At 43.0% G+C, this 54,883-nt stretch overlaps 1 protein-coding gene and 1 pseudogene across 1 annotated transcript; one reads left to right on the top strand and one right to left on the bottom strand.

The window, feature by feature from the left end:
- Positions 1 to 21,265: 21,265 nt before the first annotated feature.
- On the bottom strand, positions 21,266 to 32,400 carry LOC118616948 (annotated as a pseudogene).
- A 4,787-nt stretch (positions 32,401 to 37,187) lies between these two features.
- On the top strand, positions 37,188 to 53,851 carry APOD (apolipoprotein D). The gene is made up of 5 exons (XM_036243325.1): positions 37,188 to 37,327; positions 40,867 to 41,032; positions 46,807 to 46,928; positions 50,457 to 50,545; positions 53,362 to 53,851. The coding sequence occupies exons 2-5, from the start codon at positions 40,901 to 40,903 to the stop codon at positions 53,595 to 53,597; spliced, it is 579 nt and encodes a 192-aa protein (XP_036099218.1). The 5' UTR covers positions 37,188 to 37,327; positions 40,867 to 40,900; the 3' UTR covers positions 53,598 to 53,851.
- Positions 53,852 to 54,883: the final 1,032 nt, after the last annotated feature.

Below are 54,883 nucleotides of genomic sequence, written 5' to 3'. Positions count from 1 at the left end.
CAAGTTGACTAGATAACCTATCACATCCTTTCTAATCTGTACTGAGATCCTCATAGATTCAAATTTGTATGAGCCTACAGATTAAAACTAGAACACAGCATTTATTTTTTAGTATTGATATTCCCAGTGGTAACAATAACAAATACTATTCTATCTTTGTTTATCACATCTTCTAGGGATCTTTTTTTTCTTTTCTTTTCCTGTTTTTCTCTGATCATGTCTCTGTTGCTGGCAGTTTAGCTCCTGTGTTTGTAAATCTTTCTCTGCATCACTTGTGTTTTCATCTTTCCTTTCTGATTCTCTCTCTCTGTTTCTCTCATTTTTTCATATTCTCTTCCCTTTCCTCATCCACCAACACTTCAATTCCTACCTCATCTCTTTTTTTCCAACAAGCATTATTTCACAATATATATTTTAATATTTATTACTTTATTGAGGTATGACTTACATATAATAAAATTCACTTATTTTAAGAGTATGGTTCTGCCCTTGCTGGTTTGCTCAGTGGTTAGAGCGTCGGCCTGTGGACCAATGAGTCGCGGGTTTGATTCCAGTAAAGGGCATGTACCTGGGTTGCAGTTCATCCCCAGTCCTGGTCAGGGCTGTAGGGAAGAGAACCAGTCAATGCATCCCCTCTCACATCAATGTTTCTCTCTCTCTCTCTCTCTCTCCCACTCTATCTGAAGATAAATTAAAAAATATCCTCAGGTGAGGATTAAAAACAACAAAAAAAGTATGGTTCATTAAATTTTGACAAATGTATTCACTCAGAATGCTACCACCACACCAAGACAGAACATTTCTATCACCTCAATATGTTCCCTGGTGTTCCCCTTCTCCATCCTCTGGTGCCTGGTGACCACTGATTTGCTCTCTATTACTACTGTTTTGCCTTTTCTAGAATGTCATCTAATGGAATGATACAATATATAGTCTTCTGTGTTTGGCTGCTTTCACTTAGCATAGTGCTTTTGAGATTCGTCTGTTCTTATATGTATCTGCAGTTCATTCCTTTTTGTTACTGAGTAGTATTTCATTGCATGGATTTATCACAGTTTGTGATATTCACCACATAGATATTCATCTGTTCACCAGCTGATGGATGTTAGGGTTGTTTCCATTTGGGTCAATATGAATAAAGCTGCTATGAACATTTTGTATAGCAGGTCTTTATGTGGACGTGAGGTATTTTATTTATTTATTTTTTATCCTCACCAGAGGACTTTTTTTATTTTTATTTTTTGCATTGATTTTCAGATAGAGGAGGGAGAGAGGGGGAAGAGAGAAAGAAAAACATCGACATGAGAGAGATACATCAAGTGGTTGTCACCCACATGACCCCAGCCAGGGACAAACTGCAACCAAAGTATGTGCCCCTAGCGGGAACCAAACCCGGGACTCTCTGGTCCACGGGCCAACGCTCTGACTGCTGGGCCAAACCGGCCAAGATTTATTTTACTTTTAAATATTTTTTCTTTATTGATTTTAGAGAGAGAGGAAGGGAGAGAGAGATAGAAACATTGATGAGAGAGAACATCGATTGGCTGCCTCCTGCATGCTCCTCATTGGGGACAGGCTCACAACCTGGGCATGTGCCCTGACCTCCCGGGAATCAGACCAGTGACCTCTTGGTGCATGGGTCGACGCTCAACCACCGAGCCACACCGGCCAGGCAGACGTGGGTTTTTGGGGTTTTTTAAATTCATTTTATTTAATGTGCTAAAACAAAAATATAATTTTCACACTTGACATTTAGTACACCTTTAAATCAGGACTTGGATTATGCAGACTTTATAGGTTTGGGGAAGGAGAAATTCTAATTTAAATTTGTTACCTTTCTATTTGTAATTTTTTCTTTGAATATTAATGACATAAAATGTATACATTGTTTCCAATTTTAAGGAGCTATAGTATATTTTAAAACATGTCTATTTATAATGGTTACATGTTTAGTTGAGAAATGGTAATGTATACAGAAAGTGAGTACCTTGATTTGGACATATGTTTTTAATTTCTCTTGAGTAAATACCTAGAAGTGGATTTGCTGGGTCATAAGGTACGTGTGTGTATTTAACTTCATAAGAAATTGTCAAACTGTTTTCCAAAGTGGCTGTACTAGTTAGTATTCCCACCAGCAATGCCTGAGAAATCCTGTTGTCAGACATCCTTACTAACACTTGGTATGGTCAGTCTAGTGGGTATGAAGTGATGTCTCATTGTGGTTTTAATGATGTTGAGCATTTTTTTCACGTGCTCATTAGCCATTCATATGTATTTGATGAAGTGTCTGTTCAAATCTTTTGCCCATTTCTTTAATCAACTTGTTTGTTTTCTATTACTAAATTGTAAGAGTACTTCATGTACTTAGAATATAAGACTCATCAGATATATTTACAAATCTTTTCCTCCCAGGCTGTGGCTTGTTTTTTTATTTTCTAACAGTGTCTTTTGAAGAGCAAATGTTTTGAAACTTGAAGAAATCTAATCAATAATTTCTCTTTTATGGTTCATGCCTTTTGTGTCCCAAGAAAATTTTGCCTAACCCAAGTTCAAAAAGATTTTGACCTAGTTTTTCTCCTAGAATTTTCAGAGTTTTAGCTCCTGTGTTTAAATCTATGTCTTATTTCAAGTTTATATATTTTAATCCTTACCCAAAAACACTTTTGCATTTATCTTCAGATAGAGAGGGAGGGAGAGAGAGAGAGAAACATCTATATGAGAGAGACACATCGATTGGCTGCCACCCACACAACCCCAACTGGGGCCAGGGACAAACTGCAACCAAAGTATGTGCCCCTAGCAGGAACCGAACTCGGGTCCCTCAGGTCCGCAGGCCGACGCTCTAACCGCTGAGCCAAACCGGCCAGGGCTCAAGTTCATTTTTGTATGTGATGTGATGTGTGGGTAGAATTTTATTTTTTTTCCCCAAATAAACATCCTTGTATTAACACTGTTTGTTAAGACTATTCTTTCCCCTATTGAATGACCTTAGTTTCTTAGTCAGAAAGCAATTGGCCATGGATGTGTGGATCTGTTTCAAGACTCCATTCTTTCTTTAATCTGTGTATCTGTCCTTAATGCTACTACCACGTCTTTTTTTTTTTTTAATGGATGTTTATGGTATTCTATTTCTCTCTCTCTCTCTCTCTCTCTTTTTTTTTTTCCAGTTCCAGTTTACATTCAACCCTATTTGGTATTAGTTTCAGGTGTGCAGCACAGCAGATAGACTTTCATACAGGTTATAAAGTGTAGCCTCTGGCAATTCAGGTGCCCACCTGGCATACAGTTATTACAATATTATTAACTACATTCCCTGTGCTTTATCTTATATTCCCATGACTACTTTGTAACTACCCGTTAGTACTCCTTAATCCCATCACCTTATTACACCCTACCCCCAACACCCCTCCCCTCTGGCCTCTGGCAGTTTGTTCTCTGTATCTATACATTATCTATACATCTGTTTTAATTTTGTTTGTTCATTTATTTTTTTCTTTAGATACCACATTAAGCAATGTCATATGATATTTGTCTTTCTCTGTCTGGCTTATTTCACTTAGCATAACACCTCTAGGTCCATTCATGTTGTCACAAATATAAGATTTCATTCTTTTTTATAACTAAGTAATATTCCATTGTAAATATGTACCACAACTTTTTTTTAATCCTCACTGAAGGATATTTTTCCATTTATCTTCAGACAGAATGGAAAGGAGGAAGAGAGAGGAATAGAGAGAGGGAGAGAGAAAGAAACATCGATGTGAGAGAGACACATCAACTGGCTGCCTTCCTCATGACCCTGACCGAGGCTGGGGATGAACCACAACCAAGGTACGTGCCCTTGACCAGAAGCAAACCTGTGACTCATTGGTCCACAGGCTGATGCTCTAACCACTGAGCGAAACCAGCCAGGGCTGTACCACAACTTTTTTATCCATTCATCATCTACTGATGATCATTTGGTTTGCTTTCATGTCTTGGCTGTTGTAAATAATGCTGCAATGAACATACAGGCGTATATATTCTTTCAAAATAGTGTTTAGGGTTTCTTTGGATATAAAATAAGAAGACTACCACACTGTCTTGATTACTATAATGTTACAGTAAATCTTGAAGTCAGATAGTATAAGTTATCCAACTTTGTTCTTCCTTTTCTTTTTTTTGTTATCCTTTTTTTATATCCTTACCTGAAGATATTTTTCCATTGATTTTTCAGATAGAAAGGGAGGGAAGGAGGGACTGGGAGACAGAGAGAATCATCGATGTGAGAGAGACTTATCGACTGGTTGTCTCCTGCACGACCCCAATCAGAGCCAGGGATCAAAACCTGCAACCGAGGTACATGTCCTTGACTGGAATCAAACCTGCGACTCTTGGATCCAAGGGCCAATGCACTAACCATTGAGAAAAACTGGCCAGAGCGGTTCTTCCTTTTTATTAATTTTTATTTTCATCTTATTGTATTTTTTTATCTTTATTGTTTTCTTTTTTTATCCTCACCCGAGGACATTTTTCCATTTTTTTGTTCAGATAGAGTGGGAGGGAGAGAGAGGAAGAGAAAGAGAGAGAAACATCGACGTGAAAGGGACACATTAAGTGGCTGCCTCCTGCACGACCCTCCAAGGCCGGAGACAAACTGCAACCGAGGTATGTGCCCTTAGCAGGAACCGAACCCTGGTCTCTCTGGACCGCAGGCTGACGCTCTAACCACTCAGCCAAACTGGCCAGGGCTTTATTGTTGAATGTATTACAGATGTTCCTCGGTTTTCCCCCATTGACCCCCTCCACCCCACTCCTGCCCCCCTCCTGCCTTTTCCCATACTGTTGTCTGTGTTCATTGGTTATGCATATATGCATGTAAGTTCTTTGGTTCATTTCTTCCCACCCCCCAACCCCCCTTCTCTTTGAGGTCTGTCATTGTAGCAACCAATTTGTACTTCTTAATCTCTTCACCTTTTTCACCCATTCCCCCAAACCCCTCCCATCTGGCAACCAACAAAATGTTCTCTGTATCTATGAGAATGTTTCTGTTCTGCCTGTTCATTTTGTTTGTAGATTCCATTGTCGATAGATATGTATTCATTGCCATTTTGTTTGTTCATATATTTTATCTTTTTCTTCAAAAAGACCCTTCAACATTTCATATAATAATGGTTTGGTGGTGATGAACGTCTTTAACTTTTTCTTGTCTGGAAAACTTTTCATATGGCCATCGATTCTAAATGACAACTTTGCAGGATAGAGTAATCTTGGTTGTAGGTTCTTGCTTTTCATCACTCTGAATATTTCTTGCCACTCCCTTCTGGCCTGCAAAATTTCTTTTGAGAAATTAGCTGAGAGTCTTATGGGAACTCCCTTGTAGGTAACTAACTGCTTTTCTCTTGCTGCTTTTAAGATTCTCTCTTTGTCTTGCCCTGGCCGGTTTGGCTCAGTGGTTAGAGCATCGACCTGCGGTCCTGAGAGACCCGGGTTCGGTTCCCGCTAAGGGCGCATACCTCGGTTGCAGTTTGTCCCCGGCTCTGGTTGGTTGTGCGGTGGCAGCCACTCGATGTGTCTCTTTCACATCGATGTTTCTCTCTCTCTATCTCTTCCTCTCCCTCCCTCCCACTCTGTCTGTACAAAAAATGGAAAAATGTCCTCGGGTGAGGATAAAAAAAAAAAGATTCTCTCTTTGTCTTGAACCTTTTGTATTTTGATGATGATGTGTCTTGGTGTGGGCCTCTTGGGGTTCATCTTATTTGGGACTCTCTGTGTTTCCTGGACTTGTATATCTGTTTTCTTCACCAAGTGAGGGAAATTTTCTGCCATTATTGTTTCAAACAGATTTTCAATTTCTTGTTCTCTCTCTTCTCCTTCTGGCACCCCCCAAGATGCGAATATTGGCACGCTTGAAGTTGTCCCACAGGCTCTTTACACTATCCTCATTTTTTAAAATTCTTTTTTCTTTTTTGCTTCCTTATATTCTAAATCGATGGTTTGCTTCTTGGCTTTACCCACTCTACTATTGAATCTGTGTAAATTATTCTTTTTTCAGTTCGTGCCACCTTCATTTCTGACTGTGCCTCCTTCATTTCTGCCTGGTCCTTTTGTATGCTCTTGAGACCCTCACTAAGTTCACTGAGGGTCTCACTAAGTTCATTGAACATCCTTATAAGCAGTATTTTGAACTCAGCACCTGTTAGGTTGCTTATTTCCACTTAGTTTTTTTCCTGGGATTTTGTTCTGTTCTTTCATTTGGGACCTGTTTCTTTGTCTCCTCATTTTGGCTGCCTCTCTGTGTTTGTTTCTATGTGTTACTTAACAAGAGGTATGGGGCTATCTGAGACCAGATGCTGCTTGTTTTAAAGAATTTAGGAAAACCTGAAGCAGGATCCAAGACAGGCCAATCCTATGAGTAAGCAACTGGCCACAGCTTGGGTGGGCCTGAAAGTTGGGTGGGGCGGGGCCTCGGGGAGTCACCAGGGTGGGGCAACCAGTGTGAGCCAGGTTGCTGGAGTCCCAGATATGGCTTCTGTCTGCCGCCCCCGGGAAGGGCTCACCAAAGGAACAAAGGCCTGTGACAGCACATTTGTCTCAGAGAAAGCCTCCTCTCCAGCCCTTCGCTCCAATGCCAAACAGCTCAGTTCTTCCCTTATGTCTCTGGAGCCCCACGAGCTGCCTCCCCTCCAAGCTTAGAGGGAGAGAGTCCGATAAGTCCGTGCGCGGGCCCTTTAAGGAGCTGCCTGGGGCTCCAGCCGCGTCAGCTTCCCTGAGCCTCAGTTCCCTCTGGTTTTTCCAGCCAGAAGTTATGGGGATTCTCTTCCTGGCACTGCAACCCTGAGTGGGGTGCCTGGTGTGGGACGGGGACCCCTCAGTCCTCTGGGAGGACCTTTCCAGCCGAGGTGTCCTCCTGATTTTTATCCAACCCCCCTTGGGTGTGGGACCAGCCCGTCCGCCTCCGCCCCTCCGCCTCCGCCCCTCCTACCAGTCTGGATGTAGCTGCTTTAATTCCGTAGTTGTAGGACTTCCATTCAGCTTGATTTCAGGCGGTTTTGAATGATGGTTGTTCTGTAGTTTAGTTGTAACTTTGATGTGGTTGTGGGTGGGCGCGATACCCCTTTTACCTGCGCCACCATCTTGACAGGAAGTCCAGCTGTTCTTCCTTTTTTAAGTTGTTTTATTATTCTCAATTCTTTGCAATTCTGTATACATTTTTTAGTTAGTTAATTTAAACAACAAAAACTACTAAATCTGTTGGTGTTTTTGTTTTTTGTTTTTGTTTTAGGGAGAGAGAGAGAGAGAAACATCGATGTGAGAAATACCATCGGTTGCCTCCTGTACAAACCCTGACTGGAATGGAGATCAAACTGCAACCCTAGTATGTGCCCCATCCAATGGAACCTGCAGCCTGTTTTTGGCATATAGGACAACACTCCAACTAACTGAGCCACCTGGCCAAGGCAAATCTGTTGGGATTTTGACTGAGGTTGTGTTGAATGTATAGGGTAAGTTGGAGAGAACCGACATCTAAATTATGTTGAGTCTTCTGATTATTGTGTTGTTGTTTTTTAATTTTTTTTCTTTATTGATTTTTAGAGAGAGAGGAAGGGGGAGATAGAAACATCAATGAGAGAGAACATTGACTGGCTGTCTCCCACATGCCCCCCACTGGGGATCAGGCCCACAACCTGGGCATGTGTCCCAACCAGGAATTGAATCTGTGATTCGAAGTCCCCATAACTTCTTGGTGCAGGGGTTGATGCTCAACCACTGAGCCATGCCAGCCAGGCCTGATTATCGTTAATGTGACATATCTTTTCCTACTTTTTTAGTTTAAACCCATCTATGCTTTTATATTTGAAGCTGGTTGGGTTTTGTTTTCTTTTTCTTTCTTTTTTTTATAGCACATAGATCTTACTTTTAAAATACAATCTTACAACTTTTGCATTTTATTTATTTATTTATTAACATTTTTTAAAACATTTTATTTATTTATTTTTACATTTATCTTCGGACAGAGTGGGAGGGAGAGAGAGAGAGATACATTGACGTGAGAGAGACACATTGATTGGTTGCCACCCGCATGGGGCCAGGGACGAACTGCAACTGAGGTATGTGCCCTTTGGCCGGAATCAAACCCAGGACTCTTCGGTCCATGGGCCAATGCTCTAACTGCTGAGCCAAACTGGCCAGGGCTTTATTTATTAACTTTAAAAAAATATGTTTTTATTGATTTGAGGGAGAGGGAAAGAGAGATAGAAACATTTATGATGAGAGAAACATCCATTGGCTGCCTCCTGCATGCCCCCTACTGGGGATTAAGCCCACAACCCAGGCATGTGTCCTGACCAGGAATCAAACTGGGGATCTCTTGGTGCACAGGACAGTTCTCAACCCCTGTGCCACACCGGCCAGGCCAACCTTTACATTTTAGTTGGCATGTTTATACTACTTACTTTTCATATATAATAAAATAAGCCAATAAAATGGATCATAATAAGTATTCAATCTAAAAGAAAATAAGAAAAACAACAACAAAGAACAGATGGGATAAGATTAAAATCAAATAGTAAGTTGGTAGATTTAAATCTAGATTTAAAAATATATATCAATATTATCCCAAGGTAAATAATTTTTGGATGACAAATATTTTTTATTACAATACTTTAAAGATACCACTTGCTTGTTTCTGGCTTACATAGTTCCTGATGAAAAGCGTATTGTCACTTTTATCTTTGTTCTTATGTATTTACTGTTTCTGTTTTTCTTTTTTCTGGTTTTCTTTATACAGTATCTTTAATTTTCAGTAGGTTGACTATCATGTGCTAGTAAGTGTGTTTTTCTTTGTGCTAATCTTTCTTTGGGTTTTCTCAGCTGTTGACTCTGTGGTTGGTCTTCGTTGTTTCTTTCATTAACTTTGGAAAGTTCTCAGCTATTATCTCTTCAAATATTACTCCTTCCCCAAATTCTCTGTTTTGTATTCTTTTGGTGAATCCAGTGACATGTATGTTAAGCATTTGATATTGTCCCAGAGATCTTAGATATATGTTTGCATTTTGCCCGTTTCCTGTTTTTATTTCAGTTTGCATATTTTCTCTCTTATCTTTGAGTTCACTGATTCTTTCTTTTTTGTGTGTCCATTCTGCTGATAAGAATGTCAAAGTAATTATTTCTGAGATTGTGTTTTTCATCTAACATTTATATTTGACTAGTTTGAATAGCTTCCATCTCATTGCTGAAATACCCTATTTATGTAAGTTGTATACCTTTTCCACTAGTTCTTTTTGTTGTTGTTGTTGTTGTTAATCCTTACCCAAGGATGTTTTTTCCATTGATTTTTAGAGTGGTGGGGAAAGAGGGAGAGAGGGAGGGAGGGAGGGAGAGAAACATTGCAATGAGAGAGACATATCAACTGGTTGCCTCCTGCACACACACCTATTGGGGTTAGGGGTCAAACCTCCAACCCTTTGGTGGCAGGCCAATGCTCTAACCACTGAGCAACACCAGCCAGGACTCCACTAGTTCTTTTAATATATTGATTATAGTTATTATATGTCTTTCCTGTTGCTTTTGTAACAAATTACCACAAGCATAATGACTTTAAGCAACACAGTTTATTATCTTACAGTTCTAGAGGTCAGTAGTCTGAAATGAGTCTTAAAGGGCTAGAATCCGTGTCAGCAGGGTTGCATTCCTTTCTGGGTATTCAAGGAGACACCTTGTTCCTTGACTTTTCCAATTCATAAAATACTGTCATCACAGATGCATACAAGTCTCCATCTTATTTTATTTATATATTCCCTTTTATCCTAATTTGAACTCTCATTCCTCTCTCTGTCCCCTATATGTGTAAGCATCCTCATGTGTTTGATGCAGGTCTTTTTGTTTATGTTCTTACAAAATATATTTCTTGTTTGGTACACATATGTTTTAAATTATATAAATGGTAGTATGGTTTTATATTGGTTAGCTTCATACTTTTTAAACACAGCACTGTATTTTTAAGTTCCCTTCGTGTCGTTATGCATACAATTGACCTTTTGCTTCATGGTGTGATTTATTCCATTACTCCAGGGATGAACCCAGATTGCCTCCAACTTCACAAATAACAATGCACTAAATACTCTTTTGTGTTACCCCTCGTGGACCTGTATGAGATTTTCTTTGAGACAAACCAGGAGAGGAGTTACTGGGTCATAGGATACATATGGTTTGACTCAATCCTGATTCCCGCTAGGATGGCTGCACGGGTGCCCTCTCCCACCAGCAGTTCGAGGGGTTTCCTATAACCCACAGCTCTTAACACGTGGCATTATTCTGCTTCCTAGCGTCTACCAATCTGATAGGTATAAACTGATATCCCTTTGTTATTTTAATTTGTACTGCTCTGATGACAAATTTAAGTCAGTTTGCCTTTGATCTAGGTGACTCTCGGCTGCTTTTTTTTTTCTCTTGTGTATCCTCAATTGAAAATGTTTCCCAGGCCCTTTTTAGAGCTTCCCACAAGTATCACTTGGTCTTTCTGCCTTGTTTATTGTCATCACTGATGGCAATCAGATGTAATCAGAGGCAAACTAATTCTTTCCTCCAGTCATTGGCTGACATGGTGAGTGGGATTATGGACATGCAGGTACCTGAATTTCAGAATGCATCTTCCATCAGCAAGACTTTCGCTACAATAGTGTTTGTTTTATTTTTAATTGCAATAAGTAATTAAATAGAAAGACTTTTTAATCACCATATTTGGGGCTATGTACTCAAGAAAAGAACCACTTCTTTCTCAAGGTGTTTGCTAGTGACATTTAGAAGTCATTATTGTCCCCTACTCTGGGAAAGACGTGTGGCTGCATGAATTATCTGTTTGAGAGTCCAAGGCTGTGTCTTAAATGTGTGTGCACTTCTGTGAGGAAAGTCAGGCCTGTGGAAGAAGTTGGTTCCAAAGTAGAATTTGGAAATAAGTAATACTCTGTCCAAACATTCTCTCAGAAATAAACCAAATAAAATGATATAAACTTCCTCTAAGTACTTTAACATTTCTAAATATTTTAGGCATTGTGCTTAAATGCCAGTACTTACACCACTACTGTTCGGTTAAGGTCAGGATCCAGCAACATAAATCCTCCCGAGGTGGATTCTTCTAAGGTCAGATGCGTAGTCAGATTTCCCTTTGCAAGTTCCTGGGACTCTTGTCGCACAAAGTCCCAGAAACTGGTTCGTAAGTGTGGATCATTAATTCCTCTAGGCATCTGTCAAGTGCATTTCCATCCTGATGTTTTCAGAGTTCTAACTAGATTTTCACAACAATGTAGCCTCTGTTCCTTCTGGTCTAGGCTGATCTGCACAGGTGGCCGAATTTTGCTACTGGATAAACTACATTTGGCAAAGACAGTCTGATACTTTAAGGAGCAAAAAATGTGCCTGTCTTTACCTCGCTCCCAGGGATACGCATCACCTCAGCTGGGTTATGTTAGAGAAGGACAGGGCTGTCATGGTTTCAGAAGAAAACCTCGCTGGCAGCCACCCCACTGTTTAGTAGCCGAAGGGAAGGTTGTCTCCAGGGCCACAGTATGCACGTGTGCCGTTTGTAGTCTGTACATAAAGGCCCAGCGGAGCTGGTGCATGGGACTGAAATCCAGCTGTGTCCTAACTCAGAGAGAGGCCTTTCCAAAAGGAGCCTCACGAATGTGCTTTGTAAGCTACCAGAGGCCCCATCAAGTCAGTGTTGGGTCTAAAAGGGCCAGATTCAGGGAAGGCTGCGAATAGGCTGAGGTTGCTGTTCTGTCCCGAACCCGGGCACTGTGTTCTCTTTTGCTCCCTGTAGAAATTATATGCCTAGGACATTGCCTGGAAAATTGCAGATAAATTCCCCCTATCCTGGAAGAAAAATGTTACATCAGGAAGAAGGGGGATTTGCCCTCAAGGGATATTTGACAATGTCTACACATGTTTTTGATTGTCAAGATTAGGGGCTGCCACTGGGGGTTAGAGGCCAGAGATGTTAAACATCCTGCAGTACACAGGACATTCCCCCACAATAGAGTGATCTGATCCAAAACACTCAATAGAGCCACTGCGAAGAAACCCTATGGACACGAAGGTAAGAGTAATGAGTTTCCCCCACAGGTGCGTGGGGGGGGGGTAATAATGTGGTTATTTTCATCCAATATTTAGAGGAGTTAGCTGTATGTATAGATTTGCCCTTGAAGTAAAGGTTTCTCCTCTGTGCCAGGCCTACCCCATCCCACCCTCATTTTCTTCTCACCTGTCCACAAGATGCTCAAAAGAAACTTCAACATATGATTGTGAGTGTCTATGTGCATGTGTCTATATGTCTGACGGAGAAACAGAGACAGACTGAGAAACAGAAGAAGGCAATTAAAGAGGCAGAAAGAGATGTTCAGAGAAAGACAGACAGTAAGGGAGTCACGGCAAGGGGAAGATGGAAAGAGAGAGAGAGAGAAACCACAGAGGACTGAAAGCCAACTAAATTTTTCTCAACAGTTACCACCTATAATATGCCAGAGTCTGGCAATTCAGCAATAACAAGTCAAGGTCCCTGTGCTCAGTGAGCCCACAATCTCTTCAAGAGAAAAGGGCAGCCAGCTGTAACACGTGTGGAAAGTGGAAAGCTCACAATAAAATCATAAACAAACTGGGGAACGGGGAGGAGGGGCGGACATTCGGCAGGGGAGCAGGTGCAGGGGAGGCTGCAGGGCGAGGTGACTGTCAAGGTGAATGGGGAAGAAAGGCATTTTGTCGGGTGAACAGGATGAAAAGAGCGAATTATTTTTTTTGTTTTGTTTTTTTAATATTTTTAAAATATGTTTTTATTGAATTTTTTTAGAGAGAGAGGAAGGAAGAGGGAGATAGAAACATCTGTGTGAGAGAGAAACATTGCTTGGCTGCCTCCTGCACACCCCCTACTGGGGATCAAGCCCACAACCCAAGCATGTGCCCTGACTGGAAATCGAACTGGGACCTCTCAGTTCATGGGACCACGCTCAATCCACTGAGCCTCACCGCTGGGCGAGAGCGAATTCTTGATAGGTAGGTTTGGGGAACGGTAGAGGACTAGGAGGTGAGAATGCAGAGTGGACTTGGGCAGTGGAGGAGTAGAGGTGGGAAATAAGGTTGAAAAGGGCAGTTATGACCCCCATAACCCACCAGGGCAGGATTAGACCTTGAACCCATGCTAGAAGTTGTATATATGGCAGACGCCTGCAGTTCCTGGTGTAATATTTCCTCACTGCTCTCCAGTTTACTAGTGTCACCTTTTCAGTGAGATCTCCCCTAAAAAATGTCAACTCACCTCCCTGGCATTCCCAGCCCCCTTATCTATCCTTTCCTATAATAGCCATCATCTAAAACATGATATCATAAACTTATTACTTTCATGTTTGTATTCCTTGACTAGAACGTGAAAGGAGAGATTTTCTTTTGTTTATCAGTGTATCTAGAACAGTGCCTCATGCATAGCCAGCGCTCAGTAAATACTTGCTGAATGAGTGAATGAGTGAATGAGTGAACGAATGAATGAACAAACGAATGAACATGGACATCAGAGCATCCCCCACTGCCAGCCCCTTCCCAGAACTTCACATTCTCACAGCTGCTCCTCAGGAGGTATATTAAATTTTTTTTTTTATCCTCACCCGAGGACATTTTTCCATTTTTTGTACAGATAGAGTGGGAGGGAGAGAGAGGAAGAGAGAGAGAGAAACATCAACGTGAAAGGGAAACATCGAGTGGTTGCCACCCTCACAACCCAACCAGGGCCGGGGACAAACTGCATCCGAGGTACGTGCCCTTAGCGGGAACCGAACCTGGGTCTCTCCGGACCGCAGGTCGACGCTCTAACCACTGAGCAAAACCGGCCAGGGCTAAATTTTTAATATTTCATAATGAATTACCACAAATGTAGGGGTTTGAAACAACACACATGTATTATCTGACAGTTTTTATGGGTAAGGCGTCCAGGCACAGCTTAGTTGAGTCCTTTCTCTAGGGTCTCACATAGCTTCAATCAAAGTGTCAGCCAGGGCTGGGTCTCAGCTGAAGCTCTACCGGGGAAGGGGTCACTTCCAAGCCCCTCAGCTTATTGGCAGAGGTTAGTTCCTGTAGCTATGCGATGCGGGGCTTCGGCTTCTTACAAGCTGTTGGCTAGAGGCTGCCCTCAGCACCTAAAGCCCTCCTGAGGTTCCCCGCCCTGTGTGGTTTCCCAACCTGGCCACTTGCCAGAAAGGGAGACAGAGATTCCAGCAAGATGACCACTACAGCTTTATACGACATAATAGTGTATCCCATGCACATACTCACACGAGGGCATGAACGTCAGGAGTTGGGAGCATAGGGGCCACTTTAAGAGAAAGTCCACCACAGGGGGTGACAGCTGGAGGTGATCTTTCTCCTTTGGACACCATTAGTCCCTTGATCTCATGTGCACCTTAGTATCTGCACATATTAGAGTTGTTTATGCATGTGCCTCCTCCACAAGATTAGGAGCAGGGGCTGTTCTTGTTTATCTTTAGAGTAGGTTTCTAGTGCACATCTTGACATACAGTAAGACTTTGGATTTGGAGGAATGGGTGGATGGATGGGTGGAGGGATGGCTAGATGGCTATTTTCAGAAGGCAGAAAAGAAGGGGAAATGTGGTGGCAAAACACCTGGACAAATGGAGAGTAGCCCTCACCTGACAGTGGGGCCACTCACTGTGGAGTACGAAGACGTAAACAATAAATTGTACGTCTGCCCCAGCCTTGTTCCTGGAACTGCCACTTGGAGCCTTTTGATCAGGGCAGCCAAGAGACCAGAGGTAAACAATCCTCCTTTGCCAGATCTTCTTTTTCCTCCTCAGGAAATAGGAGTGGGAAAAAATCCTGAGTGACATCCAAATGTTCCATGTGTGCAGGCACCCATGAAATCCTTTAGCTCTTTGTGACTTTGGCAGGTCTGGAGGTAATTTCCTAAGAAATAAACTGAAGGAAGAAAGCAGAAAAAGGATTCCTTTGTAATCTTCTCCAAGGCTCTAGGCAAAGGTTTTCAATAAAGGATTTAAAAAGTGCTTCATGCAATAAACATTGAGTTTTGAGCTAATCCTTCTTGAGCAATTGCTACAGTGCAGGATGGTAAATCAAGGCTGTTCCTGGCTTTGGCCTCTGAGTCCAAGATGGAAGCCAGGTCCCAGGCATATCCTAGAGGTGGAGGTAGGGTCTCAGGCTGTCGTTTTTCTGTTGGAATTGTGGGAAGGCCACACTTCACCAGGCTCTACTGATGCCACTTAATGTGTTTTCTCTCCACATGCCTCATGGGAGGAAAGATGGTGACATTTCAGGGCTGAGAGCTTTAGACCCGGTGACCTTGGGTTAAATCTTTACATATGCATACATTCCCCCTCTTTGCTTGAATTTTAATTATTTCTTTTCCTCAGCTGATCCAGGACAGGTAATTTGCTTTGTCATGTAAAGGCCATTAATAGCCAAGGCGAGTGAACTGTGACAAGGTCTCACTAGGGGCCACAATATTTTATGTCTTTGCTAATCAGGACCAGACTATAAGGCTGAGGAGCACCCTTGTTTTTGAAGGTGACAACTGGGCCTTTTTCATGGGTCCGTGTTTGTAGAAACCTTCCTAACAGAAATTTGGGGAATGTCTGGTGCTTAGTCTCCTGGTGGGTAGATGAACTTCAGAAACCCTGGACATTCTGATTCAGGAAGAGAATGTCAGATTCCAGGGTAGTTCACGAACTTTCAAATACAAATTTTAGTCTGATTTTTCTTTCCATGTTTTCTTTATAGCCTAGCAGCATGCTGGCACCTAGCTAAAGGAGCTGAACGTCAACCCGGAGAAGCTGATGAATGACAGTGGGATATACCAGTAAGGAGAACTTGGAATTTCCAGAAGGACAGTGTCCATTCATGTTTTGAAAGTCATGTGCTCACTTGAGAAGAAGTGGGCTTTACTCTGATCCTCATCACATTGGCTTGTCTCTTGAGTTCTTCCTCTAATCTGTAGAAGTCCTAACCTGAGGAGCATAGTTCCCCTGGATCCAAAACCAGTAACTAGACCAGGAACCATCATGAGAAGCATTAGAAGAAAACCTGCTAGTTCCCTGCTGGGGTCAGTGTCCTGAGTCCACCTTTCAGGCCCCAACCACTAAAAGCTTTAAAAGCTGACTTTGCACTGGTGGAAAGTTTTTGTATAAAGACATTATTTGGTTGACCAATATGGCTCAGTGGATTGAGCATCATCCCATGGACTGAGAGGTCCCAGTGCGATTTCCAGTCAGGGCACATGCCCAGGTTTCGGGCTTGATCCCCAGTAGGGGGAGTGCGGGAGGCAGTTGATCGATGTTTCTCTCTCACATTGATGTTCTATCTCTCTCACCCTTCCTCTCTCTCTAAAAAAATCAATAAAAACATATTTAAAAAAAAATTAAGTCATCAATAAGCATCAATTCTTCTGTTGGGTGCACAGCACTTTGCTTGGTACTATGAGGCGACACACAAGGAATAAAGTCATGGCCTTTACACTCTGGTGGCAGATGTGAATTATTCCAGGGTCACCAGGAACCCCTGACCAAGGAACTGATGCTAACTGGCGAACATTTCCAACTCAGGTGTTGGATTCATTCTTGGTTCTCAGGTAGCATCAGGGAAAATGCAAAGTCATCACCTTGCTCATTGCCCCAGAATGGGCTAGTCAAGCAGGTTTTCTGTGTAGGAAAAAGAGACACACACACACACACACACACACACACACACACACACATACATCTCAGTTATTTGTCCCAAGCCTGTTCTCTCAGGGTTCTTCCTGTATCCCATCCCTTCACTGAGAGGTTTTTGATGGCACAGCCTGGGATCACTTTCAAGAAATAATTCTGAGTAAATAGGCTCTGTTAGAATAAAGACTTGTTTTCCATGTATTCCCTAATTCAACATCAGGACAAAAGGAAAGAAAAGGATAAGACTCAACATCTCTTCTCCCAATGAATCTTGCATGATTATCTCTTCCTGAACCTGGGTTTCTCAAATTTCTAGTTTTTCTTCTCTACACATTTCTTCTCAAGAAATTTGACCTCTATGAAGTATGTTTCAAATAGATGAACACTTCTAATAAAACTGTTTTCTTAATGGGTTTCTATCCTTCTGACTTTCCAATATTTAAAATGCATTTGGATACAAAGGCCTTCCTGTCTATCTTAGGACTACCTCCTGTCTACCCTCGCCCACTTTTCTCTATTCACACAGCCCCACTCATTTTTAGTCCAGTTTTATGTGTTTCATTGATTTTTGTTCTGTCCTCTTGTTTGGACTATAAGCTCCATGAGAGCAGAGGTCATGTCTGTTCAGCTCTCTGCTGTATCCCCAACACCTAGCGGAGCATCTGCCGTATGGGAGAATCCCATTAAAATATCTGTTGAATGAATAAATAAATAAAGTAAAATTTTCCTAACAAGTGACATATCATAGTTTCCTCAATCAATTAAAAGTGAAATGCATGGATAAAAGACTTAAATATAACCTGTGAAACCATAAAAATTCTAGAAGAAAATGTAGGCAGAAAAATCTCAGACATCATACGTAATGGAATTTTCACTGATACATCACCTAGGGCTAGAGAAACAAAGGAAAAAATTAATAAATGGGACTGTATCAAACTGAAACACTTCTGCATGGCAAAGGAAACCAGCATCAAAATGCAAAGGGAACCCACTCTCTGGGAGAACATATTTGCCAACAATACATTGGATAAGGGATGAATATCCAAAATATATAGAGTACTCATACAACTCAACAAAAGGAAGACAGACAATCCAATTTAAAAATAGGCAGAGGACCTAAATAGACACTTCTCCAAACAGGACATACAAATGGCTAAGAGACATATAAAAAAATGCTCACCATCTCTAATCATCAGAGAGATGCAAATTAAAACAACAATGAGGTATCACCTCACACCTGTCAGAATGGCCGCCAGTCAACATATCCTCAAACAACAAGTGCTGGCGAGGGTGTGGAGAAAAGGGGACTCTAGTACACTGCTGGTGGGAATGCAGGCTGGTGCAGCCACTATGTAAAACAATATGGTGTTACCTCAAAAAATTAAAGATGGAACTGCCATTTGACCCAGTGATCCCACTTCTAGGAATAAGCCCGAAACATCAATCAGGAAGAATATATGCACCCCTATGTTCATAGCAGCACGATTTACAATTGCTAAGATCTGGAAACAGCCCAAGTGCCTATCACTAGATGAGTGAATAAAAAAGCTGTGGTACATATACACAATGGACTACTATGCAATTGTAAGAAAGAAAGATCTCTTACCCTTTGATACGACACTGAGAGACCTAGAGAGTATTATGCTGAGCAAAATAAGCCAATCAGAAAAAGACAAATACCACATGATCTCACTTATTTGTGGAACATAATGAACAAAATAAGCTGTCGACCAAAAGAGATCCAGAGTCATGGAAGTAGGGAACAGACTAGCATACCTCAGAGGGATGGGGGTGGCGGGGAGAGAGAAACCGAAGAACTTATATGCATATGTGCACAATCAATGGACACAGACATTAGGTTAGGGAAAGCAGGAGGGGGTAGGAGTGGGGAGTAGGGGGTCAATGGGGAAAGAAGGGGGACATCTGTAATACTTTCAACAATAACAAAGACAATGAAAAATTTTAAAATAAATAAAAATAAAAACTCATAGTAAAGCTAGGAAAAAAAAAAGTGAAATGCAGGCCACAGCAAGAGTGGAGGGTAAGCAATGCCAGATATGTCCGATCTGGGTTTTTGGAGCACGGAGCAGAGTGCAAAGACGCTAACACGGCTGACAAGTCCAATGGAAGAGCCTCTTATCGTGGAGGTGAAGGCCCGCAGCTGGCCCAGCGGCCAGGGAAGTTGAGGGAGGATCCAGGGGAGGTGGGGCCCTTGGGAACCTGGTCACTGCTTCACACCAGTGACGTGGGCCAGCACACAGGGACAGCGTGAGAGCTACAAAATGACTGCTGCTTCCCTTCCACCCTCCAAATCTCACGTGAGAGAGGAAATTCTGGAAATGCGGTTCGGCCCAGCCAAGTGGACGCATTACACAGTCATTATAGCAGGTGCTCGCTGGGGGATAAATGAAGGAACCAGCTGGCGCGGCAGCTGCAGGCACTCGCCCGGTCTCACCGGAACGCCAGCTCCGGGAGGCAAGGGATTGCCCCTGACTCGTTCACTGCTGCATCCCCAACACCGAAATGCTGCCTGGGCCCTGGAGGTGCTTAACAAAGTTTTGTGGAATGAATATTGGGTAGATCTGGCCCCAAATCAAAGGGAACTGTGTGGAGTCATTAGAAGGCACAACCAAATGGAAACTTTTTTTGGTCCAGGCTGTGAGGAACGCATGAGGAGCCATTTTGTACATTTAGCATAAAAGGGCATAAAATGGAACAAAGGAAAAACCGTATTTCCTTCTCTCACAATGTATCTCAGGGGAGCAAACTACGAAACTGTTGTAGTGACAGTGGAGCAAATATCATAAATAATAAGCCAGTTACAGAGAAGCCTGGCTGCTGTGAGCCAGGAATCCTGGTCCGGGATCAAAGGGGAGAGGAAAAGTTAGAAGTGTTTTATTCACAGCCTTCCACAAGGTCCACGTGGGGAGCTACAAAGCAGGGGAAATCCTAGAGGAAATTTGACCTGCTGTGAAACCCGAGCAGGCCCCAATACCCCAGGACCAGAACTACTGAAGCACAACCAGGCTGCACCCTGAGGGAGTCTGGAAGTCAGCTTCTTCGAACTTCCTCCTGGAAGGCCCCAGGCTGAGCTGGCCCAGATTCTCCGCTTCTCTGTCAGGTGGTCTTGCATGAACTCTGATGCAGCTGCAGCATCTCTGTCACCTTCTTTCCTCCCTAGCCCTCCATGACATCTCGTTTTTGCTTTAAAAGATGTATGCCTCTTTGCCCCTACAACTCTTACCAGCTGTTAACTGGGATTCTCGCTGATGGGTGGATTACTGGCTCCTATGTGCTTTTCCTCTTTGTGCTTTCCTGTGTTTTCCAATTTTTCTTTTCATTGAACATGAATTACCTCTATCATCCCATACACAAAACAATTCCAAAAGTGCTTTTATGTACTATCACTAGGGTAGCTAGAGCAATGAAAAAGAGAACTATTGTTTGTATGTTTTTAAAATAAATATTGCCAGCAGCATCTTACATCTCAGCATGAGCCACTTAAAGTATAGATAGTACTTCTAAGTTACAGTATCATTGGTAAGTGGGGTACCTGGGGCAGATCAACAATATAGTATTTGTACTTGGTACTAGAATCTCTCTCAGACATAGAACCATGGGGAATTTTATCATCTACCAAATGTTGGTTTTCAACTTGAATTAGACTTTCCTTGATCTTTACACCTTATATCATCTAAAAGACCATATACTTTATTTGTCTACAACGGTACAATAAATAAAACAAAAGGAGATAACTTTCCATCTGTGGAACTGCATGGCTAAAGGTTAAAGGAAATATGTCAAGAAATGGTGTAGGTGGACATGAAAAATGCAGTTATCACTATCAGAGATCTAGCAAGCAGTATAAAGTAAAATTAAAATGGAACTAAATATTTGGTTTTAAATTAAAACCAGAGCATATCTGAAGATCAAGCTTTATAATTCATCTCTGTTTTCATGGCTGATAAAACCTACTGGCAATAAAAAGGATCAAAGTTTCTTCACCAAAACCTCCCTAAACAAAGCACTAAGCTGTCCTCAGTAAATTAAATAGGGAAGGTTAACGCCCTGGCCGGTTTTGCTCAGCGGTTAGAGCATCAGCCTGCAGACAAAAGACTTGCAGGTTTGATTCTGGTCAAGGGCTTGTACCTCAGCTGTAGTTTGGCTTGATCCCTGGCCCTGGTCGGGGTTGTACGGGAGGCAACCAATCAATGTGTCTCTCTCACATCAATGTTTCTCTCTTCCTCCCTTCCTCCTTCCCTCCCACTCCATCTGAAAAGAAATGGAAAAGTATCCTCAGGTGAGGATTTAAAAAATAAAAAAATAAATAAGGAAGGTTAAGATCGTTCTAGCTTTGGAGAGCTAAATTTTATTTTATGTTTCCTCTGACCTAATTTTTTTTTCTGCAACAAGTTTTATTGTTTCCACTTGGTCATAGCATGGGAGAGGGCTCCAAGGTGGTTAAGAGGATGCCTAGTAGTTTCAAGGAGAGGCTCAAGCAGAAACTAGACACCAAGGAGATCCAGAAGGGCCCCTCAAAGACCTCTGTGCTCCAAAGGATCCTAGTTATGCTTAAGGGTGAGCCTTTCGAAGAGATACTCGCCCAGCCCAGCCTGGGGCCTTGCCAGCCGGTGGAGGTTAGTCAGGTGGTCACCCATCTTCTTGATTAATTTCATCTCCTCACCCAGGAAGTGGTTCTCCAGGAAGTCACAGAGATAAGGGTCTGTGCAGGCAGAACCCAAGGCTTGCAGTTCCAAAAGAGCCTGGTTCAGGTTCTTCATGACCATGGCAGCTTCCATGGCATCCTGAGTTTTACCCCACTCATCTTGGGGAGGCTTCTGCAGGCCCTGGAAGGGCATGTGGCCACTGCACTGGTTTTGCATCTTCAAGAGATATTTGTCACTCTCAATCTTCTCCTGGGCCAACTCCAAGAAGGAGTGTCCCACGCCCTCCAGAGCCACATCATTGCAGGCAAAATAGAAGCCCAGAGAGAGAGGTAGTTGCAGGAGGCCCAAAGATGCAGGTTGACCAGGTGGTTGACAGGAGCCTCCACCTTGGTGGAATGATTCTAACTTGGGAGCTCATGGTTGTTCGGCAATAAGGAGTAGAGCCCAAAAAACAGTGTTTGCTAGACTTGGAGGTTGAAGATGGCCGAGATGGTTCCAAAGGTGGTGACTGGAAAAGAGGTTGGAAGGTTGTTGGAGTTTATAGGAAAGAGTGTTCCTGAGTCTGTCCTGCCCAAACACTATTGCAGCAAGAGACAGATCCTGGGGGCCACCGAGGGCACTGCCTCCTCCTGCTCTAATTCGTGGTAGAGGTGAGTCAACAAAAGGCAAGCTCACTTCTGCCCCAAGTCACAGCCTGGTCTTCCTCAGCCTCTCTCCTTCTCTCAGGCTTCTTCCTTATTTCATCCCCGAGTTCAGAGGTTCAGCCAAGCCAAACCCAGGGCTCTCTTGATGGATGAAGGATAGGTGTGAAGACAAGCTCACTGCCCTTTTTCATCATTTGTACCCAGGAAAAAGTGGGTGAAATGAGAATCAAGAGCAGTTTTGGGAAGGGGTGTGAAGGATGGAGACAGAGGGAGAGTCAGGAAAGGGACTGTCATTTCCTGAGAAGCATGTGGAAGGGAAAGGACCAGTTTATGGGAACGCTGCATGTGTCTGAGTTCCGGGTTTCCTTTGTACTAGTTGAGAACATAACCTTTTAGTCCCACCAAAAAACCTGTCCAAAATCAGCCAGGACTTCTTTCTACCCTCTCCAGGTTGACTCGGGGCTCTCAGTAGAACCCCAAAGTTATTTTTGATCCAACCTCTTGAGGCTTATCATAAAATGTCTGTCTTTCTCCTAATCACTCATCCACAGCACATAATCATATATTGATGATAAATCCTCCCCTCAAACCCTCAAACAATCAGTTCTGCAATTTGGTGGAAGAACCAACCAGACAATTTGGGTGGTGCAAATAAACTAACCTATGAAATCATGGAATGTTCCCCTTCTCAGCCACTTATTTTGTGCTGGAGAGAGATGTTTATATCCACCAAGCATCCACTAGACTGAGTGCTGAACAAGCTAGTAGGGGTAAGACCATGAGAACGACACACAGATGAAATTCTTTTGGTGTCAAAACAAACTCTGTGAGGACAAGATGTACTCAGAGTGTGACCCCATCTCTTCTGTCTTGTGCTGGGTTATTACAGTTCATCAGGAAAATCATTTGGAATTTTCAAAATCTCCAAATCCTGCCCTGGGGAGTCTGTGCTTCTTGGCTTCCTTACAGCCCCTTTTGTGAACATCGGATAGGTTTACTGAACACTCTCTGGGATGCACCACTATTATTATCCCCCTTAGAGTAAAATAGTACAGAAAAATAGAACTTGTGTTTGCTTTTCCAGTTTCAAATAAACAATTTCATCTGACGAAAATAGCAGATGCTATTTACCCATGACTATACTCCTCTTGGTGCCCAGGATGGAGGGCCTGCAGCAAACGGTTTCAAAATAGAAGCATCTTCCCCAACAGCACTCTCCACATTCCCTCCTTCCTCAACCCAAAGCCATCGCTCTGGCTCTCCTCCTCCATGATGAGTACAAAGAAAACCAAAAGGGGCCCAGTGAGTCTTGGTGCTTCTGGGGAGGCCCTGAGGCCCTGGGGAGAGCTGATGATGTGGGAGATGGAATGCAGCCAGTGGACTTCATATAAAGATGTGTACAGAGTTATGTAACAATTGAAGCATTTTAATGGTTCCCAAGCTAATATGACCCTCCGCTAACTTCCCTTTCTGACTCCCCTGACCTGCCTGGGGTCCTGTCTGCCTCCCATACTAGGTACCAAATCAAGTGGTGGAATTGCAAAGTGTCAAGCAGGAGGATGAAACTTGGATCTGGGAGAGGCAGTGCCTTGTTACTGTCGGCTGCAAGTTGATGACAAAGCTGGGCCTAGAACCCTCCTGTTTTTATTCACAGACCTGTGCTCTTTCCAGATTCGGTCTCTGGGTGTAAATAATAGCAGCCTGTCAAGTCACCAAAATGAAAATAAGTCAAAATAAGATAAGCCTTAGTTGGCCATAACATCATTGAGAGAAGACTACAAACTCTCTCATCCCCAAGAGTCTCAGGGGGTCTGAGTAGGGTCTCAGAATACAGCAGACAAGTTCAGTCACATGCATTCTTCCTTCCCTCAGCTGTCCACCCAGTGATCATTCACAGCATGGTTCCTTCCTAACCCTGTTTAGTTCCTGGTCTCTGTAGAATCACAGGTGCTCAGGAAAGGAAGGGATCTTAAAAAGCATGCAGAACACCCTGGCCTGTGTGGCTCAGATGGCTGGGCATTGTCTCGTGCACTGAAGAGTTGCTGGTTCAGTTCCAGTTCAGGACTCATGCCTGGGTTGCAGGCTTAATCCCCAGTAGGGGGAGTACAGGAGGCAGGCGATAGATGTTGTACACTCACATTAATATTTCTCTCTCTCTCCTTCTCCCTTCCTCTCTTTCTAAAAAAAAAAAACAACAATAAAAAATATTTTTTAAAAAATAAATAAATAAAAGATTATGCAGAATAACCAACTGTCTGGGCGCATCTAAGATCATATATATAAGAAGCAGCTGCAGGTCTGAAGGCATCTCTGACATTGAAACCCATGATCCCATCCACAGAGCCTGGTGAGGCTTGAAGATTTGGCACTTATCTGGTAGTTAATCTGAATAGGTAGGAGTTAAACTGTGTATTTCAAGCCGGAATGTTCACTATGCCACTTAAATTCATTTATTTGGCAGTCTACCCTGCAAAACTCATATAGTAGGACTGGAAAGTACCCTCCACCTATCCAGTTTTCAAGTATAAAGTCCCGTGGGTATCTCTCTGTTCTGCAGGATGTCCTAATGTAGCCACTCATCCCCTGGACCATTTCCTCAGCCATGCTATCCCTGGACCAGAGAGGTGCTTCCTCCCAGTCCAACACGGATGCTGTGGGAGGCCTGGTACAAGTGACCTGGGCTGTACTGACCCCACCACTCATCTGCTCACAGGGACAGTGCCTCCTTTGTACCATTGTTTGTTTTTTGTCTGTCTTTTTTTTTTTTTTTTTTAACGTTCCTTCTCCAGCTTTAACCCCATTCCCTCAAGGCCTCAGTTGAAGTCAGCCCTGCCCGAGCACATTGCCACAACAGAATTTATAATTATCCCTAAGCAGGCCATGGACATCTTTTCAAATGACCACTTTGAAGTGAGAGGATCCTGGGAAACCCAGTCACTTCCACCCAAACGGAAAATTCCACAGCCCTGGTTGCTGGTTCCTGGAGGAAAAGGGGCAACGAGTGTGTTAGGCTGATGCCTCATCTTCAGGGCGCCCATCGGGTTCTTCTGAGTGAGTTAGGGTAAAACTCCAGGAGGTGAGATTCTCAACTTAGAATAGTTACTGTGACAACATGAAGATAATCTCAGGCTAAACTGTAGAGAAAAAAAAGACAAATGTGTGTTCATTCCTTAGGGTTGTGAGATAGAAGCCTCTTTCAGGCCCAAGAGTCTTCTTCAAATGAGCCTCTCCTTGGCCTTTATAATAAAATCACAGACCTTCTATTCATGATTAAAATTTCCCTATGTGAACCAGATTTGATGAGCCAAATATTTCACATATTTTTCTTTGAAAAGTTTGTTGTCCTAAAATTTTGTTATTTTAACTACATCAAAGCAACTCAGTTCAAAGAAACAGAATGAACCAGGAAAACAGACATTTAATCATTAAGGGCAAAATGTATATAAGTCATGTTTACTTGAGAGTTCATGACACTAAAGATAAAAGGATTCCTGGCTCTCTTCAGGTCAATAAACTTTTTGCCCTGGAGACCAGAGTCCCCACCTGTGGTTTCAAAGTCTCCAGAGTAGTAACTGCGTGGCTGAGCTGGGCACCTGGGATCCTGAGGGTCCCTAATCTTTGTCCTTCTCTTCAGTGGCGGTGGCTTGGGGATGGGGAAGATGAGAGAACACTTGCAGCCCCTGGATGGGCAGAATAGAGTTGCCCTGGACCCTTCAGGACAGGATGCAGAGCTCCTGAATCTCCGGGAGTTGGCCTGGTTAATGGCCATGTCCAGCTACTGTAAAGGCCGGTGCTCCAGCGGAGAGAGGCTGAAGGCAAGTGGCCAAAGCAACTACTCAGAGGGGAGAAGACCTAGAATAGCAACACCATGAGAGCAAGGGTTTTACCTTGTATGTTGAATCTTCCTGGTGCCTACCAAAATGTCTGGTCCTTACGAAGTACTCAATAAACATTTGTTAAATTAATAAATGACTGATTTACAAGACCAGGCCAACAATTTAAACATGAAGGTAAGGAAGGTCAAAGGAAGTCTAAGGAGATTAGTCAGAAACTGCAAGGGAATCTTAGCAAATTACAGAATCATTGTCTCAACAGAGAATGTTCCTTTAATCCAAGACCCAGGTCCAAATGCAACTTCCACGAAGGTTGTGACATATGGAGTGAGCTTATTGACAATTGAACCTTCTCATGACAAATTAGATAGTGGCCTGAGCTAAAATATTGCCAATGGGGAAAGAGAGAAAGGATGGAATAGAAATTTAGGAGGCTGAAGAGAGTTTGGAAACTAAAAGTATGCAGTTGTTAAAGAAAAGTGACTCAAAGGTGAAAATAATAGGGAGACAATATCTAGTTCACAGGGTTGCTGTAAGGAGTAGATTAATTAACACAAAGTCCCTGAATAGTATTTGAGTGCCATTGTGTTGATTCTTAACAAAAGCAGCTTTCCTCCTTCCCCTTGCCCTCTCCATTGTCGTTAAAGGTACGGCTATCCTACCTAGAGATCTCAGCGTGCCCACCCCAAGGAAGCTCTGTCACTGATCTTTAGCTGAATCTCATGACTGAAGGCCATGGACACACCCCTGCCTCTGCTGGTCCCCACTGAACAAATAGAAATAAAAGTGGAAGTGTCTTTCTTCTCTCTAGGGCTACATCAGGAAAACCCTGAAAGCCATTCTCTCACAGTCAGAATGTTTTCTTTGTTCCTTTGAGACAGAACCAGCATCTCTGTGAGAGACAAAGAGGCAGCTGACTCAAGCTGAGTAGACGCTCTGGCCGGGTGATGGCTACACAATAGTAGCTGGGATGCAGCCCCTGAGATTTCAAAACTTGTTGTGGTGTGGTATACATCGTGACAACATGTGAAAGACCTTTTAAAAAACTAAACACATGTATTTCCAAATGTCAAGTTTACATTCAGCCTCAGACTTCCCCAAACAAACTCATACTGAGCTCTCCTAGGATGTCTTCAGGGCCCTCAGCAAACAGGAAGGGACCAGACACGAGCCTGGCCACTTTTCTGATTCTTTCCCCCACAAATATTTTCATCCCCTCATTTAGTCAGCAAACATGGGCCAAGCTCCTACATTGTGCCATGCACTGTGCTGGAAGCTGGGGCTTTAAAAAATTAAGGCCACATCGCTTCCCACAGACAACCTTGCAGGAAAGACAGACAAACCAAAGACTGGGATGTGTTACCGTGAGTTGATGCAAGCAGCCGCGGGAGCACGGGAGGGTCACAGAGCCCAGACTCAGAGAGGACTTTCTGGAAGACACAAAAGAGTTGTCTGGGTGAAGAGGGCAGAGAGGCCTTCCAGGTAACAAGTGAGATGTCCAAAGGCAAGTAAACCAGGCTCAGTGGTTCTCATCCTGGCTGCACACTGAAACCATTGGCAGAGCTTTTAACAGTTACTGATTCCCAGGACGTCACACAGACCTATGAAATCAGAATCATTGGAGGTGAGACTCAAGAATCAGTCTTAAAAGCACCCCAGGTATATGTAACCAGAGTTAAGGGCCACTGGTCTAAGGAAGGGTCATCAACACAAAATGTTTGAAAAAGAAAAGCACAAAGAGTGCCCTAATAGCTCACTCTACCAATAATTCTAGAACATTGGCTCTTAGCGTCTATGCAAAGAATGCACTATCAAGGGATGCATTAATCTATTCTTGAGTCTGTAACAGATCTACATACAGCCCCCACCCAAATCCAGAATTCAATGAAATCTGTGGTTCAGTCACCTCCTGTTCCCTACACCCACTCCTCTGCCCATCCACTTGCCCCTTCCAGGAGATGTAGCCCATGGAAAACCACCTGCCATTCTTTTTTTTTTTTTGCATTTATCTTCAGATAGAGCAGGAGGAAGAGAGAGAGAGAGAAACATCGATGTGAAAGAAACACATCGAGTGGCCGCCACCTGCACGACTGACCAGAGCCGGGGACAAACCGCAACCGAGGCACGTGCCCTCAGCGGGAACCGAACCCGGGTCTCTCAGGAACGCAGGCTGATGCTCCAACCGCTGAGCCAAACCGGCCAAGGCCCACTTGCCATTCTTAATGGAGTGGTTCTCCAATTTAATAATACTCTCCTCATAGTTCTGATGAGGACCTACTTGTAAATACTAATTTCAGAAAACTTAAAAGAAGGCTTCCAGGCCAAGCACAAATCTCCAGACACAATGCAACAACTGTGCTTTTGACAAAGTAAATAATACAACTAATAAATCAAATTTGGCCATTTTCTTAAACTTACATAAAGACGTAGAAAGCATGTCCCAGTCTGAAAGGGAAGGACTACCTTGAACCAAGAGACTGGCCAACAGCTCCCATTCAGGAGAAGGCAAATGTGGAAGTGGCTGTGAATCCCAGTTCAGCCACTCGCTCGACCGTGTTGGGCATGATAGTTAACCACTGTGTGCCTGTTCTCTCCTCCTGGCTATTATTATCATATCTACCTTACGTGGTTGCTCTTGGTTTAAAGGAGAATATATGCAGAGTACCCAGCATAACAAGCGTCCAATATCTGAGAGCTGGCTAATCCGTCAGTGATAGTTCTTTTTTTTTTAATTGTTTTTTCATTATTGATTTTGGAGAGAGAAAAAGATATAAACATCGATGAGAGACAACATCAATTGGCCGCCTCCTGCATGCCCCCCGCTGGGGATCAGGCCCACAACCTGGGCATGTGCCCTGACCGGGAATCGAACTAGCGACCTCTTGGTGCATGGGTCAATGCTCAACCACTGACCCACACCAGCCGGGCCATCAGTGATAATTCTTATAACCAGGATTTATTTAGCATCACACTTTATTATCAGAAGCTGTTTATAGAAAAGGAAATAACACAGGAGGTAGAAGGAAGGGCCAGGTCCTGGTTCTCCACCTGCTACCACTTTCTCTTCTCCCTCCAGGCAGCACATGGCCCCTAAGACATCTCAGTCTGCAGGCTGCTCCTGCCTCTCAAGAGTAGTCCCCAAATGCACATCTGAGGGTGTGAATGGTGCAGCCCCACGATCCAGATGATGACAGCATCCAAGAGCCTGTGTCTCTCCCTCTGCTGGCCTGGGCCCAACCCATACCTGATGCTCCATCACCTTTTATTTATTTATCCTCACCTGAGGCCATTTTTCCATTGGTTTTTCAGACAGAATGGGAGGGAGAAGGGAGAGAGAGACAGAGAAACATCGATGTGAGAGAAGCACATCGACTGGTTGCCTTCCACACGACCCCAACTGGGACTGGGAATCAAACCTGCAACCAAGATACGTGTCTTTGACCGGAATTCAAACCCGTGACTCTTCGGTCTGCAGGATGACACTCTAACCACTGAGCAAAACCAGCCAGGGGTCCATCAGTTTTTATTTACTGACCTCTCTGGTGACCAGCATTGGGAAACTGTTCTCCACATTCAGTTGGGCTTTGTTAAAAAGAAATTTACTTCCCAGAAGGTATGTTAATGAAATTATGTCCAATCAAGCAGGGACCCCAGATGCTCTGCCAGGTTCCTAGCCTATTTGTGCCATGGACACCTTTAGCAGGTTGACCAAAATGTCCATAAAGGTATAAGAGACATAGAATCACATAGGAATTCTATTATACTGTAATACAATTCTATCGCCTTCCCATGGCGCTCCATGGACTTGCTGTTACATACACCTGATCGCTGAACTCCTCGCTGAGAGTTTGGGAAACTCTCTGAGATCACCAGCTAAGTAAGAAGTGAGAGAACCGGGGCAAGAGCCCCACTGTCCTATTCCTGGACCTGGACTCTTCCCACCAGTTCATTTATTATTTTAGAAAATTAACAACACCAACAAAAACGCACACCCAGAAATCTTACTGTTGGAAGGTATGGACAAGGCCCTGCTGCCCTATATGTAGTCATAAGAACTGACCCCATTTTATATGGGATTGCAAAACCGGAAGAAGATTGCTTCCCAGAAAACATCTGGAAAAGCTGAAGGCCACAATAACTTCACTGAGGACTCATCTAATGCATTGGTAAGTGGCAGCAGATGTCCCAGCTCCTGGAATTTGACCGGTGACGGAATTAGATTGTGGACTTAATGGTTGGATTCATCTCCTCTGTTTTCAGGTGGCATTTTTCAAGGAAAGAAGGAATAATCAGTGTCCTCTTTCCCTGCTAAGAAGGGTTGTTAGGTATTTTATCTGAGGGCATTAACCCCTGACCACTCTCCTAGTTGAACCCTTCCAATCCTTTCTCTGTTGGAGCAATACGATGTAGATGATTAAAAGTGTGAATTTGGAGTCACACCTCAGGGTTTAAATTCTCAGTTCACTTTAGAGAAGTTGTTTGACCACCTTTTTCCCATCTCAGATTTTTTATCTCTCTAATGGGAATAGTACTTTTATCGGTGCAAGTGGAGTTCTTAGAGTGCCACGAGGAAAACAATTTCCCGAGACCCCCACGGGAAGATGGAGTTTCATGGAAAGCTTTATTAATGATGTAAAATTAAGGAGGATTCCCCTCCAAGGTCCCATCTCTGTCCATCCTGCCATGGAAAAAGTCTAGTCTTGTCTTTAGCAGGGCCAGAATCAAGGCCACTGGCCAGAATTTCTGTCCCATAATAAAGCACAGTCCAATATGGCATCTAGCTAGCTTAGTTGGTGTTCCCAGCTTCAGTCCATTGTGTGTGGGTTCCACATGGCCCATGGCTGCTTATAGTCACATGGCTATGGAGAGAGAATAGGTGAGTGCACGGGCAAGTGCAGCTCACAGAGCAAGCGCACAAGAGCAAGAAAGAGGAAACTCTGTCTAGGGATTTTAACTTTCCAAGATTTTATGTGTCTGTGATGGGGTCCATCCCCTAGTCAATCTGCTGTTGTTCCCCAGTCTAGACTGACAGGCAAGCACCTCTCCTATATCATCCCAACTTCACTGCTCATGTGCCCACCACCCCCTTTGTTTGATCCCTTCCCCCAGTGATCTATCTGCAAGGAATGGACCGGTGATTACCCAGGGAGTGTGAAGCTATAGCTTCCTGGTGAAGCTGCCCAGATGACCATGCTAATAATGTCTGACTTCCCTTTACTTTCTTTCCTTTAATAATTAGCTAATTACAATGATAACATTCCCCCAAGAACTCCACTTCCACTGATAACAGTACTAAGGTCTGCCTTGCAGGGTGTGGTGACAATTAGAGCTAATATATGAAAAGCACCTATACAGGACCTGATGTGTCATGTTCAATAGTTAGGAGCTATTATTATAATTCGCCCTAGGTTGAACCCTGCACCTTCCCTTCTGTGGCCCTTATTGAATAAAACAGGTATAATCAGTGGAATGACTATGTTTAGAGAAGCCACCATGATCAGAACAGACCTGTTTTGTTTCTCCAACGTATCTCCACAGGATACATGATTTGACTAGTCACACACAGAGAAAATCCTGCATCTTCTCACCACCAACTCTATATACTTTCCTGCATCTTGTGGCCTACCTTCTGCCTTCCCTCTTGTTTTTATGGACACAGAATCCTTGCCCCTTTCAAAAGCCACCCTCTCCACATGTACTCTGGATCCATCCCTCTCTCCTGCTTAGAGTTGCTGTTGCAGTCTCCACCCCCTCTCCTACATAATTAATATTTCTCTTCAGTTGCATCCTCATGGGCACGCTCTTAGCATCACTCTTAACTTCCATGTCCTGTTAGCTATTAATTAATTTCTCTACTTTCCTTCAATTTTATTTTATTTATTTTAAATCTGTTTTTATTGATTTGAGAGAGAGAGAGGAAGGGAGAGAGAAAAAAAATAAATGAAAAAGAAACATTAATCAGCTGCTTTCTGCACACCCCATACCAGGGAATGAACCCCAAACTTGGGCATGTGTCTGACGGAATCGAACCCACAACCTCTCAGTACATGGGGTGATATTCACCCAACTACTGAGCCACACCAGCCATGGCCTTTCCTTCAATTTAATTTTATTATTTTATTTTAAAATAATTTAATTTTGTTAATTTATTTTATTATTTTATTTTATTTTAGTTGTTGTTAATCTTCACCCAAGGGTATCTTTCCATTGATTTTTTTTTTTTTTTTTTGATAGTGTGGAAAGGAGGGAGGGGGGAAGAGAGAGAGAAATGTCATTACAAGAGAGACACATAGCTTGGCTGCCTCCCGCACGACCCTGACCAGGCTGGGATTGAACCTGCAACCCAGGTACATGCCCTTGACTGGAAATCAAACCTGAGACACGTGGGTCCACAGACTGACGTTCTAACCGCTGAGCCAAACTGGTCACGGCCTTTCCTTCAATTTTAAAGAGAGTTGCTACCTCCACTCCCCCTACCAATGCACTCAAATGTGGCTTCTATCCCCTCTACTCCATAGAGATTGCGGTCGTCAAGGTCACCAGTGACCTCCATGTTGCTAAATCCAGTGGTCACTTCTTTTTTTTTATCTTCTTTGACCTCTCAGCAAAGGTTGATGCTTTCCTCCTTTTTTTTCATCTTCACCCGAGGACATTTTTGCATTTCTCTTCAGATAGAGCAGGAGGGAGAGAGGGGGAAGTAAAGAGAGAGAAACATCCATGTGAGAGAGACACATCGACTGGTTGCCACCCACATGACCGGGGTGGGGACAAACTGCAACCAAGGTATGTGCCCTTAGCGGGAACCAAACCTGGGACTCTCTAGAGCGTCCGCAGGCCAACGCTCTAACCACTGAACCAAAGCGACCAGGGGAGTTTTCTCCTTCTTGAAACATTTTCTTTTCTTGGCTCTGTGATAGCTCACTGTCCTCTTTTCCTTGTCTCTTATATCGGTTCCTTCTCCTTTACTCAACCTCTATATGTTAGAAATTCCCAGGAATCTGTCCTGAGCATCCTTTTCTCCTATTACTGTATGCTTTCTCTTGGTAACTCCATCCGGTCCCATGACTTTGAAGACTATCTATGTGCTTATGATTCCCAAGTTTCTGCCTCTAGCCCTGACATCCCCCGCCAAATTTGACTTGAATATCCAACTGCTTTTTTCATATTTCTACTGGATGTCTAATAGGCAACTCAGACATAATTTATCTGTGAAGAATTTCTTGAGTTTTTCCTCAAAACTTTCTCATTCCTCAGTCTCCCCACTATTAGTCATTGGCATGACCATCCAGCCCAGTTGTTCAACTTTTAAATCTAGGAGTCAGCCCGACCAGTGTGGCTTAGTGGATTGAGTGTTGTCCCATGGACTGAGAGGTCCTGGTTTGATTCCTCGTCAGGGCACATGCCCAGGTTTCAGGCTTGATCCCCAAAAGAGGGCATGCAAGAGGCAGCCAATCGATGTATCTCTCTCACTTAGATGATTCTCTCTCTCTCTCTCCCTTCCTCTCTAAAAAAAAAAAAAAAAAAAAAAAATTCAATAAATCTAGGAGTCAGTCTTAATTCCCCTCTTTTCTCATTTCCATATTCAATCCATCAGCAATCCTTGTTCACTTTATCTGCAAAGCATATTCCAAATCCATCCACTTCTCTCCATTTGCAGTACAGTCACTCTAGTCCTAGCCATCATTACCTGAACGACTGCAATAGCTTCTCAGATAATTCCTCTGTAATCACGCTATAATTCATTCTCAACGGGGTAGCCTAAATGATCTGCTCATGCTCTTGCTCAAAACATTCCCATAGCTTCCCATTGTACTTAGAATAAAATCCAAATTCCCCAGAGCAAGGTATACTATTGCTTCTACCTACCTCCAAACTCATTTTGAATTATTTCCTTGCCCTATTTACCTCAGCCACACTGGTCTTTTCCTTGAAAGACAAAGTCTGGTCCCATCTTGGCACCCTTGGTAGGGTTCTAAGAATTTCCCAGGCAAGGGTTCTAAGAATTTCCTGGATGGGGTTCTAAGTGTTTCTCTCCCTCAGAATGTTTCCCAGGAAAACATTTTAAAGAAAAATCTTAGAATTGGCAGTTGTTCCTGGAATGCTCTTCTCCATGATCCTTGAATGACTGGTTCTTTTTGTCATTCACTCCTCAGCCTAAATGTAAGTACTCAGACTGGCCCCTTCCTTACCACCCAACTGAAGTAGTCACCCAGTCACTCCCTGGCATGTCACCCTATTCTCTCATGTTTATTTTTCTGTCTGTGTGTCTGACTCTGGCTGGGAAGGCAAGCTCCACAAGAGCTAGAACGTTGTCTTTCTTCTTCACCACGAAATGGGCAGGACTTACCAAGTGCCTGAATGCGGCAGTGCTTGACATATATTGTTGAAAAAATGAATGAATGGATGAATGAGTTAGCAACAGAGCTAGGACCAGAACCCAGGCCTCCTGCCTCCCAGTTCAGAGTCCTTCCCCTGGGCCATGTCAAGTTGCAGTTTTTATCCGTTAGCTTTCTTCTGATTCACCAGGTGCTTGGTGCCCTTCAACGCTCAACCGGTTCCAGCTCCTAGTAATAAAGGAAATGGCCACAAGGGGGCAAGAAGGAGAGGAAAGAAGACCTGAATAAACCATGAAGTATATAATAAATCCCACGAGTAATGAGAATTAAACATTCTATATTCATTTAATCATCCAATAACATTTCGCAAACACGTAGACAATTTACAAGGGATAAAAAGACACATCTACTCTGAAGGATCTGACAGCCTCCAGGAGACTGAGGCCTCACGACATGTGCTGTGCAAACAGAGCAGAGAGGGGGGAAGCTGCCTGGAGCGGACAAGAACTCGGGAAGACAGTCCAGAGAGCAGTCGTACAGAGTGCACTGTGTTATGGAGAACTCTTGAGTTTTCACATGAAACGTACAGTGATGTTTCCCCTTTACTTTAACTGATGAAAACAAATTCACTTTAGAAGAGTATACAGGTTAACGATGGAAAGAACCACTTGTTAAAAAATAGAGACGTTTTTACCAGGAAAACTTTTTTTTTTTTTAAGATGGGGTTGTTTTTTATCCACCAAAATCATTTTGTCTTCCCTGACGGTCTTATAGTAAAACCCCTGAGGCAATCACCTATGTGATGAAAGATGACCAACCAAAGAACTGCTTTCCTGTAAAATCACAAGCCACTTCCTTGATGAAATGAGCAGTTGGGTAAAAGCAAGGTTTTGCAGGGGTGGCAAAATGAGATTGGTTTATGTGTATTGATGTGGAGAAATACATGACTACATGAAAAGAAGCAAGTTTCAGGATGCTGAACTTGTTGCTGTTTTTGTTATCTTAGGATCTGTTTAGGAATACCTAAAAGAATAAATACAAGTATTGCTAGTTATCTCTGAGGTGTGAGATCATGAAACACAGTTTCTGAGTTCTACATTTTCCTGAGTCCTACTATCTTAATTGTTTACAACAAATGTGTATTATTTTGGAACTAAAAAACATTGACTTTGGGTGGTTTTAAATAAAAGAAAAAATAAAGACTTGTTTAAAACATAGGTCTGAATTGATTTATGGTGCCTAAGAACTTGTGCACTGCTCTACATCACAGAAATATGTAAAGAGAGGATTTCCCTAAATTATATCATTTATAAATATTTGCAGGAAAAAATAAACTGAGACCTAAAAAGATAATGTGATTTTTCTCATGCTGTGACTCCTGGACTAGTTCTTTCAGCTCCACAGTAATTGATTCAATGCTGAAGAATAAAATATATAAATGTATCGATCTCCATCTTACACATTGGAAACCAGCAATATTGCTTTGTGAAAAACTGTGCAACTGTTTATAGTAGAGGGAAATACACTTTTATATGACATTGAGGAGTGGCTAATTGTGTGTTTCTTTAATGATAGGCAATTCTCCGTGATAAATGATGCAGATAAAGAGAAACCTCTTAAATATTACCTCTAGTTCCTTTTGCATATCTTAGAATGCTCAGTAAATTATTTGAATAAGCAGGTCCCTTCCATTTATTTTACAAGTATTAATGGGCACTGTGTAGGGGTGCAGCAGTAAGTCAATGAGACTAATTCTCTGCAGTCATGGAGCTTATTTTCTTCCAGGGAAAACACAATAAACAAGAAAATACATAAATAAAGGATATAATTTTAGGTAAAGTATAACAAGGATATAATGAAGCAGGTTTAGTGACAGTGACAAGAGTACTGTTTTTGAAACACCAGGAAGGTCCTTTTAAAAATTGACATTTGAGCAGGAATTTTGGGGAGGGGGATGGCATTCAGAGTTCTGAGGGAAAGCATTACAGGAGGGACAAGAGTCAGTGCCCTGCACAGGAATAAGAATCCTTTCCTTTCCTGAAAAGGTAAACAACATGCCAAGAAAAAAGTTCTCAAAGTTTGGTATGTTAACAATTCACTCTTGTAGATGCTGTTGTTTTCATGTTTGTAAGGCCTAACGATATAAATTTTTCTCTATTGCTAACAAATCTGAGAATGAATTTCATTTAAGATCTAAGTCTACTCTAATGGTACTTTCTTATCTATTTGCCACTAAAAATACCTCCTGCCTATCACAAAGGCATATTATCCAATTCATAAGAGTCTAAGCTATTCATTCCACAGAGAGATAAGGCCCAATCAGAAATGCCCTTGGACTTCAATCTGCATGTCCCCCCCACCCCGTCCCCCAGCAGTGACAGGCTGCCTAGAATATGTAGTTGGGGAGGTCACCAAAGGTACAGAGACAGGAGCTGCAGAAGACACCTTAAGCATTCTCAGCTTTTAGCCCTAACTGTTGCAGAACTATACCTCCAGCTCTAATGGAGACAGAAATGACCGTCTCTACTTCTCAGTGGGGAGACTGAGGCTCAAAGAAGTGAGCAGCTTGCTCAGGATCACACAGAAAGTCAACTCCAAGTCCTAACCGTCACTCTGTTGCCTGAACCTCATTCCAGGCCAGGCCAGGGACCACAAGGGGTGGAATTCATGCTCCATTTCAGGAAATGGGATTGTTGATTTTTCATTTACACAAAAATGAAAAATAAATACCAGATGTTTGCAAACATATTGCAACTCATCTTACTGAAACTCAAAAACACAATCTGATTGAGCAAATTAAATTAGAAAATCCACATAGCTAAAAAAAAAAGATGTTTTGAATGAAATGCACTTTCTCTTTCTCACTCTCTCACACACAATATCTCATTGTTTCTTCTTCGGGGAGCAGCTGTGAAGGAAATGGGGGGAGGGAGATGGTCAAAACATTCCATCTTTGTGTTTTATACAGAGCTAAGCTTTTAGTCCAACCTTCCTGAACTGCAGGGGGTGTGGCATGCATTAAAATTAAACGTCAGTGACCTGATGAAGCTTATAAAATAACTTCAGAGAGGCTAGTTACCAATACAAGGCATCTCAAATTCGGTGATTTTGCATGTGGAAACTGTCTTCATCTTGATAACAAAGGTATGTACTGTAGTTTAAATTTTTATTTAGTACGAATAATGCTTAAAATAGAGACAGTCTTCACGTTCAATTGCCTCTTTTCAGCTAAAAATCATAACTAACATAATTATGAGACTGATGTGCTGCCCACTGCTCCAAAAGGGTCGCTTATCTAACACAGTTGAGGGCTTATGCCGGTAGCTTTGCAGACTTGGTCTTATCTTTCCTTAAACTTACAAGGTAGATATTACTAGTGCCATTGTTCAGTTGAGGAAACTGAGGTTCAGATATCTGAAGCAACAGGTCCAAGATAAGACTGCCAACAAATGCCAAAGCTGGGGTGTCAACCCAACTTTGATTCACCTCAAAGTCTTCTGCTTGCACTGTGCACCCCTCTGTACTGATGAGACAATGAGAGGGCTTTCTGTACACCATTACTGTACTAGATAGATTCTCGGGCAGCTGTTATCCAAATGTGCATTACAGTAAAATACTGAAGAAGGAACAGGAATTCATTGTGTGGATAGAAAATGCGTTTAACAATATGGCACAAAAGTAAGTTCTTCAGAAGATATGTTTTCTTGTTGAATTCAATAGCTAAATGGGTTTCCAAGACCCATTTACTTGTAGACATTTATTGGTTGTTATCATGTGAAATCCAAACATCTAGTCCTTAATGTTCTATAGCTTCTTGAGATCAGAGACGAGGTCCATGCTAACATGCAGGTGTTAGGAGTGCAGAGTCTTAGGAGATCTGGCCTAAGATCTGCTCCACGGCTGACCAGGAAGTAACCTGGGCAAACTGACCTCACTGAGCTCAGCACAGGACCCTTCTAGACAGGATGTTGTGGTAATTCAGTACCTGGCACATGTGAAATACTAAGGCTGGGCTTCTGGGTAGGGAAGCTCAATGCTTGTGAGCAGTGGTTCTCAGTCAGTGCCAGCCCAGTGGATGCATCTTAGAATTATTTATTTATTTATTTATTTATTTATTTATTTATTTATTTATTTATTTTTATCCTCACCAGAGGACATTTTTCCATTTTTTTTGTTCAGATAGAGTGGGAGGGAGAGAGAGAGAGAGAAACATCGACATGAAAGGGACACATCGAGTAGTTGCCACCCGCACGACCCATCCAGGGCCGGGGACAAACTGCAACAGAGATACATGCCCATAGCAGGAACCGAACCCAGGTCTCTCTGGACCGCAGGCCGACACTCTAACCGCTGAGCCAAACCGACCAGAGCGAATTATTCTTAAATTATTCACTATTCAGCTAAACTAATATTTAAATTGCATTTATTTTAAAATACATCTGTATTTATTTTTAAAAGTATTTAAACTCTTGTCATTAGGACAATCTTCTCATTAGTGTTATTTACAAGATGCAAAAATATATGTCATATACACTCAAGTTCAGAGGTATATGTTAATAATGTGATTTGCCCTCAGTAGGTACTCAGTAAGTGTTGGGTGAATTAGAATGGAAGGGACATTGAAAAAATTATGGATCTTATCAACCCTTTCTCTCACAAAAAATTTCAATTATAGGAATAAAATGACTGCAATAAAGAGATATTTTTGGAAGAGATGCAATCAGGGGGAATTAAGCCTTGCTCTGAAATCCTCCTACAAAACTAAAAAACATGTTTCAGCCCACAATAGAACATTTTGCAATAAGATAATTGTCAGAGCAAGATGTAGAGCTGACTTCTGGTGCAACTGTCACACGGCGAGGTGAGACCCGTCAGGTTACAGAGGTGGTGTGCAGAAGGAAGCATGCTCAGGGCGATACAGAACGAGCCGTGGGAGATGGGGCCCAAATCCCAGCTCTCTGCCCCACTGGGACTCAGTGTCCCCATCTGTACACCTCGGGGGAGGGGTTGGATAAATTACCTCTAAGGGCCTGACCTGTTCGGGGGATCGTGTAGAATGTGTGACTCTCCTTTGAGGTTAGAGCGGCTGGGCAAGGCACTGAACGTGGAGCCTCCTGGGGGCCAAGAGTAGAGCTCCAGTGGTTTTAAGAGCCTCTTGGAAATGGTTGCAAATTTTTGTAGGTTTAGGCTGGGTTTCTGGAAATCCATCATCCCTGGAAAAGTTACATGGTGGTAGGGGCTGATGGGAAAGGGAGCTTCAGAGAAAATAGAAGTTGGTCCCTCCCATCCCTGCAGACTTGCTAAGGGGGGCAGGGCTCAGTGACCACCCCTCCCCCGCCCTCTCCACCCTCTGGCAGCTTTTACTTGTTATGTAATTTTTCTTTTGAAAACCAGCCAGGAAACCTCCAGAAGAAAAGCTATTGATCATTCAAGGTCATTTGAAGGTTTAGAGACTCATAATAAAGTGGTTATAATTATTCCTATTATGACACATCCTTTTAAATGCTCAGATCTGAGAACATTTTGCCTGTGTTGCTTCAGTCCTGCTCATCACAGGGAGAAAGGCAAAGAGCTGGAAATAGCTCTTGTGCAGCTACAAGCAAGGAGTCACATGGAAGAGAACAGACTGAAAACAAGTCAGTGAGAGAAGCAGGGAACAGCCTGGATGCTCAGACCCTGCCAGCAACCCTGCGGCCCCCCAACCCCACCTGCTGCCCCTCCTCAACGCAGCCTCCACTGTCGGAAAAGTGCTTTGGGCAGAAATACTGGTTGCAAAGTTGCATGCCAGCTATTAGTCTTTCTCAAGTTAAATACACGTCTATGAAAAATATCCCCAATAGAATGTAAATAAATGAAAGAAGAGAAATTCGGGAAACAATCACTTATTTCTGCTTTTCATAGTAATAATAACTAGCATTTATTGAGCATCTTCTCAGTATCAGATGCTGCTCTAAATGCTCTATTATTTCATTTAATTCTTGCAAAACTTCATAAGGTGGGTATGATTACTATTCTTACTTAATAGACCAGGAGACTGAAGCATAAATTGAACACAGTTATACGCAGTATGTGGCAAAGCCAGAATTCAAACCTGTTCAGGGTGACTGGGGTGTGCCTAGGCCGCTGCTCCCTGTCAAGGTTTCCAGGGCCACTCCTGGGTTGGGAAACAGCCCAGCAAGATGGGGGCAGTGTTGGGGAGTGGGGTCAGGGGGCATTTCTCTTATGAATCTCATAAGATACTAAATGTCGTAAGTGATTTATTTTTGTTGTTTCTCTCTCATGGTTCCCTTGACAGCTTCAGTGTCTCCCTTTGCCTATCCCCTGTCCCCACATTGTTTCTGTTCATTCACGTGTCTACTGTGCCTGACACTGCAAGGTTCTGTGGGAGAGTCCAGGGAGAATTAGACACCGTGTCCACCCTTGAAAAATGCCTAATCAGGTGAGGGGGAGAAGTTGCAACATAAATCCAACGAAGTCTACTACCAGGACGAGTGTGCTCTGATGCAGGTGCAAAGGTTCTAGAGAGAGGCTCCCAGGGGAGGCAGACCTCACAGTTCAGGTGGCCCTGGAGGATGCAGGACTCACACTGGCTGAGTGGGAGGACTGCCCACAGAGGGACCAGCCAGTCCATAAATCTTTCTCCAGCGATTGCTCAGAAGGCTCCAGCTGCTTTTTTCCTCCAGTTCCAGGTTCCATCCCCAGACCCCCCGCCTCAAGATGGTGAAGGCGCTGCTGCTGCTGCTGCTGCTTCCCGCACTGGCGGGCCTCTTCGGTGCCGCAGAGGGACAAGCCTTCCATCTTGGGAAGTGCCCGACTCCTCCTGTGCAGGAGAATTTTGACGTGAATAAGGTGTGGTAAAAGGCTAACCTCCCACTTGTTTTGCTGTCTCCTGTTTGAATAAGCACCCTACAAGGCTCAGTTGTTGTTGTTTTTAATTTTATTTCTTCATTGATTTTTAGAGAGAGAGGAAGGGAGAGGGAGAGAGAGATAGAAACATCAATGAGAGAGAACATCAATTGGCCACCTCCTGCATGCCCCCCATTGAGGATCAGGCCCACAACCTGGGCATGTGCCCTGACCAGGAATCGAACCAGCAACCTCTTGGTGCATGGGTCGATGCTCAACCATGAAGCCACACCAGCTGGGCTTTTAAAAAAAATTTTTTTAAGGCTCAGTTTTATTGTTCTGCTTTGATGGGCACGGCAAGCCTTGGGGGAGGTATTTACCTTATTTGTGGTTCCCCTAAAGCAAACTCTTGACACAAGAACTGGGAGCAGAGCCTGGCCAGTGTGATTCAGTGGATTGAGCATCATCCAATGGACCGAGAGGTCCTGGTTCAATTCCCGGGCATGTGGCTGCAGGCTTGATCCCCAGTTGGGGACCTGTAGGAGGCAGCCAATTGATGTTTCTCTCTCACATTGATTTTCTCATCCTCCCCCTTCCTCTCTCTCTCTAAAAAATTAATAAAAACATAATAAAACAAAAAAGAACTGGGAGCAGGAAGTGTTTGTAAGATGATCACAGGAAGCTTGAGTGAGCATGTAGGGAAAGTGAGACAGAAAAGGCAGAAAAGCAATAAAGGGTGCATCAAGGAGCAGGTTACTCTGTGAACAGCGGGGTTCAATCCTTCTGAGGATCCTCTAAGGAAATGTGTGGAATGCATCTCAGATTGTCCCATGGACAGATGCAGGTGGCCATGGGAGCTCCCATGGCAAAGCTGTCTGGCAGAGGAGACAGAGGGGCAGTGTGTGTGGGAGTTGTCAGTGACGGGGGTAAACACACAGCTGGGCTAAGAGGACTGCAGTACCCTTGTCTCCATTCTACCAATGAAGAAGCTGGATGTTGGAGAGCTTGTAAGCTACCCAGTCACACAGCCAGAAAACGCAGATCAGGATTAAAACTAGGCTTCCCAGTGGTGCAGAACACCCACCGGTTACCCCACACAGGGCCTAGAAGAGGAAGAACTCCCTAAGGGGCTTTCTTGTTATCTGCACTAAAGAGATATCAATATGACTTTTCTTCCTCAAATTTGGCCCAGTCTTACTGAATACCTGTGTGGCCAGGTATGGGGGATGGGCAGCAGAAAGAGGCCGCTATTGGATGACATGACTTAGAGGCTCTCATTGCTGCTAATTAGGCCTAGTACCTCTTGTTAAAATATACTCTCCTTGAATAAAAGGATCTCTCTTTTAAGAAGCAATTCACGTCCAGCCAGTGTGGCTCAGTGGTTGAGCGTCGACCCATGTACCAAGAGGTCACCGGTTCGATTCCTGGTCAGGGCACGTGCCCAAGTTGTGGGTCTGATCCCCAGTGGAGAGCATGCAGGAGGTGGCCAATTGATGTTCTCTGTCATCGATGTTTCTATCTCTCTCTCTCTTTCCGATTCCCTCTCTCTAAAATCAATATAGAAAAATTATTTTAAAAAGAAGCAATTTAGCCCTGGCCAGTTTGGCTCAGTGGTTAGAGCGTTGGCCTGCGGTCCGGAGAGACCCGGGTTTGGTTCCCGCTAAGGGCATGTACCTCGGTTCCAGTTTGTCCCTGGCCCTGATTGGTCGTGCGGGTGGCAGCCACTCGATGTGTCCCTTTCACGTCGATGTTTCTCTCTCTCTCTCTCTTCCTCTCTCTCCCTCCCACTCTATCTGTACCAAAAAAAAAAAAAAGAAGCAATTTACTTGTTATGAGTAACATTGAAGTTATTATCAGTCACTCACACCTCAGTTTGAATGAGTGTTGGGACATTTTAGGGCACGGATTAGGCAGAGAATGAGGGAAGAGAGCTCAAAGCCTGAAAGGGTTGGGAAGAAGGAGCACCATCAATAGAGTTCAAACAGGGAGGTAGAAGGAGAGATATATGCTGACTTACTCCATTAATTATTAAGGGGTGATTCCTTTATACAGGTATAAGAGGCTTTGGAGAAAAAATTTAAGGAATTTGAGTTACATTTCAGTTTTGGGGTAAAAATCCCAAGATGCTTTGCAAATTATAATCAATCTATATTTACTAAAGTCCTTTGAATAATAAAGCAGAAAGTTTTACTGAGATATAATCCATATGCTATATAACTTACCTATTTAAAGTAGCCTTCACTTTCAGTGGTTTTTAGTGCATTCACAGTTATGAAACCATCAACCACAATCAATTTTAGAACATTTTCAGCATCTCAAAAAGAAACGCCATACCCATTAACAGTTACTCTTCACTTCCCCCAACTTCCTCTGCTTCGGCAACAATAATCTGCTTTCTCTCTGTATGAATTTGCCTATCCCAGACATTTCATAGAAATGGAATCATACAGTAGGTCTTTTGTGACTGATTTCTTTTAGCAGCATAAGTGTTCAAGATTCATCCATGTTGTAATATATATCAGTACTTCATTTCTTTTCATTGCAGAATAATATTCTACTGTATGGTTTATGCCACATTTTATTCACCTGTTCATCATTTGGGTTATTTACACTTTTTGACTATCAAGAATGCTGCTGCTAGGAGTATTTATGACCAAGATTTTATGTCTGCTTGTTTGTTTTCATGGACATATATTCTTTTACCTGGGTATATACCTAGGAATAGAATTGCTAGGTCATATAGTAACTCCATGTTTAATCTTTTGAGAAGCTGTCAGACTCTTTTCCAAGAGACCCACACCATTTTATATTACAACCAGGAGTGTATAATTCTAATTTTTTCATAACTTTGCCCACACTTTTTATTGTTATATTTCTGATTATAGAAATTTTTAGTGGCTATGAAGTGGTATCTTACAGTGGTTTTGATTTACATTTCCTTAATAATTAATGATGTTGAGCATCTTTTCGTGTGCTTATTGGAGATGTCTATTCAAGTTCTTTACCCATTTTCAGTCAGGTTATTTATCTTTTAATTATTGAGATATAAGTGTTCTTTATGTGTTTTAGATACAAATTCCTATCAGACATATGATTTGCAAGTTTTTTTCCTCCCATTTTATGGATTGTCTTTTTACTTTATTGATACATATAAGTTTTTAATATTAATGATGTCCATTTATGTATTTTTTCTTTTGTTGCTTGTGGTTTGGCATCATATCTAAAAAGCCATTGCCTAATCCAAGGTTATAAAGATTTACTACTATATTTTCTCCTAAAAGATTTTTAGATCTAAGTCTGTGATCCATTTTAAGTTAAATTTTGTATATAGTGTAATATAAGAGCCCAACTTATTCTTTTACATGTGGATATTCAGTTGTCCCAGAACTATTTGTTGAGAAGACTATTCTTTTCTCACTGAATAGTCTTGGCGTTCTTGTCAAAAATCAATTGACCGTATATGTAAGAGTTTATTTTTGGACTCTCAACTGTATTTTATTGATCTATATGGTTATCCTTATGCCAATACGATACAGTCTTGATTACTATAGCTTTGTAGTTAAGGTTTGAAATCAGAAAGTATGAGTCTTCCAACTTTGTTCTTTTGGCTATTTAGGGTCCTTTGCATTTCCATATAATTTTAGGGTGAGTATCTCAATTTCTATGAAGAAGTCTATTGGGAGTTTTAATAGAGATTACATTAAATCTGTTATATATCAATTGCCATTTTAACAATTTTGTCTTCCAACTCATGAATTTAAAATATCTTTCAGTCCTGGGTGGTTTTGCTCAGAGGTTAGAGCCTCGGTCTGTGGACCAATGAGTCTCAGGTTCGATTCCGGTCAAGGGCATGTACTTCGATTGTGGTTCGCTTCCTGGCCCTGGTCGGGGTCATGCAGGAGGCAACCAGTCAATGTGTCTCTCTCATGTTGATGTTTCTCTCTTTCTCCCTCCCTCCCTCCCTCCCTCCCATTCTATCTGAAGATAAATGAAAAAATATCCTCGGGTGAGGATTAAAAAAATAAATAAGTAAATAGAGTAAAATACCTTTCCATTTACTTAGGTCTTTAATTTCTTTCAACAATGTAGTTTTCAGAGTATAAGTTTTATGCCTCTTTGGTTAAATTTATTTCTACATATTTTATTTTTTTAATGTTATTGTAAATAGAATTTTCCTAATTTCATTTGCAGGTTTCTCATTTTAAATGTAGAAATAGATTTGATTTTTGCATATTGATCTTGTATCCATTTATCTTGATGAATTCATTTATTAGTTCTAATAGTTTGTGTGTGTGTATGGATTCCTTAGGGTTTTCTATATACATAATCATGTCATCTGCAAATAGAGATAGATAGTTATACTTCTTCCTTTCCAGGATTCTCTTTTTTTGTAAATCCTCACCCAAGGATATTTTTCTGTTGATTTTTAGATAGAGTGGGAGGGGGAGAGAGAGAGAGAGAGAGAGATGTGAGAGAGACACATCGATTGGTTGCCTCCCGCACAACCCCAACCAGGGCAGGAATCAAACCTGCAACTGAGGTACATGCCCTTGACCAGGAATTGAAACCACGACTTTTCGGTCCGTGGGCTGACATTCTAACCACTGAGTCAAACCAGCCAGGCCCCAGGATTCTTTTTAAACATTGCATTTTCGTATGTAGATAGAGAAATTGAGATCCTAGAACCTGGAAAAAGCAAGAAAACAGATGCTCTTCTAGAGCCTCGGAAAGGAATACAGCCTTGCCAACATCTTGATTTTAGCCCAGTGAGACCCATGTCAGAACTATAAGAAAGTAAATTTGTGTTGTTTTACACAAAAGGTAGCTTAATATATACACTATTTGCACCTGACTCTTTTTATTAAATGTATCTTAGAGATAATTTCATATTACTCTTTTAAAAGAGGATGTATAGCATTCCACTATATAAATGTGTCATTATTTATTTACCCAACCCCCTAATAATGTTCATTGAGACTGTTTCCTTTTTATTATTATTATTATTACTAACTGTACTACAACAAATAATCTTATACATACATCATTTCTCCTTCTCAGAGGATTCATTCCCAGAAGTGAAATTGCTGGGCCAAAAAGTACATGCATATTTAGTTGTGCTAGGTACTGCCAAATTACCCTTCACGAAAGTTGTAAATTGGTTCTGTCTCTGTGCAAGGCAATGTATAGAAGCAGGAGAGTGCTTGACCTCACCCACACGGTTGCACACTTCCTGTAATGTTGACTCTACACGAAGTTATGAACTGAGAGCAAGCCCCCCGTGGAAGAACGATACAGGTCTTCTAACTCCTGATTGTCTTCCAAAAGCCTTTGTGATCAACTTTGTGTGGGGTCACGTGAGGAGAATTCAACCACCTCTGAAATCCCACAGTGAACATATCTAACTTTGTACACAATTCAGAGACACCTTGAAGAATCATAAAACGTTTGAAATGGCACCTAACATCATCTAGACAAATCCCTTCCTTTGACAGAGTTTTGAATTTCACATAGATTTTGGCTGAAGGAGACACTGAGAGCATATCTAAATAAGGAGCACTTTAGGAACAGAAAGTGACATTCAATCAATGCCCACACATCCGATTCACTTGTTCTCCTTTGAATCAGTATCTTGCTCAGTTGCCACTGGAAACAATGCAGCCCATTTTGCCTGGTTCTCCCCCAGGAAAGGGCTCTGCTCTGAAAGACGACAATGGAGAAGAGTTTGCAGGTCCCCAGAGGGCCACAGGGTTTTGCTCTGCTTGTTGTTGTCTCTGCAGTATCTTGGAAGATGGTATGAAATTGAGAAGATCCCAGTGAGCTTTGAGAAGGGAAGCTGCATCCAAGCCAACTACTCACTAATGGAAAACGGAAACATCAAAGTGATAAACCAGGAGCTGAGGTGAGTGGCTGTGGTTTCAAAGGCACTGCACATCCTGGAGCCGGCCCTGCAGAGAGCTGTCCTGGGGTGACTGGGTGTCCTTGCAGTCTAGTTCAGGGAGGATTCCATCATTGCTGGGTCTGGACTGACTCTCCGCAACAGGCCCTGAGAGGAAAGCTTTCGGTGGGCAGGATGATGAGGGCTAGAAGTCACTCACTCATTTCCATGACCACTTGCTGACCACCTACTGTGCACTGGATCCTGTGAGAGGCACTAGGGACTCAGTGGAAATCCTGTTCTCACTGCAAAGTGGATATTGTGGTAGTAAAAGACATCAGGGACCATCTTGTCTGACTCCAAAGGAGAAGAGAAGCCCGTCCTATATCATGTACTGACAGTGGGCATCCAGCTTAGCTTGAAGCTTCCAGGCACTGGGAGCATATCACCATCCATGACCGGTTATCCCATCTCCAAACAGCTTCAGCTGTTAGAAAACACCTTTTCTGCCCTGGCCGGTTTGGCTCAGCGGTTAGAGTGTCCGCCCCACAGTTCAGGGAGACCTGGGTTCGGTTCCCACTAAGGTCACATACTTCGGTTGCAGTTTGTCCCCAGCCCCGGTTGGGGTCGAGTGGGTGGCAGCCAGTCAATATGTCTCTCTCACATCGGTGTTTCTCTCTCTCTTTCTTCCTCCCTCTCTCCCTCTCGCTCTATCTGAAGATGAATGCAAAAAAGTATCCTCAGGTGAGGATAAAACACAAAAACGCTTTTCTTATTAAACAAAAAGATCAAATACATCCGTAGTCACACACTAGAGTATGTGAACAGGATAGCCTACAGAAATGTACTTTTCTATTACAGAGGGCTTTTCCCATTTGATGTTTGATCCCAAAATTCACACTTTGAAAAGCAGCCATAAACTTATAAAAGCCTCAGGAAAACTCCCATGCACTCTCCATCAACAAAGATAACAGCAACAATAAATACAGTAACTAACAGTTATTAAGCATTTCCTATGTGCAAGGCACTATTCTGTGTGTACATGTAGATATACATGTGTATGTACCTATATGGGTACGTATATAAAGGGTGGGGCAAAAGTAAGTTTACAGTTTATATGGAAAATAGTACAATAATGAATAAATAATAATACAAGAATAAACTGTTTCACATACTCACAATGTAAATCTACTTTTGCCCCACCCTGTATATTGATTTAATCCCATAACAACCCTGAGGTAGTGCTATTACTATTTTATTATTTAAATTTATCTTTATTGTTGAAAGTATTATAGATGTCCCTCCTTTTTTCCCCCTCTGACCCCCTCCTCCCCTCTCCCACTCCCGCCCCTGCCTTCACAGTACTGTTGTCTGTGTCCATTGGTTATGCATATATGCATATCAGTTTTTCAGTTTACCTCTTCCCACCACCCCCTTCTCTCTGAGGTTTGACAGTCTTTTCCCTACTTCCATTTCTCTGGGTCTAACCCCATTTTCATGGATAAGGAAACTGAGGTACAGAGAAGTAAAGTAATTTGCCCAAGGATCACACAACTTATAAGTGACACGAAGCTGAGATCCCAACCCAGGGAGAAGTGAAATGGGGAAGAGAACCGAAGACAGATAACGGGACGGCTGGGAATGTAGGGTTGTCCCAGTTCCCTACGGGATCTGAGAATTGTGTTCAACTCTAAGAAAACAACGCCAACCCAGCCTGGAAGTTACTTGAACTCAGAGGGGCTTTCTGAGGCCATCCTATTATCTACTGAGCTTCTTGTGAGCCAAAACACAGTGGGTTGACCCTGACCCTGTGTAACCCAAAGAAACAAAGTGAGGACCTTGAGGGCCTAGAGAAAAATTCAGCTCACTTCGGAGCCCAGGAAGGGCTACAGGAAGTAGGATGTAGACACCCAGAAGATCTCACAAGAATTCTGTAGGCCCTAAAGTTGCAATGACTTTTTTCAAATATTTCGTCCCATTCTAAGATTAAGAGTCAGACAATGAAACAGATCCCAACACCTATGTGATTCCCCCACTCTCCGTCAGAGTTGGCCAGGGTCTTGAGTGCTAGGGTCACATCTGGTTAAGGTACAAGAGGACACAAAGGAAGGTTTGCTAGTTCAGGAAACGGGTATAGTTTCTCCTTCCAGGAGCACTGCAGAGTGAGCGCAGGGCACAGCAGAGAGTCTGAGCAAAACACTAGCCAGTGTCAGAGAATCTGACAGACAAAGCAACTGGCACAGGGTTGGAAGCTGAAGGGCTCAGGCTTTTGAGAAAGGCTGCCTGGTGTCAAGTCCTGGTTCTTCTACCACTTACTAATTTTCTCAGCCTCCCTTTCCACCCAGGTAAAATGGCAACAATCATAGCACCTCCCCCAGACAGTTTTGTTTGCAAGAGTGAGGCGATACGTGTAAAGCACTTAGACCAGTGCTGGGTGTATAGTAATCATTTAATAAATATTTCCTATTATTATTAGTCTGCTGCTACCCTTGAAAATACTCATTCATTTTCCCCATGAAAAAGTTATAAATTTATGATCAGTGAGTGGTGTTTCAAAAACTGTTCTGAAGCACAATGCAAATGATAGTGAAAAGGGGAAAAGTCTGATGGGAAGAGACTGGTTTGTTGCTAAGCAACTGTATGCAGATAGAAATGGACCATCTTCCTAATGGCTGAGTTCCAGGTGAGAGAGCAGGGCTGTGTCTCCGCCCTATTCAACGATAAACAGACAATGCATCCAGGATCGGCAGAGTACATTTCCCACCCTTCCTTACCTAGTGATTGTTGTCTGGTTTCTAAGACATCCATCACCACTATTCATAGCCTCCTGACCTTCTGACGGGTACTACTGCTCTAATTTTAGTTTGCTCCCTCGAGGACAGATGAACAGGCAGCTCCTCTCCCAGCTTCCTAATAAGAGCACCCTGGTGGCTGAGCACTGCCCTGTGTGCTGCCTCCATCCCCAGGCCTTTCCCCTCTCCCCATGCTCCGTGAGGTCACTGGGAGTTATCCAGAAACAGGGCCAGCTCCATTAGAAAGAGTGAAAGTGTTTTATACACCCTAAGACCATCACCTGTGGGAAAGATGGTGTCACATGAGATCACTAAGGCTAAAAGAGGGTCTTGCAGATCTCCAGACTCCATGTTTTTGCCCCTTTTCATGTTTAAAGAAGTGATTTACTTTTTAAAAGTGAATTCTTAGTGTACTGGGTTGTTTTGCATGTTTTTCCTTTTTAACTTCCACTTTCTGGAGCCTTGCAGGCCATTGCATACTGTCCAAAAACAGTGTTGCAGTGCAAGGGCCGAACATAGTATCCAATCCTAGAGCAATGCAATCGCTGTTTCATACCTTCCCAAGCTTGTCTTCCTCTGCTTGGTCTCAGAGACAGTCGCAAAGTGAAGAGGAAAGAATGGAACTAGAGTCCACCTGCCTTCAAGATCCTCCCTAAACAGAAATCACAATGTTGGTCACTATGGTTCTTAGTGTAACAAATCTTGCCTTTCAGAGATTTTTGCTTTCGATTAGTTCAGGTTCTTTTTGAACTCATTGCAGATCTGATGGAACTGTGAATCAAATTGAAGGTGAAGCCTCCCAGGTCAACCTCACAGAGCCTGCCAAGTTGGGAGTGAAGTTTTTTTGGTGTAAGTATCCACTTCTCTCAGAAGTTTTCAGGGACAGGAGATAAGCAAAATGAGGGTTAGAGCCCTGGGCTGGATCACTTGTGTCACATCTGAGTGGCATTCATAATGATTCAATGAGTATTTATTGAGCACCTACTACATGTCAGGTACTGGGCAAGTTGCTGGAGATGCAATGATGAGGAGGACAGAGCTGGCCCTTGTCCCTGAGGAGCTTACATCCCCGCGCGAATACTGACAAGTACCCAGGCAGTTTATTATAAAACTACAGTGAGTGTTTCAATAGAGGGAGCACAGATTGGAGCATACAGTGCTTGAGCAGTAGGGCACCCAATCCAGTCTTGTTTCCTACAGGAAACCGAACCCTGCAAAATTAGTAATTATTAGCACAACTAACATGTGCAAAAGCTTGGAGACAAGAAATTGATAAGAGTGAAGGTAAGTTTGAGAGTTGGCTCTGTCCGCTACTTTCCAGCCTCATTGTTGGGGTCCCTGAGAGATATTTAATCACAGTCATTTGCCCTCTTGAGTTCTGGGCTAACTGAGGAATAGACAGGCAGCAGAAAAAGCACCGCATATTAGTTTTGTTGCTGAATTAATTAGTTTAATTCAGTTCAGAATTGTGAGGTTTTCTAATGAAAGAGTGCTTGGGAGCACCTCTCCCCACCTGGGGCAGACACTGAAATCACCAACTGCAAGAGGAATCACCACCCTCCTCCCCCATCCCTCCGCTGATGAGGGGCCTAGAGTGAGGCAGAGAGGAAGTTGTTATTCTGTAGAGCAAGATAGGAATGCTGAGAGGAGAAAACAGTTCCTCCCACGCACATCACTATGGGCAGCTAACTTCACATCTACATCTAGGTTGTGTAGATAACTAGATAACACATGCTCTGTAAGCTGTAAAGGGCTTTGTACAGGTCAGCTTCTCTTGTGATTTCTACAAATAAGAGAGTAAATAAAAGTTAGGTGATACAGGCACAGTTATTGGATTAATTAGAGGTAGATTTGGGACTAAAACCTAGGTCTCCAAACTCTCAACTGAGGGATGGGGATGGGAGTGAAGGTCAAATATTATGTGCACAACCTTCATCAGGAAACCAAATAGGAACTAAAAGAGGCAAGAGTTGTTGGTTGGGAAAGCAGAGGAGGAAGAGATGTATTGTGGTTGAAGGGATCAGATGTTTGCATTGGCTTTGGCAGGGTGTGTGGGAGATTATGGGAAAGGATGCTCCAAGTGGAGGGAATGGCATGAAAAAAGGTCTGAAGGGTCCATGGAGCGGGAGACAAGACTGGGGAGGGTCTCCAGTACCATGTTAGAGAATTTGAAGGTCCTTCCATAAGCAACAGGAGACTGTCAAAAGTTTTCTAATCAAGAGACATGGGAGTTTTCTTTACTAAAAGGAAAATATCTAGGTAAATTCATGCTTGAGTGCTAGACTCTGTGGGAGGAAGACAGAATGTGCATGCCTGAGAGTGTGCAAGTGGGGCACGATGAAGCTGCTGACATATCACTCGGGCTGAAGGGCTCTCACTCCAGCTGGGAACACACAACGCAGCTGAAACTCAGCTGTAGCAGACACATGGGGAATATAGGCTCTCATGAGTGAGCCAGGCAGATGGCACTAATGGTGCTAAAAGTGTAAGCCAGAAACACTACTCAGTCTAGCTCCTGCAGCCTTGACCAGAGTTCTGTCCAGACATCCTCCAAGTGTCCTTCTATTTTTATTTTTATAAACAGAAAGTCAGAGGTAGGAGAGATCTTGGTGGGTGGTCATCTGAACCGGTCCTCTGTGTGGTCCTAATAATCAGCTGGGTCCTTGAGCCCCCAGACAAGCTCTAACCACGCTCATACTGCCTCTGTCGAGCAGTTTAGCTCCGTTTGACTTGGCAAACAGTGAGATTATTTTTGAGTGGAAGGGGCAGGATTAAAACCCAGGGAAGCAAATTACCCAGGACTGTATATGTGTCCAAGTCTGGTTCTTACGGGGTCGGCACACATCTTTCTCCCATGTGGGTCCATCTTTCCCTTAACTTTAACAAGCTATGCTTGAGTTTTCCTTGGTTTGAAGCATGACTGTAGAGGTCAAATTCACAGAGGAAGTTTCTGGATTCAAATGGAGAGAGCAAATCCCCCATCTCTTTTCTTTAGGACCCTTTTAATCTTGGGCTTTCAATGCTATACAGTATTAATCAATGAATCTTCATAGACCCTTTGTAAGGAAGAGCTTACAAACTGTTACCACCTTATTTACCATATTCTGAAGAATGGAAGGATTGTCAAAGGGCAGGCAGGAAGAAAAACAAGCAAACCAATGTTAGCCACTACCTCCTCCCTTGGTCAAGTTCTTGAGGAAGCTGGGTGGTAGGGACTCAGAAAGCCTGAAGCCCATGGCCTTACATCCTTGACTCTGTTTAGCTAAGTAGTGCCTCTATCTGCACTAGTGCTACGTGCAGCCTGTCAGTCCAGGGGCTCCAGCCAACCTCCCCCACTCCAGTTACTATGGGCTTCCCCAGATCAACTTGCTACCCGGTCCTACCAGGGAGGATCCAGAATGCTACCTCTGAACTCAAGCTGCATATTAGAATCACAGGGGAGCTTTTAAAAGTACCAACCACCTCCATATCAGAATCCAAGGAGGAGTGGGGGTAGGGGCGGGGCTAGTATTTTTCAAAGCTCCCATACAACCCCCACATGAAGGCAGAATTAAGACTCACTGATCTAGAAGAACCAGGACACCAGAATGTGGCGTCCAGGTCCCAGAAGATTAAGGTTTCTCTTCCTCTGGTCCCTCCTAATACTGCCCTCCTCTGGTTCTCAGTGATGCCTTCGGCTCCGTACTGGGTCCTAGCCACTGACTACGAGAACTACGCCCTCGTGTACTCCTGTACCACAATCGTCTGGCTGTTTCACGTAGATCATGTTTGGATCTTGGGAAGAAACCCTTATCTGCCTCCAGAAACAGTGACCCAGCTCAAAGATATCCTGATCTCTAATAACATTGACATTGAGAAAATGACTATCACAGATCAGGGGAACTGCCCCGAGTTCCAGTAACGAGGCTCCAAAGGAGGCTGCATTCGCCCCATGTTCCTTCTTTTGCTTTGCTTTTTCCCCACCCCACTCCACCTCTCATAACAACAAGCCAACCCACCATGGCAAACCGTTGCAAATACAGAAGGGAAATTTGAAGCAGAAGACTGCAGAGAAGAACTCAAGGAAAGTTGGTCCAATACTTAGCCGTACACCACCTGTTACCTAACAATAAATGTTTGCTGTCCTGCTGTGCTCACAGTAAATTCTGAATTGGATCAATTGTGGATTTTTAATTATAAGCTTGTGTTTGGAAATCTTTAATCAGTTTTGTGGGGGGGAAAACTACGCACTGAAGAGTTTAAGTTTAAAGGTAACAACTCCGTTTCCGGAAAGGGAAAGCTGATGGCAAAGGCATATTCTGGATGACCTGGATCCAGGCACCCCGTCCGCATTAAGCACTCCTTTGGGGGGAATCATGTAAGGTTTTTGAGTCTCTGACAGGCAGTTTGCTTACAGCATTTACTTTATCATCAGGAGGTCTTCAGAGTCAGGCTGAAGAATGGGACCACCTTGGGGTCTGTGCAAGAAAGAAGAGAATCTATCAGGGAGGACTTATGGGGATTTTTAAAAGAAAATGATTAGGGGGAGGAGTTCCATTCAACTGATGTTCACTGATGCCCAGATGCATTCCAGGCATTAAAAGCACAGAATCCACCCTGGCCGGTTTGGCTCAGCAGTTAGAGCGTTGACCTTCGGTCCAGAGAGACCCGGGTTTGGTTCCCGCTAAGGGCATGTACCTAGGTTGCAGTTTGTCCCTGGTCCTGGTTGGGTCATGTGGGTGGCAACCACTCGATGTGTCCCTTTCATGTCGATGCTTCTCTCTCTCTCTCTCTCTCTCTCTCTCTCTCTCTCTCTCCCTCCCTCCCTCCCTCCCACTCTACCTGAACAAAAAATGGAAAAATGTCCTTGGGTGAAGATAAAAAAAAATAAAAAAAAAGCACAGAATCTCTGTCCTTCCACTAAGGGAGACTGACAATTTAAAATGAAATTATAATCCAAGCTGAAGAATGCAAAAGTAGGGAGGCGTGTGGAGGAGCCATGGGAGCTCCAGGAAAATCTCAAACCTTGCAAGACACAGGCACTCACAAGGCTGAACAGTCACGCCTCCTGGTGTTCCAGCTTCAGGGAGTCAGGAACTACTCTGAGATTTCTTTTTTTAATATTGTGACTTTCAAAAGCAGAAAGACCCCAGAATTGTCCCCCTGCAATTTCATTTAGCTCATATAACACCTGTAACTTACTAATGT

Source organism: Molossus molossus, unplaced genomic scaffold, assembly GCF_014108415.1.
Source record: "Molossus molossus isolate mMolMol1 unplaced genomic scaffold, mMolMol1.p scaffold_m16_p_5, whole genome shotgun sequence".
In the NCBI taxonomy this organism is placed as follows: Eukaryota; Metazoa; Chordata; class Mammalia; order Chiroptera; family Molossidae; genus Molossus; species Molossus molossus.
This window is presented reverse-complemented; position numbering and strand designations above follow the sequence as displayed.

Coding starts and splice junctions, on each gene's coding strand:
- APOD (XM_036243325.1), top strand. CDS start 40,901: ATGGTGAAGGCGCTGCTGCTGCTGCTGCTGCTTCCCGCACTGGCGGGC. Junction 41,033..46,806: donor AGAATTTTGACGTGAATAAG/GTGTGGTAAAAG, acceptor TTGTCTCTGCAG/TATCTTGGAAGATGGTATGA. Junction 50,546..53,361: donor GGGAGTGAAGTTTTTTTGGT/GTAAGTATCCAC, acceptor TCTGGTTCTCAG/TGATGCCTTCGGCTCCGTAC.